Here is a 72089-nt window from a genome sequence, read left to right as displayed (position 1 = left end):
ATTATGTTAAGATAAGCACTGCATGGCTGTATATACCTGTGAATTTATTGTAGCTCACCTGGGCCTTTGTGCTGGTTTGTATTAAGGTCACAGGACTGGTTCAGATCACTGCAGCTTGTCCTTTACTACGTATGGGAAAATCTTAGCCCATCTCCTCACTATTTCTGTTCCATCACTTGCTCTCAAAACCCCTATTTTTTTTAGAAATATATTCATTTCTTATTAATCAATAATTTTTGCATCTTTCCAGCCTGCTTCTACCTGCTTTCAAGTGACTGTGTCATGATTTAGTTATTTGTTTGTTTTGTTTTGGACTTTTTCTGGACTTTTCTTAATCTGCCTTCACCTCAAATTCATCATCCAATCAGCTCAGTCTCCCTCCAGCCACCACTCATTGCTAATTCCCTTCAATAAACCTTTTAAATTGTAACACTGTGTCCGGCTGAATATCGGGTTCACCAGGATCATTCATTACAGGCTGAACTTATTGATTGCATTTATTTATTCAGAATGCCAAATGAACAAACCAGGAGCCTACGAGTGACATGCAATAACTTTTAATACCTACTGTCTTATTTTATGAATTATTTTTGTTATAGTTTCATTCTAGTTTGATCTATATATTTTGATCAAACTAGATATAACAAGATACTTTGATACATTTTGAGGGTTCTATTGCTGAAACTGAATGCAGCCTACGTTTTGATATAAATCCAACTAAAGGAAAATTAGTATAACACTGATAGGAAAAAAAGCTTATGCCACCCATGTTTGTCTTCCTCCAGGTTTTACAAGAGTTAAACAATTAATGAAATAAAAGCTGTAGTTGTCTCATTAATCTACTTTACTAACAAAAATTGTTCTGGCTTTTGCAAAACTGCTCATGTAGAAGCTGATTTTAAGGTTTTGCAAGTACTGTGACTGTGTCCAGTCTACAGCAGATTGTATTGGAGAACTGAACAAAAAGGTGGACAATGTAGCAAAGATTACAGCAAAAATATGAATATTTGGATGAATAAATTGTTACAAAAAAAATAGGTTTTAAATAAAAAAAATCATAAGCATTCCATAATTTATTTTAAAAAAGGCCTCTAAATGTTATCAATATTGACTGCCAACCTGTATAGAAAATGGATGTATTATATTTTGAAGGTAACACTCTAAAGTCAGTTTTTGTCCAACAAAATGGCATGTATAGAGATAGGTCAAAGTCATTAGTGGAACAAATCACAAGTGAATCAAAAGAGGTTGCATTGTTAACAAATACCAGAATTAAAGTAAAAAGAAGAACATACTAAACCTGCAATCAAAGCTGAATTAAAAATTGTTGCAATTGTTCAAAAAGTTGTGCTCAATATTCTGCATTTTAGAAAGCAGGTGAAACTTAAGCATAAGCATTAGGATTAGCAGAACACTATAGGCTTTCTGCTGGTTCTTCTGCAGATACAATGCAAGTTGCAGGATTTTTGCAGACATCTGCCCCCTCTGGCGAAAAGTTGAAATGATGCCAGTGTTGTGCACGTCCTAAAGAGAAGAGGAAAAGCATCTGCTGCTCCTGCTGCGACTGCACAGGTCTTTTGTTTAAAGGCATTGGGTCTTCTGAGGTGAAAAGGTTAGAAATATTGAAGTTTGCCCGTGTTCTCTCGCTAATGTGTTGATTATGGCGGAGACTCAACAAAGTAGCCAGGTGAACGAGACACATGCTCTCACATGCTAATTTAATTGTAATATTTCAATTTATGCTAAGGGTTATTTACACACTTTTAACTTCTCAGAGAATGTTTGTGTGGCAGATTCATGCTTTTGCACAGTATATTTATATTGTTCTGTAAACATTTTTTTTTTTTTTTACTTCGACATTCAAATTTTACTAGATGCTTATAGACTATTTGCAAACGTTTTAGTTTCTCAAGAAGTGTTGTTGTTTGGTACACTGAACTTGAACATTTATGTCTTTGATTTGTTGATTTGTGTTTGTGTATTTTATGTGAGTCAGTGTCTCACAAAAAAAAATGTCATCACGGTTACATAATGACAATAAAGACTCTTGATTCTTGAAATAGGCCTAGAGGTTTGTCAAAAAAAATATTTAACATTGTAATATAATCAATGCCAAAATGAAAAAAAAAATTCAGGATAACAAGTTGTCCAAATTGATACAAACCAATCCATTTGTATCTCCCCAAGATGGCGCACAACTTCAACAAGCAAAGCTGCAAAGACAGACATTCTATCCCACCAATATCTACTCTGTAAAAACAGCTTTGTAAGGGCCAGATTCATATTAGCACTTTTATGTTAAATGTTTGCTAATTAATTATACAAATTAATCCAAGGTACATCTTTCCATAAAGAATATTAACATTTCCACTGTTATCTTGCTTCCTGTTTTGCTATACAGGCAAGCAGCATTTTATTTATTTTTTCCTTTGTTAACAGACATTGAATTGCCAACTTAATGGTTTTGCTCTGAATTATACAATGAAAACATCATCACGCTATCTAGCTATATTTTTCTGAGCTTTACTGGAAAAGAAGCCTATGCTTTCAAAAATGCTTCTGTCACCGTATCAAAAGTTGCATTGAGTATTTTTTGACACATCTTCATATGCTTTGAAATTTCAGAATCATTACAATCATATTATGTTGGCTTACTCTTTACTTTGATTTAGCTTTCTGAAGTTTGAGACAAATCACGTGAAAGGGCAAAAAATAAATTTTCTGTCTTTTATTCATCTAACAAAGGTGTAAAACCAAAATGTACTGTAATTTTGTTGTGCTTAAAATCAGACACAGAAGACAAGGTATTGTTTTCTACCAATAATCCACTGTTTATTCTGTATTTTTTTCTCTTTATTTGTTCTTATGTGGAACAGAAGAGAGATGAGTTTTGACTCGCTTGAAATAAAACAGAGCAAACCATATCATAACAAAACTGTCCAACTGTTGCAATCTCTCTGATCATTTGCAAAGAGATGGCAAAGCCCTGAATTGAATTATTGTGTCAGAATATCAGAACAGTAGAAAAAAAAATCCAAAATGATGATAATAATAATGATCACAACGTATTGGACAATATTACTCTACTGTGACAAAGGATTAGATATATTTAATACCTGTGTGGGGAAAAAATAGAAAAACAAGAGGCATTGAAAAACAAGAGGCATTGTAAGACTGCAAGCCAGCATATCTGGAACCCTCCATTAAAGTAACAGGAACACTGTCTTAATATGAGGCAGAATTAATTAGTAGAATTGGTCAAAGGTGACTTTAAGTATTTCTACAGGGAGCTGTATCTATAAAATATCTAAAGGGTGACCATAAGTCTCAGGATCACAATGTTTGCATTGTGTATTAAAACACAACAGTTTAAAAAAAATGGGCTCAGTTTTTATGTTTACTAAGAGTTAAAGTCCACATTTTGTCATCAACATTTTCTGGTGGCTTTGGCAGATTTAACACACATATGACTTTTATTTATGTCAGAAACTGTATGATAATGCAACATTTTTCTGTCTATACTTCTTTGCTAAACGTCCAGTTTGATCCCACAAGACTGGGATCAAACTGTTATCTTGCATAGACATCCTTCACACTATATTTTTGCATGATACCTTTAAGATACCTTTGATAAAAACCCTTTAATATTCAACAAATATGAGTAGTCCATGGTTTCCTTTGAGGAAGTAAAGTGGTAGATTCCTTTGTAATGCACAACATGTAAGGCTTTGTCTGGAATCATTTAGCAGCTGCTAAATGCTGTTGTCATTGCATGAGGACTGCAGAGAGAAGAGATCATGCACACAGAATCCAAAACCTGCATTGTCTCTGATGAGTTAATGCAGATCTGATCACACCAGGGCATGGAAGCCTGAAGCTGTTTATGGGCCGTGCTGAATTGTGCTGCAACAATTGTAAATTCTTACTGTAAACATTATGATCTGATCTGCTGCTCATACTTTTGCCTTTTCTTCATTAAAAAATAGCACAGCTTTTTCCCTACGAGTTGGACAGGTGCATGTTGCATTTAAGCAACAGCTGGCAACATGAACAACTTTCTTTGGTGTTCCACCAAGCAGCACAGCTGGGCATGGGTGCAATTTGGAGGTGTGTCCTCTTCTATCCAGCAGGGATATACCAGCTTCTATGTAATGCGGGTCTTGTTCTGGAGTTGTATGTATGACAAGGGAAGACTGGATTGTTTGTTACAGGTGCTGAGTGAGATCCTTTTGGTTTAAACCAGATCAGCGGTGGGACCTGAAGCAGATAACTGTGACGATGCAGAGCGCTACAATAGCTCACTGGGTTGGAGCATTGGCATGACCCGACCGCTTTACAAGATGAAGCCATGCAAGTTTACAGTGACCCAGCAGCATGGATGCACTGCCACTGATGCTACCACACTCCAACATGCCCGATCTTGGATTTTGATGTGCTCCCAAGTCCATGAAAGCCCTCAGTACCCCAGAACACCTCTCCAAAATCCTCCAAAAAACTTTTTTTCTGGCTGATTTTCAATGTCGTTGTATGGCCTTAATCCAATCAGATGAGTGCATAACCAATATCAGATTAACTTTAATAAGCATCCACACTTTTAATAAAACTGAGCTTGAAACCACTGATTACCCATCGGACATTAAATAAAATTTTACGGGGAGGACAAATAAAATATTTTTAAAACAGTTGAAATCTGTCAAAGTAAACAGCCAGTTTAACTCTGCATGTAAAAGTTACCCCAGCATTTATCTGACTGATTTGACCCTTCAGCTAATATTAGGTTTTGAATATTTTCAAAGCTTATATTAAGACAGTGTACATCCAGATTGGCTGGTGAAATGTGTAGCAAGACTGCTTTTTAATTTGTCAAACTTGTCAAACACTCATGCAAGATATTTTGTACACACACTGCCATCGTCTTCTTCATAAATATACATCAATGGATTTATTATAATAAGACATCCTTATCAAGTTAGACTATTAGTGTGCTTTAATATTACATCACAGGTTTATCAAATTTATTTGAGCAGCACAACCAGCTGACAAGTTGGCATGACTTTCGTCATTCTTAAGTTTGACGCAATCCTGTGAGAAAGAGGACTCAATATTTCTGTGAACTTAACTGATACCCCACAAATCACAGACAGCTGATCTTTCAGCACAATTTCACCACACACTCATACAAACACACACATTGTCTAGAAGAGATAACACTTTGGCCCCTCACATACACACATACATATATATATATATATATATATATATATATATATATATATATATATATATATATATATATATATATATATATATATATATATATATATGTTGTGCCTTAGGTCTGTAATTTCTAGTATGTGTGAGAAAACATACGCTCTAAGGTGAAGAAAATAGACATTTTGCACTTGCCACAGTGAGTGAAAATCTATAGATTTGGGACAAATGCAGGAAATTGTGACAGTTTTCATAAGTAGGTGGCATGTCACGTAATTTCCTAAAGTCAAAAGTAAGAGAGACATATTTCTGTTTTCCTAGGTTCCACAACAAATTAAATACAGTTATGACGAGGCAAGATACCAAGAAGCGTAACTCTTGCCAGTAACATCTTGCCTCCATATATTTATGTTCTTAAGATGTAATGAAGCCAAACCAGAAAACAGAGGAGAGGGATTACTCTCTGTTGATGTGACAAAAACAGAAGAAGATGTACAGTAACTCCTTCCCCTGATGCTTCGACCGGCAGCAGACGCAGTGACAGTAATCAGACAGATCAAATAGTGAGACGGATGAGACAAGGATAACTGCAAGGATTTAAAAAAAAAAAAAAAAAAAAAACACCAAATAATGCATAAACAATGTACAACTCAGGCTTGTAATTCAAATAATTTATGAAATTGTCCTGTGAGTCTGGCTCCATCCTGGAAAACAGACAGTTTTTCCAATGAGTGGTGTATAAAAAGGGTCTCTCGTGGAAAATGGGCACCTTAAAGGGGGAGGCCACCGTCATGGATTTGTACATTATAAATTATACATCAGAAAAGTGAGTCACCAACGGGGAGATAGCCAGTGAGGGAATTAATAAAAGTTTTTGGTGAAGATGTATATAACTCGTGGCTGCCACTGCGTCTCGCATAGCCGAGGGATCAGGGAAGGATTGCGATTCATTTGGCTTTGATTTCTGTGTAGTTGCTGCCGTCATCCCCCCTCCCTGAGGCCCTCTCACTGGGCCTGCCGCCGATAAACTCCAGAGCAGCGTAATTCAGCTCTTGCCTCTCCAGTCCTCCCACAGAGCCCACAGGTTGATAATCCCCGTCTTCTCCCTGCAGGCAAAGGGACCATTCACCACCACAAATAGCTGTCAAAGGGCCAGCAATACACCACGAACGAAAATATGTTAGCAGTTACTGGTTGACATAATGACAGTAGGACTGACAATGTTTTGGTGTTAGATTAGCATTTTGGGTTACTAATGAGAAAGCCATGCCGAAAGCGTTTCCGGGAAACAAACTAAAGTGAACAGAACAGAGAAGCTGATATGCGAAGGGGGATGCATCTGTCACTGTGGCTTGTGTTTTAATAGGGATTCATTAAGGAACCTTACCGTAGTCTCCTCTAGAATGGAGTTAAACTTTGAGCCCAACAGCTCTGTCTTAAGCTGTGCAAGAGTTAGGGGAGAGAAGAAACAGACAGAAAACGCAGAGAAGCGATGAAAGCAAGAGAAAAACAGTGGTCTGAAAGGTCATTGTTGGAGTTATTAGACTGCTAGTGGGAGAGATTACTGTATGACCTCTTATCAGAGGTTAAAATGGGGTCTTGTACTTTTTTTTTTACTACACAAAATATGAACCCCAAACATTCTGAGAATGGTCGTCCAACCCCTCTGTATATATAATCTGAATCATTGACATCATCATGTCTCACCACTTTCTTCCTCAGATTTTGTTTGTCCTTCTTGACTGCGCTGTAGTACAAAGCTGGGTTCTCCAGGACCACGTCCTGCCTAGGGTTGCCATTCTCTCTGGGGGACGGAGTCACATAATCAGACTCGGTCTCGACTGCCAGTAACGCTGGGCGACACGCCAAGCCTGGGCATCCATTTTAAAACAAGCAGTATAAGGTTATGCTGGAGGCCGTCTTTGGCTGTGAGTGACGTGGTTATTCAATGGGTTTAGTCGCTGAGATCGCCGATCTACCACAGAAAGCTGGCAAATTTAGGGGTCCAATGAGGCCTCGGGGCTAAATCAAAGCACCTTGGTTAAGAGGGCTACCTGGGTTGTATTTAGCACAGCAGGTCAAGGATACGGAAGCAATGTCAGAGCAGAGAATCAGGCCTGCAAAATATAAGGTTAGTCCAGCTTGCTAACCACCTTCACAAGGCAACCAGTGTGAATTTGCAAAGACTTTATCTCAGTTTTGCTGTAGCAAATAAAAGGAAATTGAATATTCTCACATAAATCCCACATTCGCTCCAATACAATCTGCATGCACGTGTTTTAGAATGGATGACTAGGCTTAAGTGTTTCCAAGGATGTCAGAAAATGCTTAGTCAGCAAAAAGAGGGCTTGTCTCTAACATTGACCTCTCTATTCGTTTGTCATTTATACTCACTTCTTGTTATTCTGGCCCACGTATCTCACTGCGGCAATGATGAAGGCAATGACTGCGACTCCTCCAATGGTGCCAACTATAACTGCCATCATGTACTTTTCTAAAAACACAAGTGTGACATAAACTGACAGTGACATTTGTACTAAAATGAACATATAACAGATAGTGTTAAGCCAAAAGTTATTCATACCACTGGAAGATTTGGATCCAAGAGTTATTTTTCACTAACCCAAAAATTGTTTTAAAACCTAAATCTACTATGTGGTATAAATGCATTTTGGCTTGACTGTAGAAAAATAACTCAACCAGTGAACATAAACCAAGCACTATTACACAACTATTGGGCAAATTATATTTCACTCAAATCATTTCATTGCTAAAGAAATGTGGCGACGTCAGGCAGTCAAAAGGGTAATTTGAAAATTGAAAATATTAATGCATCCTAGCGGGACTGCAACAATGTTTAACTACAACAGGTTAAAATCTAAGACAACTGCACTTTAGTTCAGCTTTTGTGAATAGGTTTCGACACCATTCCAAGAGTCGTTGTCAATCTAAGAGGCTCGGAGATAAGGTATCACCATGAACTGAGCAAAAGTCCAGTTTCCTTTGATTTAAGCCAGTTAGAGTTGCCATGGCTCAGATGCTTTAGGACCAGCCATGGCAACATCATATCTGGGCAGAACTGCAACACTATAACTGATTTATTTGTTATTGGATTTTTTTAAAACCAGTTTTGTCGAGGCTTTCAGTCTAATTAGTAGCTCTCATGAACTTTCTAAACATTGAATCTGGAAATGTTTTGGTGTGTCCACAATCCCCCTGTTGAATGGGTAAAAACACCCTCCAAAAAAGCTATTTAAACAGGTAATCTTCCATCTGTTTGCTCCAAAAGATTTAGCTTAAAAGTCTTTGTTTATGCCATCACTGGAGCAGATGCAACATATGAGTTTTCAAAGACACATCTTTACTGAAAAATAAAGCATTCCACTGTTGTCAGGGATCTATGGAAGTATTGTCTAAAAACTGATAAAAGATTACAAGGTTTGTTATAAATAAAATGTAACGTACCGACAAGTTCATTCTTAATATCACTTCATACCAGCAACACCTTCTCCAACCTGCTGGCCTCCTAATTTACAGTAGAGCCATGTGTCCATCACTGTTTTCACACAGATCCTACCATTTGGTCTTTTCTGATTAATTTTCATGTCAATGTTGTCCTTTTTTTCCCAGATTTTTTTTCTTATTACTTCTGTGTGTCTCTGTGTTACCCTATGGTGGACTGATTACCTTTATAGTTATAAACAATTTACGGATGGATGGGAATGTTGGTGCTTCTGCAATGTCCCGAGTGGAAGATCACTGGAATACAATGAAGCTGAGTATAACGGGCCTGTGTTACATCCTGAAAAGACTGTATGTTGTGTTATTGAAACTGAGAAATAGTGCTTTATTTGGTGTTTATTCTATGCTGCAGATCAATACAGATTTAACTTGCTGGAGCACGATAGGGTATGTGGGACTAATTACAGTTCCTGAACCTAATGTAATGAAGGACCAACATCAGCACAGTTTTTAATTGCTCAAAGTCATCAATACAGATGTGAATCCTAGATGTTTTGTATCACCAACACCATCTTGAAGAGGACATATGATGTAAAATCCATTTTTTAGCCCTTAAATACAGTTTGTTGTATACTAAGAGTCTCTAGAAATACCGAATATTTTATTTGAATCTCTCCAGATGCTGCATAGATAGATATCTTCATATTCTGTTCAGATCATATTTTTCGGATCATAATGGACTTCGAGCTAACCATATTCGCAAATCCATCATTTTAAGACTCTGTAGTCCAAGCTGAAGGATGCCAAAGCTACCAGTGGATAAGTCAAAATGTCCCCTTTTTCATTACAACGTCCCCCAGCATACTACAAAAATGGCTGAACAGGGTGGAGTGGAATGCTCTGCTAACTGGTGGGGAACGGGGTGTAAAGAGTCGCCTTTACATTTAAAGAGACGGCACCAAAACGAGTTCCTCTCAGCCACGCCTCAGAAGAGGGATAAAAGAAGGGCTATGGGGCAACAATAACGAAAAATTCAGACCAAAGCATAGCAGTTCCACTTTATATAGAACACCACTGAATAATTTCGATTTGAGGCTTTGAAAGGCATTAAAATCATGCTATGTCCCCTTTAAGACTTTTCCTTGAGTGTCAGGTTGGTTTACAGTAGGAATGACTATGCATATTTTCAATTTATTAATTATGCTTGGGTTAGGCATAGATCATAATATCACACAAATAAGGCACTGCCGACCTTCAAAACCATGCCCTTCAAGCTTTGGAAAGAATAGCTGGCTTTAAATTCACTAATTCGTAGAGCAAACCAATCATTCAGTAACATACAAAAAAACAGTCATCTCTATTTAGTTTGGTCATTGAATGTTTTCAAACGGCTTTCAAATACAATCATGTAAGTAGCTAATGTAGGTGATTGCACAAAAACCCCACAGCAGATAGTAAAAATGGCCAGCTGGTGGATGGCAAATGAGTTTTGCAAATGGTTACATTGTGAAAGTATATTTTTAGTGAAAATGCTTTCATTAAAATGTGTGAATCTTTTTCACTCCATCATGATCATATCAACCATTAGATAAAGTCTTAGTAGACAATTTTAAGTTATTGCGCTACTGGTATTTGCTTGTGAAGCCTAAATATTTTGTTTTATTATAGAAATATTTTAGATTTCAGGTTGTTTTACATTAACATGGAGTTCTAAAATAGAATAACAATGATAAAATTATGGAAAAAGGAAAACCCATGAAAACAGTCAAAGCAAAGGTTTAAATTATTTAAACTCACTTTCTTGTTGTAGCTCCAAAAGGACACTCTCTCTCCCATAGATGTTGGACATGCTGCAGTGGACGTTTACAGCCGGCCCGCTGTTGTCGGCCCGCTCACCTTTCTCCCGCAGCTTGATCATGGCAGTGGACATATGACCGTCTGTGTGCGTATAGAAGTTGAACCGGCCGTCGGTTTCGTTGATGGTTATGTTGAGGTCAGGCAGGTAAAACTCGATAGTGGGTTCAGGGTTTCCCACAGCCACACAAACACACTGGACTCCCTCCCTCACCACTGTGCACTTTGACTCCTCCAGAAACACAGGGGCATCTGTTAAAAAAAGGAAAACAGATGTAGGAAAATGTTTATGTCCAAACTATTACACCAGTCTGCTTGTCTATAAAGTCACCCTCTGATTCATTTTGTCTACACGAACAGATTTAATCAGTTAAGAGCAATAAATATTCCAGTATTTATGTCACACACTTCTTTAAATTTCACATTAAGAACGATGCAGGACAGTGAGACACTCACACTCCACAGTGATATTGAGGGATGCGCTGGCTCGTCCATGTTCATTTTCCACCAGGCAGCGATACTGCCCTGTTTGCTGCGGCGTGATTTCCAGGATCTCCAGCACTGAGAGCTCGCCAGCAGTTATAGAGCCTGCCAGCTGCCCGTCCTTCAGCCAGGTGAGTGTTGGGGCCGGGCTCCCCATGGTGTTACAGTGCAGGGCCAGTGAAGTGCCCTCAACTACTGTCATGGAGTCGTTTACAACAGGTTCACGAGGCGGGTCTGTAACAAACAGGGACAATCTGAGCTTGTTTACTTATGCTGCACAGATTTGGAAAAAAAAACATTTCATTGTTTACCGCCAACAGGGTTGACGACCAAGAAAAACAAAGAATTCTGCAGCAGAGGTAATATGTGAGTCAAAATTAGTGTGTGACACCTGTGCAAACTTTTAGTTTTGGTTGCTGGCAAACAAAGTAAGTTTATTTTTCTCAAAAAGGGTCCAAACTGCTTGTTTAATCACACTAATACTCAGGTAGGTAAAATTGCTCAAAAGCTTCACTGCACTGCTATAATTCAACATTAGTGGTAAAATGGGGGGATGAGATAATCACTAGGAATCAAATGAAATCTAAGATTAGTTACGAATTCAGTACCAAGTATTAAGAGTCATAAAACTGATAAAAGTAAAAACTGTGTAATGAAGGAACAGCTCAGGATTTTTAAAGTGAGGTTTCATTAGAAAGCAATATGATTGTTATTTCTAATATGCAGTATATAACACTTTTGACATTTTCACTAAGTATAGATTAGTTGGTCCTAGAGGTTAAAGTTAATGGTCAGTCAATGAGGAGCAAAGTTCAGATTGTACTTCTGCTGTTTTAAAACATTCACAAAAGCATAATAGTATTTTATGCAAATTCTGTACAAAAAAGTTTTTTTTCATCACCTATGCATTTTCCGGTTATTTTCACAGAAGAATTATATACATGCTAATTTGAGGTCACACAGTGGCACAATTGGTAGCACTGTTGCCTGGCAGCAAGAAAGTCCCAGGTTTGAACCCTTGTCTCTCCATGGAGTTTGTATGTTCTCCCTGTGCATGTGTGGGTTCTCTCTGGGTATCCTGCCTTCCTCCCACAGTGCATAAACATGACTGTTAGGTTAAATGGTCTCTGTCCAGGGTATATCCTGCCTCTTGCCCAATGACTGCTGGAGATGGGCTCCAGCCCTCCTCTGTGGCCATAAGCAGGTGTAAATGAGGTATAGGTGGTGGTGCACCATCAAGGATTTAGCTTTTTGAAACATGTAAAAAGTAACTGGTGTGAAAGCAAAGTAGGATAAAAATGAAAGAAGATAGTAGTGGTTTAAGTCAACACTAACTGAAGAAAGTTAGTTTCTGCAAGATACTGACAACTCATGACATTTAAAAATAAGCTCTAGTCAGACATCTTAAACTGGCATTAGAAGTGCTAATAACACTTAGGAGTACTAAAAACATCCATGTATTCATAAAAGATTTGTATTGTCCTGATTTACCCCAAATTAGCATCACTGTACTCTGACAATGGGCACAGTAGAATGACTATTGTGGTTGCTGGACTTATGGCCTGTCTGTTGAGTAACTTGATCACTTTTCTGCCTTCATGTCATTCTATCTATATACTGATTTGGTTTGGGACCGTTTGGAAGATATTGGCTAGACTCAAAGAGCCAGCAAAGGTAATTTTGGTTTACTAAGACTATACACTGCAGACACTGCAGAGACAAATCACAAGTCTGTTAGTCAATTGTACTCTGGAGCTCATTTAAAGTCCATCAGACTTACATTTCACTGCCAGGTACATTGAAGTGTTCATAACGCCATAGCCGTTGTCTCCGACGCAGGTGTAAATCCCCTCATTTTCAGGCGTCACATCATCCAGGAAGAGAGAGATGTTGGATGCTGTGTCCCATAGGAGCTCTTGGTCTCCAAACCTCCAGGAGATTCTAGGAGAAGGATTGCTGTCCACCTCACAGTGTAGCGTCACAGAGCTGCCCTCCATCACTTCAGAGGATACATTCACCCACACTGATCGTGGAGAATCTACGAGGTAAGGTAAAAATTAGGTCTTCCTTTCTTGGCTCTCAAGTTTCCACATTTAAATAGACAAGACCAGAACTCAGCCTGAAGGTTTAAATGCACTTACACTTGACATCTAATGAGATGAGTCTCTCATAGACCAGTGTGGTGTTTGGGTAGTAAACCCTGCAACCCAGCAGTTGACCATTGTGCATTGGTCTGGGTGTGAAGGTGAGAGTGTTCGAGATCACTGCTGTATTGCTCTCCTCCAGGGAATCAGAGCTGAACTCCGGATCAGGCAGGTAGTCAGTGTACATCCACTGGATCTCTGGAGTCATGTCAGGGCAGTTATCAGGAGCATAGCACGTCAGCTCCAGGCTCTCGTCACTGACGATTTCCTCTGGTATGTCGATGTTTGGCTGATCTGGAGAAAAGAAAGACATGTTTATCCTGAGTTTGAGGTTCTTCGAGAGGGTTACCAGAAAGAATGTTTGCTTCGATGTTGGCTCACCTAAAACTTTGAGTTCAGCAAAGTCTGGGTAGGAATATTTGTTGGCTCCACCAATGTCTGCACGGAAGTAGTATCTTCCTGAGTGCTCTGTGCCGACATTACCGATGAGTAGTGTGCAGTTTCTCTGGTTAAGGTCACCCAAAAGCTTGGTGCGTCCCTTGTAGCTCTCATGCACGATGTCTGTAAGTGATTTGAAGACTACTGGGGGGAATAGTTGTGGATAGGGCTGGCCATAGTACCAAATACCATGGATGCCCCGGACAGGCCTGATTCCAGATGGGTACATAAAACTGCATGGGATGACCACACAGGAGTTTGTCATGGCAGAGATATCCCGAGGTAACCAAATATTCCACTGACAGTTGCCATCTGAACAAGAAGATGGAAACAGAGTTAAAATGTATATATTTTATCTCAAAGTGAGAGAAGATCACATGATTTTGATTAGGCAGAAATGTATTACCACTGATAATTAACAGCAGAGGTATGAGCAGCTCCAAACACCACATTGTCTCTGCTTAGTACTGGACCATAGACTTCTGGAAGACACAACACCCAGTCAGTTACAACAAATGCATCAAAAAGAGGGAAACAAAGTCTGTCTAGATTGCCTTGTCTAAATCAATGCTGATCAGGAGAAAAAAACACTTAAATACAGGGATCTGTAGATTGAAAAGCTTGGTCTATTTGTTTCTGTGTGGGATTAATCTAAAATATTTTTCAAAATATGTTGTGTACCCTTTTTGATCACATTTTGCCAAACCCTTAAGGTACTTCACCCTTAGGGTCAAGTACCTTAAAATTTAAACACTGTCTGTTAGCCTTTGAAAAGTGCTCTTAACAATCATGAGTTTGGTACAATTATTGAAGAATCCCTCAGCTCCTTTTACGCTTTAGCACTTCTGATGAAAATGCAAGAGGCAGAAACACTCGTGTGACAAAAACAAATGTGATGATAATCCTTCAAATTGCCTGCACTAAAAAGAGCTGATGTTTGAAACTTATTTTTTGAAAACGGCTTTGGAGAAAATAGTTTTCTCATCATTTACCGGTTGAAATGTTCACATAGCATCAAAAATCTTTTTTTATATGTTTCAAGCTAATTAAATTGTATTTTTATTCCCAAACTGTCACACTAACCATCATGTGTCACTAGCAATCAGAAATAGCAAGGGAAATACAGTGGGTCTCAAAACTGATCATACATCAGTTTTTGTAACTAAAATAATTCTATAATAAATTATTTCAATACCTTTTCCACCTTAGATATGACTTGTATAATGTACATTTCAACAGAAAATAATCTATAATGTCATCTGTAAAAAATAAAATAAAATCAAAAACGTATAAATCAGCAATAACATGATGTAAAAATAAAGCACTTTCAACATTATTAAAAGCATTTATGCAGTAATTATAATCATACCTTACTTCACTAAAAACTGAGAAAAAATTGGCAGATTGCTATGGTCATAACTAGAATTAAAACGTAATATAAAATAAAAATATCAAGCATAATTGTGACTGCCTTGGAACACAGAGATTGACTTGGTTTTCACCTTGAAAAGTTGATAGTTCCGAATGGACCGAATCTCTGCAGCTTGTCAAAAGCTCCACTAGAGGGTGTTTACTCACACCCAGACAGCTCGACAGCCGGGTTCTCTACAAGAAAAAAACAACAACAAAGATTACAAGGTCCATCACCGTGATCAGGCTATTACATCACTCTCTCTCACTCTGACAAAGAGCAGTAGTAAGTCCCACAAACGCAGCGTCAGTGGGCACCTGCTTGCTCCCCCTAAGTGGAGTCTCTCATTACGGTGGCCATACGTAAGACCTCACGATGAATGACCCCCACTGTTGGCTGAGTTCTGACGAGAAGCCAAACACCAGTCACCATACATCATGTCATCAGTAGATTGGTGATGCTGTTTGTGCTGTGCTAGAAATAAATCTGGAGAGAGGGAGGGACTGATAACAGTACTCACTGATGACAACATGCAGAGTACAAACAAGTCACATTAGAATGTGATTTCATACTTTGTTTCTTACCACAAAGTAAGATTTGGCAGCAAATGGAGGAATTACAGACACTTTATTTTTAATTTGGATTGTGTAAACAGTTGCAGGCTCATTATGTTAATGTAGCTACAGCCAAAAAACAAGAAATCACTGAGTATGGGAAACACACGCAGGTTAAAAGGCTACTGGAAAATTTACCTCCCATGTGGGGATCAAGAAGATAAACTTAACCTCTCTTTAGCACAGATCTTAAAAGGGTGAATCTGGCGTCACGTTGGTCTTTATTTTTCACAAACAAATTGTTTCACAAATCAAAAGTTCATTTTCTATTAGTGTAGATTAATTCTGGGTGTTTTTGACCTGTCTAAAATTTTTGACTCTTATACATGTCCTATTCTAAAATGATCATAATACTAGAAAAGGATGACAAGTGTTTCATTTATGTTTTCACAAATGGGGTAAAGTTTTATTAATTAATTAATCTTTATAATCGATTATAAAAAAATTCTATTCAGTGTTAAGTAATCCTGTTCAAGTTTCAATAGTCTAAGTATTTTATATTTATAACTAGATGTGGCATATTCCTTTACAAATAGGAAACTACTTAATTAGATTTTTGTCAAATAGGAATCTACAGATTAGCTACCAGCGATGTAAAGCTGCTCCCCACTGACTGAGCAGGCAAATAATCAATATCTATCAGGGTGTCACTGAGATACCCTTTTTTTCAGAAGGAGATTTTGCACCCACAGGTGGACTGTATCACCAATATCACAAATTGCTACTGTGGATGACACTGAACCAGAAACAAAGGCGGGTGGCAGCTTATACTAGATATCATTTACCTCTAAAGTCAGAACTTGAATTTGGGAAGGACACCATGTTTAATTTGACGATGTTACAGTTTCAAGCCCAAAAACCAGTGGGGGGTTTCTACCGGGCTAAATAGCATTAGTTAAACAGGCTAAAACACCATATTTCATATAAAAAAAAGGAACTAAGCATAATTAGATTTTGCTGTTTGCGCTAGACAATTTAATGAAAACTAATTAAGATATAGTTTTAGAGTCTTGTTAACAAGTTGCTTTCATCTTGCCATTCATCCATAAATATTGGATGTTGAGGTCTGGGATGGTGAAAGTCAACAGGAATTGAAGCTTCAGGTTACCCCTTCATTAAATCCAATTTCAATGACAATTGTTTTGTTTTCATGACAAGAGACGACAAACTGAAGTCCTGTCACACAAACTATCCAAGAATATTTGTAAAATCAGAGATCAAAAATGAGTTTTTGCAATTTTATTGCACTTCAAGAAGGTGGTATTTTTTCTGCTTTTTGTGACAGTTACCACCTGACTGTTAGTATAATAATCAGTGTACAGAAAAATGTTACATTTCTAGTCATTTATGACGCTAGCTGATATAAAACAGCTGTCATTAGCAAAGATGGAAAGGGGAACATCCTCAAACAAAGATCCAGAACTGGGATGCTTGAAAGCATTTGGGAATAAGCTTTTTCAATGTGTCCCCCTGGTGGAAAATGCATTGTTTTTGTTGTTGCTTTAATTACAAATGCAATGACTCACAACATGGAAGTTTCTAAACTGCCATCCTCGGTTAAATTCTTAATATTCAACCTAAATCTTTAACAGTTTTAAAATGGAATAAAAATCCAATGTATACTGACATAAAGATGCTGAATTAATACACGCAAAGAGCGAGCAGAGGATTTTGGCCTCGTGCTGCAGCAGCCGGTGAGTACAGATGGTGAGATTGGGAGTGGATGGCGCCTCAGAGCTTCGTGATTAACACATCCCAACATCCCCCGGAGAATCCAAGAGCAATATTAACTTCGCTGATGGACAGCAGGGAACGTTTCTGTGCGCTTGACATGGTCAGGGATGCGTCATTCTGCTCATCATGCAGCCAAACCTTCAAAGAAAGTAGCCACAGAATCTATGGTATTTTTACATGTTATGAAGCTTGTTTGTTGCTTGGAGTTCTCTAGTCTTGCTGGCATTTTACCCTCAAACATTTCTCTTTATCATTTTGGCCACACAGGGGCAGTGAAATTAATTTCTGAACATCCAATCCAATTTATTTATAAAGCATATTTAAAATAATAAATGGTTGACCAAAGGGTTGCACAATGATAAAGGAGAACATAGCGTCATCATTAAGATGACCAATGCGGCGCAGCAGTGGCATTCAGTAGATTTTAGGTTATTCTTAAAAAGTAAAAACACATGAATTATCTTGGTACTAAAGGTGCCACCAACAAAGGGCCACTTTCTGAGCCATTCGCACCCAGGACAAGAGTCTCAGCCATCTGCACTCTAACAAAAGGCCAAGAGCTTTATGACTAAGACCTGCGAGAGAGGGAGGCTGCGCATCAGCGACGGCAGGAGAGAACAGAGCCGAGCAGCCAGGCATGGCCAGTGACACCACCACCAACCCTGACAACAACGGCCTCATTGATGGGCCAGACAAATGGCTGGCACGGAGCACGCTGCATACGTGTGCACGCCTGTAGGGCCCACACAGAAAACACTTGCCTCATACCAGCCTCAGCACCAGGCTCCTGCTGCCTCTCAACCCTGAAGACTTCTTTTTTTTGTTTTCTTCACGTTCCTTTTGTTCTCCCCCGAGCTGGTGGTCTCACTCCAGGTCCTCGATGCCACAGTCTGTGTAAAAGAACACAGAGAAGGTGGTAAAAAAATGAAATGTTAAATGGAGATAGGAAGGAAAGGGGACCTGCAGCAGCCCTGTCTGCATGTGGGCAGGTTTAAATATGTCTTCTGTAATATCTAGAGCTGTCAGTGGCCCACTCAGCATTCTTTTTTCTCAGTTTTATGGGTTTCTTGGCATGTAGCCATACCTTGATCTCTGAATCAGAGGCCAACACTACTTAAACTTCTTTCATTAATTTAATAGTTTGCTTGCACGGTGATAAGTGGTAAGTATAAACAAACACAGCACATTTAACAAGGGCTTTTGGTTACAGGGAAGTATAAAGACTGATATATAAGGTTTTAAATACAGATACAAGGCAGTGTAGAGACATAACTCTCATTAAGACCAAATTATTAAGGAATAAAGTGCCACATAAGTATTTTCCCCTCAAAGATTGCTTCGGTTTTTGCTTTTCTGTCACACTAAAATGTTTCAAATAGCCAAACAAATGTTAATATCAGACAAAGATAACCAAAGTAAATACAAAATATAGTTTCTAAATAATAATTTTATTTACACAGGGAAAATAAGCTGTTCAACCCAAACCGGCATTGTGTGAAACGGTATAAAATCCAATAACTGTTGGTGCCAGCCATGGAGGCAATAACTGCAGTCAAGCTGCCATAACTGGCAATGAGTCTTTTGCATTACTCTGGAGCGATTTCGACTCACTCTGTTCACCAGCATTGTTTTCATTTGTTCACATTGGAGTGTTATGAGTCTGAACCGCCTGTTTAAAGTCACGCTCCAGCACCTCAATCCTATTTGGGTCCAGACTTTGACTAGACCATTCCGAAACATTCTTTTTTTTAACCTATCAGTGGTAGACCTGCTGTTGTGCTTTAGTTCATTGCCTTACTGCATAACCCAAGTAGTAAATAAGTAAGCTTTATTCATATAGCACCTTTCACAGACAAGAGGTGTCACAAAGAGCTTCACAGTAAAAACAAAAACATAGGATAAAGTAAAACAAGTAACAACAACACTTTAAATATAAAACTATATTGGCTAGTTAATAGCTTGTCTAAAAAGATTTTACTTAAGGTGTATTCTAAAATTTTCCACAAAATCCAAGGCTCTCAAGGCTAGAGGGAGAGAGTTCCAGAGCCTTGGAGCCTCCACAAAGAAAACACGATCACCTCTTGTTTTAAAAACGTGCTCTGAGAACAGTTAAAAGGTCTTGACTCGAAGACCTCAGAGGGGGACCAGAAATGTGTGCATGCAATGGTTCCTGGATGTAAGATGGAGCTTGGCCATGCAAGGCTCTGTAAGCAATGGTTAAAATTTTAAAACGTACTCTAAAACCAATCGGAAGTCAACGAAGAGCCTTAAGTACAGGAGTAACGTGTGATCTCCTGTTGGGTGTTTGATCTCCAAGTGTTTGAGCCTGACGTCCCAAAGTGACAGTCGGACATTCTGTTTTATGGTAGAGAGCAGAACTCAGCGTCCAGGCTCTAAAGAAGCAAAGCAGCCCAAGACCTTCCGGTCACCCTGACAAGGTTTGACCGTCGGTATAATAACTTGTCTCTGAAAGGTTGTATTCAGGAAACACCACATTTATCAAAATGGACACCTTTCAAAAAAGTCACATCAGTTCACAGGATATTTTCCCAGAAGTCTTAGAGATCATCAATATATATATATATATATTGGCAAATATATTGGATCTTTTTGTTGCTTTTGTTCAGCAATGTCCTTCGAGGTCATCTATGGACATCTTTTTTTGACTAATGATGTGAAATATTTAAGTGAGACATCGAAAAAAATAAAATAAAAGCTGGAAGGTGGGAAAATATCTTCCCCACAATGTAAATAATGGTAAACACAATATCATCTAATTAAATAAAGGACGGTGGTGATCATTCAGGAAGGCATAGCTGGTCTTTGTTCAGAAATTGCTCCAGTTTGATACTAAAACTACATCACATTCCCAACTGAATGCTCTAAGTAGAACCAAAAGGTAATTGAACACTGAAGGAGCTTTACCAAATAAGCATTTAAAAGAAAGTGTGAAGTTACTAAAGTTTGACAGACTTTTTTACATTGTTATGTTTCTGATCTAATAGGCTTCCTTTCCAACAGTTTAATCGTCCAATTCGGCGTCCTCCTCAGAGGCTTGATTGTTGTAGATGCTGCTTGTGATCAAGTGGTTAAGAGGTTAAACAGTATTATTATGTAAAAAAAAAAAAAAAAAAAATCAATGCTATTCCTGCTTTAGCATGAAGAGAGAAGCAGAGATGACTCAGTATCACTTTGATTAAGGCGTCATTGGGGCAGCATACGAAGTGTAGGAGGAACTTGTGAAAAATATGATTATGTAAATTGCAAGTTTACATTACTTTGAAACAGCTTGATCTTTAACTTCATGTTTTAACTGCAGCTGAAGAGATCTATAATTAGTGACAAGAAAAGTGTTTAATATCTGCCGCTGTTTGTGGGCAGATATTAAACTACGACTGTATGTCTTTCCAGGCACATGCAGATCTAATATTTGCCCTGATGAGGAATGTCTGGAGGCGGGGTGCACAAGCACGGAGCCGCTGAGACGCCCGCCTGGCTAATGCAACAAAGCAAAATTGTGTCTCCAGTGAGTAAGGTTCTCGCCTTTGTTGCAACTGGAGTGCGTCACTTGAGCTCAAAAGCCTTCAGACCACAGGCCGAATGATGGCATCGGTTGAGCTCAAGGGAATCCCTCTGCAAAACAGTCTGGAGAGGAGCTGAAGTGAAGAATGTTACACTGAGGCTCTGGAGCCATGGACGAATGAATAAGCAGCATGCCATTACCCCCTACACACAGATGCTGCATGAGGCCTGCAGGCTGAGTCTTTGGTGAGGGCCACGTTGATATGTGACCTTCCTCCACACTCCCTCTGTGCTGGTTGTAAATTAAGCATGCACTATTGTCCTGCTGGGAATAAAGTTATTGTTCATTTGCAACGCACGCATCAGACCAAACTTAGTGAGCACCATCAGTTTGTTTCTGTGGTTTTCAGACACACTGAGAGATGCAAATAGAAATTTAAAGAGGGCGTTTTATCTAATATTCATGTAATGTTGTGCAAGAGAGCCTTCTCTAATCAAACTTCAGTATTACTGCTTGTTTCACAGGATTCCTTCGGGATACATGTTCCATCCAAGCAATCAGCCCAGATAAATCAGGTCGCGACACCTTTGATGAATCATCTACGCCGCTGAAATTGCTCACACAAAAACAATCGGCCACGCCAAGGAGAATATTTTCATTGTAAATATTATCTGCAGTATGTGCACAAAAGAGTTTCAGCTCCTCGGATGAAGGGAGGGGAAGGAAAGAATGGAAACCTTGTCTGCAGAACACTGTCCATTGTGCAAGGGAACAAACTGGAGGAATCTTTTTTTTTTTTTTTTCCCGGAACAGGCTCGCTCACAGCTTGCTGCTTTGCTGCTTTGCCTGTGACGTGAGTTGATCCACCACAAGCTAAGGTTCCAATCAAAATACTCAGAGGAGCAGATGGTATTAAAACATGGCTGCTCCCCCTCCCACACATGGAGGGCTGAGCTGTGATGAGCAGGCACTCACCAAAAGACACCCGGCATAAACATAAAAAAGAAGACATGCCAATGCCCAGTCACACAGTCTGTTGAAATAAAGACTGGACTCTTGAGGGATGACAAATGCTTGTTTTAATAAGCCTTTTGCTTATGATTTATGTGTCATTGAATCGTTTTTGCACATTTTAGACACTTTCTCCTTTGAATCTTCAGAATCCTTTAAGAAACGGATGCATATGCAGACGTGTCCCACCTTTTTTAACGCCATTACACTGTCAACCATCGTTTTCCATTCAGCTTGTCCAGTAGTTCACACTTTAAGCTTAGTTTCAAACGGTTCTCTCCCAAATGCCACCACCAGCTTTACAGTGAGTCTTTTACCTAGAGCACACATCTATGACAAGAGCCATAGTTGGCAGGTCGTCAGCAGAGCGACAAATCAGGATCACTAGCCGCGTTTTTTTCGTGTTCTTTTCCACCTGGCAAACAAAGCAAGTCTGGCAATCCCCATCCCTCGTGAGCAGATGGTAGCCACAGGCCTCCTCTCTCATAAGAGTGCACTCCCTTCCGCTCTGAACTAAAGGAGGTGAGAAACAGAGCCATCACCTGTTCGGCGACATGTACAAATAAAATGCAGCCCCTTCCAAGGCCTCCCGAAGCCCCCAACTTAACTAAGTGTGACAAACAGGGAGAGTGAGATTACACCATCATGTGTCAGGGTTTGTTGAAATTTTGGACAACAGAAGAATCACTAAAATTTACACTGTTGTGGGTCTGTGTTGGTTCTGGTGAAGAAAACAGCCAAGCAAATCTTGTGCAGTTTAACATTACATTTAACATCTATTGTGGTAATGTGATGTGTTTTATTTCACTAGACTGAACAGAAATGCTAATCACATGCTTGTTTAGCTTACTATGAAAATAGCAAGCTTTCCCGCCTTGCGTCATACATCTGTTTCAATGTCTAACTCCATTCAATAAATTAAAGACGTGCCGGACACTAAAAGGACAGTCACGAAATCCTGTTCTGTAATAATTTGCTGGACATTTAGCAGCTCCGATTAACATCAAACACCCTGTCCCATGTGTGAACACTTGCACATCATCACAAGCACATTGGCTCATCCAGGCATTCACTAAGGAACACAGTCATACGCACTTATTCATTCTCCAATGTCATCTAACCTGTGACTCATTCAGTTTTTGCACTCTAACTCATCAGTTATGAGGCCTCACGCAAGTAAATCAGACTCTCAATCTGACTGTAGGTGTTTGACCTTAAAAACAAAGGAGAACAAATTAGGAAAGGCGGCCAGATTGGCACCTTCCTCACTGCGCTTTTGTCTCATCTTGCTTCTTTCTTGAGGGAAAATATTACATTTAAAGACAAAAGAGCTGCTGCTCCTCACCTGTGGAGGTGGCTGTGGCCAAAGTCCAAATGTCCGCAGCTCCTCTAGGAGTGGTTCCAGCAATCTTCCGTTGGGCACTCGCATGTAAGGAGTCACAGCAGCAGAACCTCTCGCCACTCGCTGTACCAAGCCCCAATAGTGGAGAATAAACTGCCCTCCCCACCACCGACGCCGACATCAGCCCCACACTCTTATGAAAATCAGCCCTTCAGTGTAGCAGCATTGTTCTGAAGCTTTGCCCCAAAGGCTCAACCATTCATAAATATAGAGGGGACCACAAAGGGCCCCACTGTTCCAACTTTCCCCAACAAATATGGGTGAGGCTTTGAATTTCAAGGCATTTTGACTCCCCTTGGCCAGTCGGTTTGCGATAGATGAAACTGAGAACTTCCATCATTTCAGAATGATGGACAGCACAGTCTGATTCATGTTTAATCCTGTAAATCAATGTAGAGGAGCTGAGGAATTTAAGTCACTAGAACATAATGATGGAAATTGAGAGGAAAGCAAAGCAAAGTAAAGCAAGGGAATAAAAAATACTTAATGTTTTTAGAATGCCCTTTTCAAAAACTGGATATCCTTTTTTTAAAGTTATTGTCTCTATTTAGGTCAAGCAGAAATATATTTATTTCCTTATAAAAAGTATTTTTAATAGGTTGCATAGACATAAACGTTATGGTTTAAATGTGTAAAAAACAAAACAAAACACACAAACCGAACAGAACCACCAATCTGACTGTTTCATCCCTGTGAAAATAAATTATTTGACAGAGTGGTTTTCATATCTCTATTTCCCATCTGCAAGGTTGAAGCCATGGCTTTGCAATAAATAACAACAACAACAACAACAACAACAACAAAAAAACTATTTTCATATGCCTTAAGTGAGCTCGAGATACAAAGTTTATCATGTCTGGTTTGGGTGGAAAAATCTTTAGACCAGATTTCAGGGATCATTATTTTGCTACAAAATAGCTTCACAAAAGTTAATATACAATCTGTATATTAACTTTTTAATATAAGTCAAATGCCACGATTAACCAAATAAGGACTGAGGCATTGTGGAAATGCAAGAACTTGGTGTATCTACATATATTACAATCTTAATATAATTATAATCATACAAAAGTATTCATATCTCTTGAACCTTTGCACATTTAGTTGTATTAAAACAACAAATGGCTTGTTGGTATTTAAAATGATAAACCAACACAGAGTAGTGCATCAATGTGGAGTTACATTTAATAAACGGAAAAAAGTGTGGCAAGCGTATATAGTCAGTCCCTTTTACTCTGATACCACTGAATCAAATACATTGCAACTAACTGCCTTGAGATGTCACGGTATTATTAAAGCAGAGACCACCTGTGTGGAATTTGTCAGCATTTAACCAGCGATCTATGAAGGTCTCAGAGGTTTGTGAGAGAAGGTTGGTGAGCAAACAGCATCACAGTGACTAAGACAGCAGACAGGTAAAAGAGGAAGGTTTAAAGTTCAGGCTTTGTTAAACAATAAAACAAATCTAAAAACTTTGAACATCTCACAAAGGATCGTTGTTTCGATCATCCACAAATGAAAAGATTAAGGCGTGCCTGCACATTTACCAATACATGACTATTCACCTGAGCTGACAGATGGAGAGCATTTACCAGAGAAGAGGCCAGAAGACCCAAAGCTACAGAAATCCAGTTGTGGTCCACTCCACAAACCTTACCTTTATAAATAATGGCAAGAAAAAATCCACTATTGAAAGAAGTCATATTTGGAGTTTCCCCACAAACCATGTAGGGGGGACAGCAAACATGTGAAAGAAGGTATTCAGATCAGATGAGGCTAAAATTGAACTTTCTTGTCAACAATGGGGAAAACTAACACTGCATTTTCGCTCAAATCATCAAACAAAGTGGTGGCAGCATCATGCTGTGGGCATATTTTTTCTTTTTCAGGCTTCAGGGCAACACATCTAGGCTTTAGATGGGTAAGAGAAATATGCTTCAATCATTTTCTGATGAGCAACTCACACTGGCAACATCTGGTCAATGTCCAAAGGTCCAAGCACGAGAACATCAGAGATCCTTTATAAACCAGTTTGATGCAAAAATAATTAACACTTCTAAAAAAGAAATGTCCCAGACTGTCCGAGCAAACTGCAGAAGATCCGCTCAAAGTTATTTTCAATGCATAAAATGGTGTGCATTATGTAATCCGTTGGGCCATGGCACTCTTGGTGTGTGTTTCCTTTAAAGGCAGCGGGTGAAAGATCACAGGGTGACTGATGGAGCTAAATACAAGATTATCCTGGAAGAAACCCTGTTAGAAGCTGCCAAAGATGTGAGAATGGGACATAAGTTCACCTGCTCATGGGACAGTAACACCTTAACACACAGGCAGAGCTACAACAACATATCATTCACAATTATGCCTTATTTTGTGTTGGTTTATTATATAAAACCCTTTTAAAACATGCTTTTTGCAACACCACGTAACTGCAGAAACATTTAAATTGTATTAATGCTTATCCAAAGCACCGTCGGTTACAGTCACATTCAACGACCTGGTTCAAGTTATTTAAACTATGAACATAAAAGACAGCCAGAAATCCTCACACAATTGTTAGGGTTTTATGGAAAGGGGTGTGGACAAAAACATGATTCCTATGCCATCGAACTTACGATAGAATACAAATTTAACATTATGGCATAGTCATTATATTTAGAGTTAATGTTCAATGTGTGGAGTTTTATTGCCAGTCTGTTTCACTTTTAGGTGGACCATACTTCTCTCATGTTATCATGTGAAACCACTCAAATAGTCTTGCTAAAGATGAGAGGATTCAAATGTTCTCATCTGAAAGCAACGCGTAAGTGAGATTTATCACATTTCAACTTTATTGTTTATGAAGATATTACAGCCTCTATTTTTATAAGCCGCTTAGGAGTGTGAGGTGTTAAAATGTTGGTCAGATGTTGGAACTATTTCTAAGTTAGAGGATCTTCTTTAATATTGAAATACTGCAAGTATGTCTATTCAGTCATCTTATGTTGCACTGAATACTTTCTGACGTGTTTTTTTTTTTTCTGGCACCTTACTGCCAAGCTAGCGTATGAACAGCTTCTCTGTTACTGCCTCTCCAAAGTCACTCAGCAGTCCTACATGACCATTAGATGGCTCATGCAGTCAACTGGTGTCACTCTGAAGCAGCTTTTAAACACCATTATGTTTTCTGCTGAAGCCAACACTCACTGAACAAAATACACGGAAGACACAGTCATTTAAAGATAAATCCGAGCCACGTGCATATCTATCAGTTGCACATTTTCAACCTCTGTTTACACCTTAACTGAATTTTAGACTTTTTTTAACTTGATACGTTAGAAAGGAAGTACACTTTTTTGTCTTAATTTTACACACCTTCTCTGACTCTGGTTGTGCCCCTTAAGAAGTATCATTGAGACCAAAATAATAATAAATCAAAAAAATAAGAGTAAATATTGTTCATAGAAAAATATTTACAACTATTGCAGTAGCATGTTTTGTTTTTGGCTTTTTAACATTTTTAGGCAATCCAATTTAAAGGATTTGCAAATCATTGCCTTCTAATTGCATCTTAAAAGTGTCCACACCTGTAGGAACATTAACCATATATGGTATGCAGAGTTGCATGCCGCTACGACCATGACATGGAAATCGGGACAAGCAAACAAATGCCGCCCCTCCTCCTGAAACAGTAGCCATTGTCCCCAGAGGCTTTCTGGGACAGAACAGCTTAGCTCGAGCCTGACACCGCACAACACTGGGAAGTCGATGCACACAGATAATTGTCTTTTAATCAAAACAATCCCCTTTTCTCTGCTCTTGCTTGTTTGTCTTTGTCCCTTGTTCAACCTTGCTCCCTTGGTTGTAACTTTTATGGCCTCTGGCAATTTCTGGCAATCAGCCACAACTTGGGGGTAGGTTACGAATTATGTTTTTTTTTTTTTTACAAGGGTGGTCTGAAAACTGATTATGAATAAATGAGAAACAATAAGACTTGCTGGAGCAAATCCTACATTTAAACTGATTGATTACCAGATCTGAATTTACTGATGATGTTTAATTTTATTTAACATCTTCTGACCATGACATAGGAACATCTACAATGAGAGTGGGCCAAGCAGCATTCAGCAATACGCAAGGACCTTCAACATACAACCTTAATGTTTTTAAATGATAACTCACAAATATTATTCAATATTAACTCATCTCCCTTCCATATTTGGATCTTGAAGTTGAATCCCGTTATCAATAGCTTATGTCAAGCACATTGGGGCGTTCAGAGACTGAGCAAGCCAGCATGGAGATTAAAAAAATCATTCGATTGTTCTGTTTTACAAATGTGTGTCCGGCAAAAGTCCGAAATTCCATAATCATGTCAATGTTGCTTTTGATGATGTGTCAAAATCAACGAGAATGTACTGACTTGTTGGGAGCTGCAGCTTGCATGATGTAAACCTAATAAAACAACGTACAAGAGCAAGATCGTCTTCAGCCAAAAAAAAAAAAAAAAAAAACATGAAACAGACAGATCAGTTTTTGGTTACTTGACAGACAACGAATACAATCCAGTCTTCAACCATAACCACAAGCATCAGGAACCAAAACTGTTTGAGCACACAAAAACACACTTTTACAGTTTTACGGTGCAGTTTGGGGGGCTGTGGGGAGACTGTGTGGGTGGTTGTTGAAGGGGGCTGTTAGGATTGTGCTGGACAGAGATGGGCAACAGAATAGTACAGCGAGAAAGGATCCATTGTCCACCCTATCCATTTTATGGGACAGAGGCAGAGGTTGGCTGCCATTTGCAAATGCACAAGTAGTTGGAAAAATGCTAATACTTTGTGTTTCATTGTTCCACTTTCAGGAAAAAAAAAATCAAATACTTTGTTTAACCACCTGCAAAGCATTCCAGGCATAAATCATGATTTATTATAAAATTGGCTGCATAGCCTCATTCCAAGTAAAATTGGAAATATTAAACTTGCGGCGTGCAACGGGAGACTGAATGAAACAAAGATAGATGTGTTTAATAACAGATTTAGCTGAATATAATCCGAAATCATGAGAGAAAACTCTGCTCACAAGTGCAAACTGAACAATTATTGACCCCATTTCGGGTGTTTGATCCTAAGCTGCGACATTCTGTTGTCCTGGGTTAAATGGGGGGTTTTATTCCCAAAGGTGCGCTCTATCTCAGATTTGTCCTACTGGTTTATATTCCCACATTACTGTCATTGCTGGGGTTTAGAGCCTGCTTAATTCCCAGCTCATTTCAGGTCTTTGATAGACACGACAGAATGTCCGACCATTTTTGCATTAAATTTTTGTTCTTGCTGCTTACTATTAAGAGCTACCAATATATTCACTGATACAACTTATTCTTCATGACATATAACAGAAAACAGAAAAAAAAAAACTGATCGAAATCATTACATGGCTGTGGTGGCACGAAATGCCAAACAAATATGACCAGATTAGAATATTTAAAAAGATAATCAAAATGATTTTAATTGACTACAATAAATATAATACTTTATGCAGAGATATTTAATGAACCATACAAGATATTATGCATCTTCTATAAATTACTTCAAGAGATAAGTCTGTGTAAGCATATGAGCAGTTTTGAACATGTGGAAAAGCCGATAGATTCACAACAGTCAGACACATAACACTGCGATCACATATCCTAATGGTTTGCCATGAAAATGTCCCAATCAAAACATTTCCTGTTGCAAGGATATTTTACAATTAAACATGTAAAAAGAAAAAGAGTGATACAGGGTAAAAAAAAAAAAAAGCCAGCAGCAGGTTGGACACTTTTTCTCAAAAGGAAATGTAATTATTCTAAAAACTACCAGTTATAAAGCGAGATGGCTCTTACCTTATCAGCTGATCTGATCAGAAGCCAGTGAGAGTCCTTCTCTCTCCTTCAACATTTGTTTACTCCGCTTCTCTCTCTCCCCCCCTCTTTTTCACTCTCTCTGTGTCAGCAGATTGGCTCTTTGGCAAAAATAAACCTGTGATTTTTACAGGGAAAAGGCAGATCCCACGGTCATTTAATCCAAGGACCAAAACGTATCACTATCACTGAAACTGCAATGAGCAGCGAACAGCTACAAGTGCGAATATTTTAGCACAGATAGTCAGAAGAAATGTAACCAGTCTGAAGCTTGAGGCAGATCGTATGAGCCTTTGGTGGAACTGAAAGCACACACAAATAATTTTCCCTTTCCTGCAAAAAAACAAACAAACAAACAAAAAAATGACTATGTGACTTAAGGCGGATAAAATCAGAAGAAGGCAGCATACAGAATAATTTTATCACCCTTTATAGTGACAATATTATGGATGCACTTTGCAATTTGTCTTTCACTGCATGCTGCAAAAAAAGATTTTATCTAAAATTCTATTAATGATATAAAAATAGATTTTTTTTTTTTACAAATTCTGACCAAGAAGTTTAACATTAACATATTCAAAGTGTAAGAATTATCAACAGATTTTCTCTTATTCAGATTCCTGCAGTTAATCTAATTTCACCAAATACAACTGTCATAAGTATATTATTTATGAAAAGAACTTTACCCTTCACAATCTACTGTACAACTGTGCAATATGTTCCCTCATACTTTGTGTGGACTAGTGCAAATCAAAAACAAAAGTTCAACTTAAGTAGTTGTTTATACCATTTGAAAGTTCTCTGGAGTTTAAGTGCATTTTTTTTTAAGCAAAACAAAACTCTCTTTAACTCATAACGGCCACATGCACAGCTGTTTTTTTTCATTTTCAAAATATGACATGAGTGCAGTTTTATGTGACAGTATCTTTGCAACAATAAACATGTAATTGTAAATCAGCATTGATTCTTCCACTTAGCTGCATCTGCAGCTTTAAACCTACTGCACCAAACTGGTAAAATTACATGCAGATTCAGTTGTACATAGATCTGACTCTGGGGATGAAGAGTGAATTGTACAGTTTTTAGTAAATCTGTTTCAGAATGATAACTTTTAGAAATATGTGAACACAGTTAAAAAGAGAATCAGCAAATGATGTGTCATCAATTCTGAATAAATGTTGTTCTGGACATTCAGATTAATTTGGTTTTTATGCTTGTTAAATGGTGTGCACATTGTCTGCTGCTCTAACCATTAATACTCTACTGCTGTTGATTTACATTTCCTAGAAAGAGGTCCCCTACAGCCTACAGTAGTTATGTAACAGTCTACTTGCCACCCTGTGGCGTGTACTTGGTGAGGGTGTAACATAAATATTTGGATCAGTACCACAACACTACACAACCATAAATATTTTTTTGTGCAAAGGCTCTGCGTGTGCACATTAAAATGAGCAAAACTAGACGTTTGATAGTTTACCAGTCATTTCAATTAAGTGATTTTCATAAAACTATAGATTTTCTATTTTTAATTATCCCTTTCATTTGATGTATTTTATCTCTTTAATCATGTCTCAATTTGTAAGCTCTACTATGTGAAGCACTTTGTGGTATTCATCTGTAAAAGGTGCCATATCAATGAACTGTACTTACTAACTTCTGAAAGAAGCAAAACCTTTCAAACTCGCTGAGGAGTCTTTTTTTTTCTTTTTCTTTTTTTTTAAACTCAGTCTCCACAACTTTTTATTAATATGTTTGGAAACAACACTGAGCAACCAGCTCCTTTAGCAATGACCCTTTCAGCCTTACCCTTCTTGTGGAGGGTGTCAATATACGTCTGCAGGACAACAGTCAGCGGTCTTCTCCGTGACCGTATAACTCATAACATTCTTGTGTTTAAAATCCCAGTTTCTGCAATATAATTTGAGGATATTTTGTTTTTTATTTGCTATAAGACAATTATCAGTTAACAAAAATAACATTCTTGAAACATATAATTTTGTGTGGTGTGTATATATATATATATATATATATATATATATATATATATATATATATATATATATATATATATATATATAGGACTGTCTCAGAAAATTTGAATATTGTGATAGAGTTCTTTATTTTCTGTAATGCAATTCAAAAACATGAAATGTCATACATTCTGGATTCATTACAAATCAACTGAAATATCGCAAGCCTTTTATTGTTTTAATAATGATGATTATGGCTTACAGCTTAAGAAACCCAAAAATTCTATTTCAAAATATTAGAATATCGTGAAAAAGTATACTAGTAGGCTATTCAACTAATCACTTGAATCGTCTAATTAACTCGAAACACTGCAGGGTTTCCTGAGCCTTGAATAAATACTCAGCTTGGTTCAGTAAACTAAATCACAAGTATGGTAGTGGTTAAGAGACGACATAAGATTCTCACAGTAACTGGTGTACTGACCATGGCATTACTGTCCTTGATTGGCCTGCCAATTCCCCTGACCTGAAACCCATAGAGAATTTGTGGGGTATTGTGAAGAAGAAGCTGAAAGACACCAGACCCAACAATGCAAATGAGCTAAAGGCCGCTATTGAAGCATCCTGGGCATCCATAACACCTCAGCGATGCCACAGGCTGATTGCCTCCATGCCACGCCGCATTGATGCAGTAATCTGTGCAAAAGGATTCCCAACCAAGTACTCAGTGCATTAATGGACATTTTCAAATGTTTGATTTTGTTTTGCTGTTATAATTTTTTTTTTACTTGGTCTGAGGAAATATTCTAATATTTTGAGATAGGATTTTTGAGTTTTCTTTAGCTGCACGCCATAATCAGCGATATTAAAACAAAAGTTGATTTGTAATGAATCCAGAATGCAGTGTTGTATAAAGTACTGAAATCTCGGAGTCAAGTACAAGTATAAGTACCTCTCCAAAATATGACTTTGGTAAAAGTCCAAGTCAGTGACTGAAATGTTACTTGAGTAAAAGTCTTAAAGTATCTGAAATGTCTTGTACTTAAGTATGAAAATTACTGTAAAAATAGATGTACTCAAGTAATGTAATGAAAAGTATAAGTAAAAAGTAAAAGAAGGCAAATGCCTTCGTTTTTTATATTTTGGTAAACTTTGAAGGTCAAATTCACTTATAATATAAACAACTAAGTGCAGGAGAAATTTAGACCAAGTTTAGACAGAAAATACAACCTTTTTATAAGCTTTCAGTTTTCCTTCTTCAATTAAGGTGCTATACACTATAAAATTGTACACAACTAAGTGCAGGCAAAGGGGGTGTATACTAAGAACATGGTTAAGTGATAAACCAGGCTTAGTTAACCTACAGGAAGTGGTAAACCTGCTAATAGCTACACCTGTACCCAGGCCAGCTGACAGCACAGTATTTTTGAGGCTACACATTTATTTCTGGGTATTTCTTAAAATGGATAGAGCTACATTAACTGTAGTGCTGTCAACACACATAAGTTCACTTTAAACACACATCCAAGTTCACTTTACTGATTTAGAAAGAATTCAAACACTAACTTAACTTGCCATATATCATTATACTCGGGATTAATATATTGTGATATGCTTACGCTAAGACTTGTTTGTAGTCTGACCTGTGTTTGGCTTGTTAGAAGACTTAGATTGTCTATTAAAAAAATAATGATACTCAGACAATGATATATTTTCTTTTTGTCATTTTTCTTCAAATTAGCTATTTAAAACCATCCTCAAGAATACATGTTTCTTCATGGTATGATAATAAAGCCACAAATTGACAATCATGATAAGAGTATTTACAGGATGCAGGTTATCCAAACGCTCTCAGCCTTAAGAATTAAAAACAAAAAAATAAATCTAAAATTATGTAAAAAATTAAATTTGCTCACTACTTCAAAAGTTTTTAAAAAAATAAGCACGTCATACTTTCGCAAAATAAACCAGATGGTGCCATCTAGTGGCGACACAGCTCAAGTTCACTGTACAGACTAGTAAAAATTGTATCTTTAATGTAAAATTACATTTTATGACATAACATTTGCATAATTGAAGCATAAAAGCAGTCAGCTGTACAGCATACTATAGGCATCTCTTAAAGAAGGAAAAAAAAGTTTTTCTATTAGTACTTTGTTCTGCAAGTCTCTAAAAACAGTTATACGACTAAAGATTAAAAGCAAAAAGTACATTTAAATTTTCATAATTTCATTTTTTTTAAAATCACAAGTACAAAAAAAATAAAGTACATAACAGCAGAGAACTCTTAATCTACATGAACACATGCAAGGTAACTGAAACTGATCAAAAGTTCAAAGCAATGACACCAAACTGTAGCATGTTTAGCTGGACTTGTCAAGATGCAAAAACACTAACAAGAAAGGCGGTCGGTTAAAAAGGACTGAAGATCTAGAATTATAACTCTGTACACATTAAGGCACTTGTGGCAGCCACATTTGTTTATACATAAAAAAAGACAAAGATTTGTAGCTCCTTGATAAAATGGTTTCATATTATATCGAACATAAAATAATCAGTTATCAAACATAAAAATCAGGACATCAGATAAAAAGAGGGAGTAATATATACAATGTTAGAAACCAACTGAATCTTTTTTGATAGGTTAAAGTCGCATTCAAGATGTTCGGTTTACACAACCAGGCTCTCCCGGCTCACAGCTCCATTCTGAAAGACAAGCAAAACATGTACGGTTTTCAAATGTGTTAATAACTTGAATTTAAATCTAAGCTGCCTCATACTTTGTGTGAAAGAGGAGTTGCAGTAAAAAAAAAAGTTTTAGGTTTGAAACAAAACAGTTTTGAGTTGACATTTCATTTGTCTTAAACATATTCTATTAGATATCTCACTTTTGTAATCCTTAATGAAGACCCTTTACTTAACATTTTCCTAAAGGCTGCCAACATTTTCAAATCCAGCATGTTCAGAGGTTAAAAGCTCTAGATATTAAAATACAGAAACTATTCTGGATTTTACAAACAGACACAGTTATCAGTAGTACTGGGGTGCCCCAGAGAATTATTAGTCCTCCATTTATTTTCACACTATATACTAATGATTGTAACAGTTCTTAGTGAGGCCAATATGTGGTTAAATTTTCACATGACAGTTGTTCTCCGCTTGTTAACATCCTGTTCGTTTCCAGGAAGTCATAAAGCTGCAGTGGACAAATCTGTGGGTTGTATATATTTAGGTGTTTTTATAGTAACTTCAATTGGAAAACACACATAGCAAAGGTTAACGTGCAGATTCATCAGCGCCTTCATTACATAAGGAGACTGACTGGTGTCTCTATGGACATGTTAATGTTTTACAAAGCAAAAATAGAATATATTATTCGATACGGTATAACAAGCTGGTTTGGAAATCTAAAAGTAAAATCCATATCTGAGAAAAAGACTCTGCTTCAGACCACAGGCAAAATAATTGACACGCAGGCCCTCAGGAACTTTTTTCTTAGGAAATCATTAGGCAAGCAGACAGCATGTGTAGCTGATTAGTTTCTTTACAACATTGTGACCTATTTACTGCTCGGATTTCTGAGTTTCTAGTCATGGTCAGGGCCGGTCAAACTAAAAATTATCTTTTTCCGGGCACCAGCAGATGTCACTGCAAAAAGGGAACTAAAATTAAGTAAATTTTTCTTCAAAAGAGTGTATTTGTCCTTAATTTGAGCAGGCAAGTTTAAACGATCTGCCAACAACATCTTCGTCATCTTATTTCAAGTGCAGTATATCCAAATAGCTTACTTTGGGGGTAAAAATACTCATTCCAATGGAAGAAATTATTATTTACCTGCTCAAATCCAGAACAGAAATTCATTTCAGGAAAACCTTCTTACTTTTAGTTCCCTTTTTGCAGTGTATTCAGTTTATCTCCACAATAAATATCAGCCTGACATCTGTCAAATGGCATGACGTTTATAAGCCGTGACTTACTTTGCGGAGGTTCGTTTTCCTTGATAACTCGCTCTCATTGTCACTGTATGACGGCGGTTGAGGGGGTGGGTAATCATTTCGGCGATCAGGATACCCTGAAGGTGGGCTCACAGGAAGTGGTGGGGGCCCACGTGGACCCCTTCCCCAGTCTGAGCGGTCACTCTGGCTATCCAGTCGCTCCTGGCTGCGTGCCCTCTGCTGCTCGCCCAGCCGTTTCCTCTCCATGGCCTCTCGCAGGAGGCCGTCGTCGTAATCTTCCCGGGCCCCCCTTGCGCCACCGCCATACCTCCGATCCCTCTCCATCTCCATGATGTCGTCGCGGCTGTGGCTGCGGCGCCCCGCAAGGCCGCTCTGGGCTCCTCCGTCTCTTCTTCTGCGATCCTCGGGGGAGTAGTCCCGGCGTCTCCGGTCATCATAGTCGCGATCGTAGCCGCTGCGAGCGCTGCTGCTCCACTCATCATCAGAGCTGAAGAGGCATGGACAAGAATATTGTTATTATTGCATTTCACATGTCGTGGTGGAATCTCTTGAACCAGAACCAAACTTTCAATGGTCCCGACTCTCCTGTTACAAGACTATGAAATTGAACTACCCCTCATTAAGACATCCTCCTCAAAATCATCAAGAATTTCTTCTTTTTTTAATAAGTGATCAAGTTCTATTTGCTCTCTGAAGGTTTTCAAACATTGAGTTTAAAGAACGTGGTTGATGTTACACACTCCAGTGAGAAGTCTGCACACACTCATTATAGGCAGACCAAGCAGGGGAATCCCACCACATTTAACCTCTACCAATTCCACCCAAGAAGAATGGTCAAATTTGTAGCGATTTACTCCAGAGGCTGGTTAAAACTACAAAAAGCAGGCGGTCACATGCAACTCATTTGCAACAACAGCTTAGAAACTAGCTTTCTAGAAAAGTTGTCCCCTTCGTATCAATCCTTCATGGCAGTCTTGACAAGGGAAGTATAGTTACGTATAAGAGCTTGGTATGTTTTAATACAGCAAGAATCCATCCATGCTTTGACCAAAATCTGACTGAGATATACCTAAAATAAAACATGTTTTCAGTCAGAACAGGTGGAGCAGAGATGCAGAGTATCTTGACTGATTTGGCAGTGGTTCTACAGTGTCATGATGCAGTAAATCTGGTTTCGTTTATTAAAAAAAAAAAAAAAAAAAAAAAAAACAAGGGAAACTCCCACGATTCGGTTATGCAACAGCTGCTGTAAAGTGTGGCATCTTACTCAAACGTCAACTATAAAAACCATGGTTACCAGACAGCTCGATTAACCTGTGGAAAAACAAATACTTGTCATTCCCTGGGCGCGTAGATTAGGAAGCTACACCCAAATCACAAGTGCTGTTAAAAAGCACTTTGATTGATCATGCGAGTTATCTATTAATAATGCCCATACAAAATTTAGTAATAATGAAAACCATTTACAAATGTTCTACTGTTACATCACTGGGTGAGATAATGATGACAGAAACCTGAAATCTGATGAGAAATTGGGTTTGCTTAGGAGAGTAAGACTTACCCTCTCCTCTGTCTGGGCCCATCTGGGCCTCTGTGCGGCGGGTAATCAGGTCTGTCCCGTCGTCCAATGTCATCAAGGTTGTCCATGGAGCGGGAACGGACATGGCCGCCCACGGGACCTCCACCACGGCGTGGGTAGTCATCACGGTGTCGGCCTTGCTGGGAAACGCTGCTGATGGTGCTCATGGCTTCATCTTGGTCATAAAGTGTGGGCATAGGAGGACGACCCCCGCGGCCTCGGGGTTCCGCGCTGTCATGCAGGGAGCTGACTGTGCTCATATTATCCACTGAGAACAAAAACAGGAGAATTAACAAAATACAAAGAAAGTTTTCTGCAGGAATCACATGTGAAATTTTCCTTAAATTTGAAAAAGTAATTATCTCCTCTTACACAAACTCAATTTCACATGATTATTGGGAGGGGGGGGGTTGGGGGGAGAGAAAATTTCATGATGGTTTTATTATTATTATTATTCAAAGATAAATAAGAATATAAATGAAAACTGGGAGCACTTTTTACACACAAGCAGAGTTCTTTATAAATCTAAACTTCAAAATAGTTTAGATCCTTGCCTAGGTGCAAAATACTCTGTTTCAGCTCAAAATTTCAAAAGGTTTCTTTAAACCAATTTGAAACTAGAGAGTAAATTCAACACATCTGACAGTAACCAGTTATCTCTGAATGATCAGGGCATGTGGAAACTGGAATGTGAAACCACCACAGCACAATGAACCTGATTAAAAGTTGTACCCAATGCATTCTGGGAGAGCAACGTTGGTTCAAACAGACTCACAGGTAGAAAAAAAAAAGTTTACATAGATGTAAATGACTTAATTTAGTAATGACTAATTTGTAAAAAAAAAAAAAAAAAAAAAAAAAAAAAACTTAAATCTTAAAAGCTTTTGTCTATAGTGAGTCGTAACAGTGTACCATAGGACCACAATCAACCATATGACATTTGGAAGATTAATCTAAATTATCTTTGACAATATAGGTTGTACACAGGTAAACTTGTTGTAGATGTTGTCATAGTACCAGACATAGACCTTCCCAATACTCCCTCTCATCTTAGGGTATTCATGGGACATTAATTACTGGTAAGCATGATTATTTTTAGACAGAACTTGATTAACTACTTCAGTCATATATGTCGAAGCCAAAGGAAAGTGGTTAGTGAATCTGACAGAAAGGGGATTTCTGTTATATCTATATTTAGCCACGGGTGGGTTGTGGCACACAAGTATTACAGAACCACAGGAAGTCACTTACAGCGACTGTAGTTAGCAGGTCTGGATGGGTCTAATGAGGCCAGCTCCTTCTCCATGTAGTAAATGGCACGGGTTGCATTTCCCTGTGGGTCCACCTGGATACGATAACCACTACGAGCTGCAAATCCAAAGAAACACAATTATCACAAAAAAAATAATAATAATTGTGCTACATCACAAACATGTCTTCATCTATCTAAACATCTCTGACCAGGAGCTGGTGCCTAGATATTCGGTAACAAAACGCTACAAAACACTGATCCCTGTAGCTCAGATCCCATCTGACCGAAATCTGGGAATACCCCTGACTGAGTTGGGGACATTATGGAGCAGTTTTTAGCTGGTCCAACTGCTGAACGGCTCAGATTTCCCTCAATACAACAACTGAAATACTGTTGCTACTTCTGGTGTGAAATGGGTCAGCAGAAATGTTTTACTGGGTAGCAGGTAGAGACGGGTGTAACAAATTAAAATTTTTATCACATGATTTTGAGGTAATATGACGACAATAGAAGAGACACGTAATAACTTAGCACTCGCAGTTGGCTTTAATTCTACTACTGTGTGTGGAAGGTATATAAAGATAAATCCTGCTCTAAGAATAAAACATACTCATTGGGAAAGGGGGCACTTAACAAAAAAACATTAGATTTTGGACTCTAGCTGCTCAGAAAGAGAGAATAGTCAGCGACAGCACACAACATTACCAATCAACAGTGAGCAAAATATCCTATTTGGAAATACTGTCATTTTCGATGCTTTAATGAAAGGACATGTCACCTTTACAAGCTAAAGAGCCAATTCTGCCCTCATTCAGCTTCAACAAAATATATTTTTTATAATATTTATCAAAAATGATTTAAAAAGGAAAATAAAATACTTTACAGTTCCAACTAAATGACAATAAAGAATACAAATTATTGCTGGTCCTTTTATTGTCATTCTGTTGTGAAAATTCCAAGCAATCATTTAATGAAAAACCTGAAACTTCTAAAGCCTTGATTCGTTATTGTATTTAAAAACATTAGCTGGTTATTTATAATTTTTTAGCCTCAGAGGAATCATTGAAGGATCCAAAGAGCCACTTGGGGTTTTCAAACATCATAAATCAGACTCGGTTGGTGTTAAAGCGATGTTGCCTTGCAGCAAGAAGATTCTGGGTTTAAGTTTCAGCTTGGGGTCTTTCTGCATGGAGTTTGCATGTTCTGCCTGTGCTTGTGTGGGTTCTCTCCAGGTTCCTCCCACAGTCCAAAATAATGATCATCCATCCATCTTCTTCGACTTATCCAGGGTCGGGTCGCGGGGGTAGCAGCTTCAGTAGGGAGGTCCAGATGTCCCTCTTCCCGGCCACTTGGGCCAGCTCCTCCGGAGGAATCCCAAAGTGTTCCCAGGCCAGCCGGGAGACATAGTCCCTCCAGCGTGTCCTGGGTCTTCCCCTGGGCCTCCTCTCGGTGGGACGTGCCCGGAACACCTCACCAGGGAGGCGTCCAGGAGGCATCCTAACCAGATGCCCGAGCCACCTCAACTGGCTCCTCTCGACGTGGAGGAGCAGAGGCTCTACTCCGAGTCCTCCCCGGATGACTGATCTCCTCACCCTATCTCTAAGGGAGAGCCCAGACACACTACGGAGAAAACTCATTTCAGCCGCTTGTATCCACAACCTTGTTCTTTCAGTCATGACCCAAATCTCATGACCATAGATGTGGGCGGGAACGTAGAGCTTTGCCTTTTGACTCAGCTCTCACTTCACCACAACAGACGGTACAGCCCCTGCTTCACTGTAGACACAGCACTAATCCGCTTACCCACTTGGTAATTTGTCCTTTGTGTCTTTATGTTGCCTTGTGATGGTCTGTTGATCTGTCCAGGTTGCCCCCTGCCTCACACTCAATGACCGCTGGAGATATGCACCAGCGCTGAATTAGGGGTTAGTCCTGTTGGATGCCAATTTATTTATTTATTTGTTTTTTTAAGTGTGACCAAAGGGGGTATATTTTTTAGATAAATCGTTTTATATAAATAAATCAGCTTTCGATGAGAATAACTGTTTTGCTAAATTATTTATAGATTTCTAAAGTTAATATTCTGGAATGTGGGTGAGAAATCTAGTTTCCATTCATTAAGCCAAATTTTCTCATTTTACAACAAAGAAAGGCCTCGGGAAACAATAAGATGGAATTTCCATAACACTGTAACCAAAAAAACCCCACTAAGATTTAGTGAGCAGGGCAAGAACACCCACCAAATCCCACATAACTAACATGACACATCAGATGTGATTTTCCCCTTACTCACTGTGGTCTACTCCACCGTCCTGCAGCAAAGGCACTTGGGACCCCTGACCCACTGCAGAGACAATACCAATGAATGAAAATAAAATAAGATTAAAGAAAGTGAAATATTGCTCAAACTTTATGTCATTATTAAAAAGGGGCCTAAAAAGGGGTCAGGTATTTTGATCATAAAAAGAAAATACAAAAAAAAAAAAAATATTCATCTTTAAAACAATACAGACCAAGCATTCATCCTGATAGAGTTTACTTGTTCTTTTTGAGCCTGAAAAGAATTTTGCACGATCAGCAGACATAAATGTTCTTGTGCAATCTGCTTGCCGTACCATGGAACTATCAGGAAGCAAGATGGCGTGACGCAAATACTATAAGAGCCAGTAGATTGTGCTGTAATGCCTTTGAGTAAAGTGGCAGCTTGGCGTGGTCAAAGACTAACCCGATCTACACGGTTAGGGTTCTGGGTATTGCTGATTCACTCAGCTCCATCACAAACATATATTTCTCCTATATGTAGACTCTGCATTGAGAGCTGAATCTCACGTTGACGCCATATTGGAAGTGGCATAGTGGGGCGACTCAGAGAAGATCCCTCACTCATGTGCTGCGTGGAATTGTACCAAGCGATTTAAAGTACAAACCAGATCTACTGGCATTATTTTTCATAGGTAAGAATGAAAATATACTTGCGATTGTATTTATTCATAATAACTTAATTCTCTCCCTCTCCTCATTGCTCGCATTCGCAATATCGTACTACCTGTCAAGTGGTCTTGTTGTGGTAAATATACATAAAAGCGCTTAACTTGCTGTAAATAGAGCTAAAACAAAGTGTAAAATACAGAAATAAAATATAAGCCAACAGGTCGAGATAATTTAATCAGAAAACCTTTGTACGCAACCACAGAGAGTTACTGGCACATAGATATACATATTCACAGAAGATGACTAGGCCTCTTTAAAGCAACATTTACACATCTTCATATCCCCATGAGAACTGAATAAAAACAGGAGTTATTAAAAAAGAGTTTAAGTTTTACATTTACCTGAGCTGGCCCCATCGTACTCATGGCCGTAATGGTGTTGGGGAGGTCCACCTCCGTTGGGTACGGGGAGCAGGGGAATGGCGGACTGGTTACCCTGTGAGCCGCCGTACACAGGCTGAGCATACATACCTTGCCCATAGAGTGTGGGAGCATACTGACTGGGTATGCCTTTCTTCACTGCTTTTCCTGCCTCGTACACTGCAACATAAAGGGAGAGAGCAGATTATAATAGGAAACAAAGTAGCTTGATAGGTAAAAAGAATTTCAGCACCAGTAAAGCACAAGATCTGACCATGTACATGGGGGGGGGGGGTGATCAAAAAGGATATTTCAGTTCAGATTCAGTTTAAATATATGGCAACAATACACAACAAATTCAAATCTAAACAGCTCATTCCTGCAAAAACTACGGTATGCAGCTTTTTTTTTTTTTTTTACGTTTTTTCCAGATACATGTATGGGTGTTTATTTCTGTAGATGAAAACTTCAGTAGGTTTTCTACTTGCTACTTACATGCTCGTGGACAGCAGCAGCGTTCTGGGCAGCAGGGACAGCTGACGTAGCAGCAGCATGTGTGTGGGCAACACTGGCACCAGCAGATCCCGATCAGCATAAGGAGAAATAGGAAGCCCAGAACCACCAGAAGAACCAGGAGCCAGTCTTTGTGGACCAAGGGGAAATAGGATATCATTAGTTACATAATTTATAAACTTACAGTCTGCCCCTATTCAAGAAATAAAAAAATAAAAATCACACTACTCTGCCAATAAGCCCAAAAGGTATTTATAAGTAGCTATTTGTAGCATGTGTAAAAAAAAAAAAAACAGCTACAAATTGGTACTACATAGCAAACATAGCAAGGGGAAATTAATCGGAAGTTTAAAAAAAAAAAAATAAAAAAAAAAAAAGATGTAAAAGACAACAAAAAAAAAAAATCCCCAAAAACTTCACCTACGCAAAACAGTAAATAAGAAAGTCTGTGTTATGTAAAGCCATTTTTTTCCTACTGCGCTCTGAGTCCTAACATGTTAATGTGAACAGTTTAAGGACTTGTCAAACAAGTAAATCCAGTATACTTTGCTTGTCAGTTCAGGCAGCACATAACACAGACACGGACACAGGGCATGAAATGCAAAACATCATTTGGAGACAGATAAAGATAAAGCAAGGTGTACAGAGTTGTTTCTTTGCTGAGCTCTGAAAGTTTATAGCAACTGAAACCGCATTAGAACCAGAAACAATGCAGATCAGGAGATATAAAGAAGTATGAAAAAAAAGGAAACGATTTGAGGAACCTCTATTCAAAAATCTGCTTTTCAACCTCAGGATTTTGGCTAGAAGGGCATTGTCTTTCCAAGTGCATCATAGCAGACAATACACTGCTAGTTGCTCTCATCATCCCGTTTTGAAGACGTTTAACACAGGAGTTCAAAATTATGGATTTTATTTAAAAGAGCACCCAAGCATAACGCCCCTCACTAAAGCAGCCAGAGAGGACCGACTCGTCCCATCTCTACAATGAAACCTAATACCCCCAACTATCCTTTACTCAGCTGACACAAGGGGATTGTACTACCTTCCATAACCAGTAAGTCAATGCCAGGCAGGAGGTCAGTAGTATTTGACTTTCTTTCTGTGAAAGACAGATAAAGCTGCAATTACTTTAGGGTGGTATCTAACTCTGCTGCCTACAAATTCTAAAATCTAAGTTTGTATGAAAAATCAGGTTTGTGGTAAATATCTTCTGTTATGTCCATAAAAGCTAAAATAGCTCAGTCACTCGCACATTAAGCCTCGCCAATGCTGCAAGTTTCTGCAAGGTTTGTTTTTGTTTGAACCTTTTTACCTTTACATTTCTGAATGTGTAATCATTTTAGTGGATGGAAGGAGAAATAAGAACAGAGTTGGCAAAAGAAGAGGAAAAAATGGAAGTGAGACAGACAAGAAAATGCATTCAAATACAAAAAAGAAAACTTACCAAGCACAAGTACTTCTGTGAAGTCTTCACCATTTCCTGAAAGATCCTGAGATGAGGTCACAGAGCAGACGTAGACGCCGCTCTCCCCCCATGCAGTCTCAGCGAGGTTAAGGTCTGCCTCTGTGGGAGAGAATTTATGGATTACATTTATGTTACATAACTGTATTGTAGTATTTTAATATTTAATGCAAGGAAACTTGAGAAACACACAGGTTGAAAGAATGATTTGAATTGAGCTTGCTTGTAATTGTTAATTGGTGTCGGCCCCTTTTTAGTACAACTTTAGGCGTGCTGTTTGTGTACTCAAGTTTTACATTTGTTGTTAATATAGCTGTTTTTTTTTGTCCTGTTGTTACTTTCGAGATCCTAATACTACAGGGTTTCCCGCAGCGCTATCTTGGCGAGGCGGCCGCCTCGCCAAACTCAGGCTACCGCCTCGCCAAAATTCCAAAAAAAAAAAAAAACGAACTCATGCTTGCATGTTAATGCAGTAAGGAGTAACTGCAGAGCTGTGTGGGCGTTCTGACTGTGGCGGCGTTCCGACTGGGGGCGTTCCGACTGTGTGGGCGTTCCGACTGGGCGGTCCTTCTGCGCACAGACATGTATACGTAGACGCCGCGTTGTCGGGTGGGAGGCGTGCCGACAGAGCGGCCATCTTAGGTCAGACCAAGGTGCAGTCAGACACAATACAAGTCAATTCAGGAAAATGTACTTTATGTTTTCAGACACTGAATCCGGTCAATTCTCACCCGTTTTCCAGATAAATCAACTGACTGAAAACGTCACCCCTTTAGGGGCTACATAGGACCAATTGATTGAATTCAATTATTGTCTAACTTAATAAATTATTTCGAATTTGTATTGAAAGTAAGCAAACTTCCAGAGCTCCGTCCGAGGATGCCCGATTTTTGCTCCGCTTATGGGTGCGCAAATAAAAGGACACCTGTTTTTTATTAAACAAACCATACATTGAAAAATATTGCAGAGTTACACAAAAGCATCCGAACCTTTCGTCCGTTGAAAGGCAGGTGACAGTCCGGATTTTGAATGCCCCACACGCATATTTGTCCTTCTTTTTCAGGCTTTATGCTAGGAAGCGGATTTTCTTTCCCCAACTTTGCCTGGCTCCATGCAGCAAAATGTCCAATCGCCTACTCGCTCGGATCTGGTTTTTACCTGGGATTACATGTAATTAATACGCTGCGCTGCAGCTGTGTGACAGAAGCAGCGCTGTCAACTCTGCCTCTGTATGCTTTCTTTTTTTTTCTACAGTCACTGGTAAATTTCGTGAGTTGTTTTTTTTTTTTTAGCTTTATTTTTGAACGTGCAGTCGCATATTTGGGGTGTTTCTCCAGTAGAAGCCCTTATCCTGACAGGACAGAATTCTATCGTAGGCTACTACATATAATAGTCATAATAGTCCTCGCGCTGTTGCTTTCTCCTGACACCGCGAGCCGGTTAATATCTGTCTGCATACAACGCCGTTATTATTACAAATCACATGTGGTCCCTAGGTCCTCCTCCTCCTCCCGTCCAAACCCCATCCCCCACCCCCCGCTCCGCGGGTCGGTCAGCACAAAACGTGTCGTCCCCCCCTTAACTCACCGCCTCGCCTAAGCAAATTCCTGCGGGAAACACTGTACTAGGTTTATTAGTTTTTTGCTTTGATAGAATGCTTGAAAAATTATTCAGTGTATAATTTTAAAAATTCGCTGCACCGTCCGACACAATGTTTCAGTGTCTGTTTACAGAAGAAGTTTACATACACTATGAACTTGTTCACTAACCACCATGGCCAGTGGGAGCAGTGGAATCTCAGAAATCACTCTGGTCTTATTTCATTGTTCTGAGGCCTTCCTCTTCTTCTCATAGATTTGTAGGAAAGCTTGCTAACAGGATACATAAACAATAGCAGAGCACATGTGCATCCAGCATTCAAAAATGAACAAGGAGCTTGCATGGACATTGACCCCCCCGAAATTTCCCCTTTCTACAGCTGCACCTTTTCTTCGAAGTACTGGTGCATGTATGAACAAGCCTCCACTGGGGAGAATAAGTCTCCACAGCCATGCAAGACTAAAAAATTAATAACAGTCAGCTGAAGCACTGACTTCAACTGACTGCTGTGTTAAAGTGTAAGAGTATAATTTTAACTAACTTTACAACTTTCAGCGTAATGCACTTATGCTGGAATGCACTGGCAAGAACCCTATATTGTAATATTTGTTTTGTGCAATCTATCAAAGCATGCTTTAAAATTATATTTACCACAGTTTTATGAAGCAGAACACAGAGAAGTATGCTTTAAACGGACAACAGGTCAACACCTAATGTGCATCAGGGTTCTTGGAGCAATAACTCATCAGTAATTTTTTTATATCAGTTCCTAAGCATTAGAATGTCTGTCACATTCTCTCATTCTTCACAGCACCATTCCAGTACACTAGTGTGCACGCTATCTCTGCACATACCAAAAATGAATGCGACATTTATTTCTGATCTATAAAATCCTCATTGTATGACAACCATAACATAAACATCATGGCTTCACGTTATAAATGCATTTACACAAAAATGCTTAACTAGTTGTATTTAAAATAACATTATTAGTTAGAATTATGTTACTACATTTCTCATTGAATTTTTTCTTCCTTAATTAAATATTTTTCAGGTGCCTACAGAATAGATTATTTTACATCTTCGTTGTTTTGCTCCCAACACAATATAACAGAAATATAACAGAATGATGATTTGTAGTTAATTAGTCAGGCTATTTCCTCAGTTAGCCGATTAGCGAAAACTACTTTTATAATATAGATCAGTAAAAGGATATATGTGGTGCTATATAACTTTCACACCTTTTTCTCTTGTTTTCCCCCACCTAAAATAATTTCCAAACAACTGAAGTTGTCTTTTTTTATAAGCAATAGATAAATGTAAGAGCCTTCTTTCAGCCAGCTGAGCACCAGTGTGCAGCAGCAGTTTGTTGGGGACAGCACTACACAAATCTTTGTTTCATACAAACTGGAGAAAAGGTTTGTTATGTTAAAATTGTGGGTTTTTAGAAAATTGGTATACCTTGGTACTATAATGAGCTTGTGACTAGTGCAAAAACCTGAGAGGTAAATGTATTTTTTTAAACACTACCTGTATTCGTTTCATCCAGCTACCTGTCAACACATCACTTTGAAAGGCAGATCTACAAAAAACATTGTCTATACCAAGTTATACCATGCTAGGACTGTGTTAAACTATTGTATAAAAACAATTAAAAATTGGAAAATGGACAAACGTTAACCATCAGCATGTTGGAATGTGGGATTTGTTGACCTCATCATGTCTAATACAGAAACCCTAGTCTTTATGAACACTAGTATGTTTCTTTCTTAATAAAAATGTACTAAATAATTGTTTATTAACTTACTGTTTAAGATGCTGATCTTGCGCCCACTGTAATGGTCGCCAAGCGTAATGGCATCGGCCTGCTTTGATGCCACAATGCGGACTGTTCTCTCGCTGTCAGCACACTCGATGTTGGGGTTATAGTTGGGGTTGTTCTGAGCCAAGACGTTCTCCGCGCTGCTGGGGTTCAACGATGCCTGGATCGGGTCCCGGCAGTAGGATTTGTACTTCCATGTTATAATAGGGGCCTGAGTGGCTGTTGTTGTGAAGTCACATTTGAGAATGGCAGGTTGGAAGAGAATGACAACATGTCTCTTGACAGGACATTTGACCGAGACGGCCAGAGTGGACTCTGGAAAGTTTAAAAAAAAAAAAAAAAAACACAAAAAACATGAATAAAAAAAGCTTATTGTCAAATTCTGAAATGACTTTAGCAACCTTGGGCATTTTAAGGTGTGGTACATAGTAAACAACGTTTCTTCATCTTTAGTATCACTGAGAGTTGGCAGGATGAGTCACAGGCATGCTTCATTCTTACAGGCTGACTATATTTCTCAAATGATGTCTATTACCTTACCACAGAGAAATATCCTGTAAGGCTATGGAGTCAAAATACACACTTAAGCTTTTGCCCTTACGACATTTAGCAAATGCATCTCTGTTCAAATACTAAAACATTGGCTAATATAGAGATCTTCTCCTAGGGGTTAGCCCAGTTTCCACAAGCCTGTAAGGCCTAACAGACCTGTGAAAAGATCAAAATGGAGATTCAACTAGGCCTATAAAACAAATTTAAGTGGAATAACTGTTTCCACTCGAAGTGGTTTATAAAAAAAAAATCCAGCTTAATATATTTTACATGCCAATGTTATATTTCCAATAAAGTTTAAAAAGAAAATGCTGCTCAAAATGCCAATTAAACAAACCCCATTTCCTGATACATCTTCCCGTAATTCCCTTGCAGAAATAACCAGAATGGAAATTTTCCATGACACAAAAGAGGAATTAAGAACAAAACACGAACTAAACGCTTTTTGTATTAAAACTGGTTTCATTGCACAACTTAGTCATGTGCGGACTGAATACATAGTGTTACTGTAGGCGACCAATAATTGTAACAAAACAGAAAACAGTTCATTCTCTCTGTCTGTACAAACAGTTGTTTTGTACGGAAGCGCAGAAAAAACAGCGGCTTTTCACGGAAGGGCCCACCCTTGTCTGGAGGAAGAACAGGCCAACTCACCTGTCGCCATTAAAAGAGCGACGAAGACCGTCCAAAACATTTTCAATCTTCTTCTTCCCTCTGAGACTTGATCAAAACGCACTCAGCACGCACTCAAAGTGAGAAAAAAAAAATTAAGACTTTGGAAAAACTCAATTGTCCTCAACCAGGGAGCACCCACTCCATTTTAAGAGAAATGTGGGCGGAATGCATCAGGTCTGAGGAACAGTCAACAGGTACATTTACAGACAGCCTATGTTTCGAAACACGGGGGGTGATTCCAAATCATTTCATTGTTTTTCTTTCCAATTCTTCCATATTTGACCACCAAAACCTAGATTTGGGAGTATTAAACCGTGTAATTTGTTTCCATCAGTTCGCTGAGGGGAAAGCGTAGCCAGAAAAAAAAAAATAGTTCTACATTTTCTTCAACCCGGGACTAGTTGGTACGACCCAAGCGCTGCTATCAGGCCAGAGTTTGTTAATGTTTCTCTCGGTTGTTGCTGCGGCTTGTTTGAAAAGCAAGCTTCACTTTTGTGTCGTTTAGAGAAACCTTGCTGTTTTTATGATGAGTGCACATTAAAACTTGTATTTCTTTATACTATTTTTATATATAATTTAATGATCACAATCACTGTAAATGTAGTAGAGAAGGAAATAATCGCCAGTCTTTGCTCCCCTGTTTTAACAGTGACGTAGGACATGATAGCAGGTGGCCAAGATAAGGTAGGGCAATAGACAAGGGAACCTAAAAGAATAGTGCATTGTAATATTTAACACAGTTGCAGCTCAAATTAGAACATCACTCAAACCTTATTGTATTTCCATTTATTTGAGACACAATATCTCAGTTAATTTTGAAGAGTGTGGCTCACAACTACTAAAGCCTTAAAACATCAGTTTCTCAGAAAGTTTTATTGTTGCATAAGACCTATAAAAAGGGTTTTCGATGAAGAAATGCAAGCCTTCTGAAATGTTTGTCCATGTTCAGGACAGCAGGGCCCGGTGTGAAACTCCAGTCCTTTAGGGCTCCAGTCCTGCAACATTCAGACATGTCCCCAATCCAGCACACCTAAATCAAATGGTTAATTTATCTCCTTAGCATGTTATACAGAAGACAGGTTCCACAGATACCTGCAAGTGACCCCATAATTAATTTCAGGTGGTGTTTAAGCACAGACCCAATCAATAGTGGCTGTGCTTTTAACCACCTAAAATAAGTAGACACACGATAGCCCCAAGGTGTGTGTGTGTGTGTATATATATATATATATATACACACACACACCTTGGGGCTATCGTGTGTCTACTTATTTTAGGTGGTTAAAAGCACAGCCACTATTGATATTGAGATATATATATATATATATATATATATATATATATATATATATATTTGACATCCCTGGTCTACATTGTTGGTTTTGTTGTTTGTTATCTTCCTCTTGACAGTAGCCCATGGAGTTTAGATCAGGCATGTTAGCTATCCTGCACAATGATTGATATATATATATATATATATCTATCTATATATATATATATATATATATATATATATATATATATATATATATATATATATATAGATATATCTATCTATATCTATCTATATATATATATCTATCTATATATATATATATAGATAGATATATCTATCTATATCTATCTATCTATCTATATATATATATATATATATATATATATATATATATATATATATATATATAGATAGATAGATATATCTAGATATATCTATATATATCTATATATATATCTATCTATATATATATATATATATATATATATATATTGTTTTTTTTGGGGGGGTTTTGCCCCGCTTTTTCATGTAATCTTTACTTATACAGGTTGTTTCATTGAGATCAGATAAAGTTACAAAGACAGTAGCAACACAAATGATTAAAACATTTGACTCAAATAAACAAATGCTAAATCACTTGAAAAACAAGAGAAAATTTAATAGGTAGATTTTTATTTTATTTGAACAAGTTTAAATTGTCCATAGGACTCAACGTGGATAGTTTCAGATCCTGCAGTAGAGTCAACCTTTGTCTGAGCCCATGTCTCCAGTGCTGAGCTTAAAGCAGCCCCTGTCCTCCGTCACACAGCCTGTTGTGACATCACCGCTCTATCAATTGTCACTTTCTGGATCCAAGCTGAGCCCCTGGAACCTCAGATCAGGAGCATTGCTGCCATCTGGATTGTGAGAGGGTTAGTGGCTTTACTTTTGAGTTCACCACTAACCTCTTTTTTTCTCTTGCATTGTTTCCTGAGTTTGCTCCTGGCTGTTTCCTGTTTCCCACCAGCAAACTTCTTTTAATAAATCTTCTTAAACACACTCCATGTTCAGCTGAGATTTCTGTCTGTGGTGTTACAAAAACCCCGCAGATTGCATCAAGTCACTGACTTGCAGCATTCATTCCTCCTGGATGAGCATGTAGCGACAGTGCACAATCGCTTGCAGTGTCGTTGACGTTGCAGCAATTCCTGAAACCGAGCATGCGTGTAGCAACAGCAGAGCAGAAAACTCCTATTTAACAAGAAGAAACTCCAGCAGAAACATGCTCAGTGTGAACAGCATATTTTCATGACCGACTGGGGGTTAGATAAGACAAGAGCATGGACACAAAAAGAACACTGAAGCACTGGAGTAATTTACTCAAAGAGTTCTTTCTATGTGAAAGAAAAGTAAAGGTTTGGTGGCGATAGTAGCTCCTGAAGTGGCCTCATCTAGGAGAGAGACACATCCAAGCAAATAAACTCTGAGCCGGTATTCAAGTCTAGAAGATAAAAGAGAGCTCATACAGTTAGTCACAGTAAAAGCTCAGCCAATAGATGTGGGCAAGGCAGAGTTAGCCACTGCGAGACAGGACCAAGTGTATTGCCTATAGCAGAACATGAAGTCACCAGCAGCCCTGTCAGTATCTCCGTCCAAAACGGCATCACCGCCAAGGAGAACCGCTCGACCAGACTCAATTCTCCCCCACGGTAGTCTGCCTCTCTCTTTTCTACCGAACCCAGAGAGAAGAGGGGTGAGGAAAAGCAAACCAGAAGTAGGGTGAATATTGTAGAAAGATACATTCTAACGTTTGCAGTATTTAAGTTACAGCTTAAATTTTGAAAGTATTAAAAAAAGCAAAAACCCTAAGTGGTGGTTATTGTTCTGTGATCTCTATCACCAACAGGGATCTCTAGCAGTAGGCTACTTCACATGCTAGCCATGTGTTATAGAACTATAGCAGCATGACTACAGGTATAGCTTGGATAACCTAAGCCACTCTATTAGCTACATCATAAAGGAAAGTTTTAAGCCTAACCATAAAAGTAGACATGGTGTCTACCTCATGGACTAAAACTAGGAGTTGGTTCCACAGGAGAGGAGCTAGATAACTAAAAGATCTGCCTAAAAGATCTAAAAGATCTGTTCCACTTTCACCTGCAGTATGAAAGCAAAGTGCTCATTTAGAGTAATCAGATCTTTGATGTATGATGAAGCTTGATTATTAGGGGTATTAATTGTGAGAAGGAGAATTTTACAAGGATTTAACAAGGAGCCTATGAAGGGAAATTAGGACAGAACAATCATAATCTCTTTTTAATTTTCATCATATCTCTTGCTACAGCGTTTTGGATCAGCTGAAGGCTCTTGACGGCATTTTGTGGAATTTCTGATAATAAAGCATTACAATAGTCCAGCCTTGAAGTAACAGCTCCGTGGACCAGTTTTGGGGAGTCACCCTGGGACAGAACATTTTAGATTTTGGCAAAATGAAAGAAATCCTAGAAAGCTGTTATCACTCCCCTCTTGTGGACAGAAACATAATCACAAGTTGCTGTAATTGGATGTCCGTGGTTTGTTTCTGCAGTACCACAGCACAACTAAAGAAAATCCACTTTATTTAAAAGCAAAGATAGAATTTCCTGGCACTGATTAGAATTTTGGTGAAGACATGAAAACATTAGGCATCATTTCACATGGGAAAACACTGTCTAAGATTGTTCTGTAATGCCTTACAGCTATTTAGATGTGTTGATTTTTTCCAGTCCATTTATCTCTGCCTCAAATGTCATGTTTACACTTTCCATCAATGACCCAGAAGCAACACAACAGTGTATGGTTAAAAGATTTATTGTTTAGAGAGTGAAAGATGAGTGAGTGGATCTGGAGACTGGCCGACTGGAAAGGTTCTGGTTACAGACTGTGGGAAAGTGAAAAGGATAGAACTCAGCACAGACCAGGTAACCGGCTAACCTGACAACAGCCAGCTGCATGTATCGCTCCGCCTAGCTCCACTCACATACATCTGGGACAGCGCCATAGGAACTGCCTTTACTGAAGGCTGGGCCTTATCAAAACTCCTTGCATATGATTGGATAAGCCACTTGTCTGTCATCTTTATCGACGTGCTATTTCAACCAGTCACACCGAAGCTAACCCGTGACGCTGATGAGAGCGACGCAGGAAAAAAAAAACAACATTTTTTTTTTTTTTTTATGTGTTTGCGGCTGTAGTGCAGGGTTTCCCGCAGCGCTATCTTGGCGAGGCGGCCGCGGAAAACGTGTCGTCCACCCCCCCCCCCAACCCCCCCTACCCCCCCCCCCCCCCCTCCGCGAGTCGGTCCGCCTCGCATAAGCAAATTCCTCCAGGAAACACTGCAGTGGCACGCATTTTATTGACAGTGAGCTGACAGGAAGAGGGGGGAAGACAGGCGGCAAAGCGCCGCGGGTCGGAGTCGATCCCGGGCCGACCGCGTCGAGGACTAAAGGCCTCCCAATATGGTTCGCGCTAACCACTAACCGGTCCGCGTACGCGCCCCGGAAAACAAAACTTGCCAAATCCGGTCGGGAGAAGGGCGAAAACATGGTTTCCACCAACAAAAGCCTTCAGAGCCGTTCTCTGATGTTCTTTTAATGAAACAATATCAGATAGATTGGACAACACGGAAGAAATAGCAGCATCAATACTAACGCTTGCTTCCTCGATGCGAGCCGCCATTGTTGTTGGAATCTCACGGTGGCTTCTCCACTACGTCACATCCATGAAACACCCGCCCTGCGTCCTGATTGGCCAGACCAAAAATTTGGTTGGGGAAATCACTTTCAATGAGCCGTGTCCCAGATGTATGTGAGTGGAGCTAGGCGGAGCGATACATGCAGCTGGCTGTTGTCAGGTTAGTAACCGGCAGCTCCAAAGAGCAGAAATCATGTTACCATAAATCCAATTTTGAACAGATTTTTCACATCCTCGACAGACAAAATGGTCAGACACAATCCTCCTCCCACCGTGTGTTCAGCTGCACATGTCCTGTCTGTCGGGCGTAGGGGTTCTCCTTCACCCAGTCTTCACGTTGAGAAAATTTGATCAATTGCATTGAGAGTCCAGCTGACCAGTTTATAGTTTGGAAGATATTTAAAAAGAGGCTTCAAAACAGATTGATAGAAGCAGGCAGGGAAGTCAGGGAGGGAGAGGAGAAGAAAGAGGGGAGAAAAGAAAAGCGTCCGCCTTCACCGAGAAGCAGGATTGATTGAGGTTCGATGGATTCAACGTCGGAGGTGAACAGGCTCGGTGGTGATTGCAGCCAAGGAGGCCAGCAGGGCTGGAGGAGCAGCGGTCGACTGGAGAGCCAGGAAGGTTTTTGGGACTCGGAACGAACAGTGGAGTGGATGATATTCGGATGAAATTCGGTGGAGCTAGATGCTACCCTGGATGTACCTGAGAGAAGAACGAGGAGAGTTAGCAAACAAGGAAGCATGGAGAAAACGAGGAGCAAGGATCTGGTCAGGTTCCCCTCTGGGTAAGCTAATGTTCTGACGCCTTCCATCCATCTCCAGCTGCCTTAAATGCTCCTCCTAATGGGGCGGTTCTCAAATGACGTCACATTATTTCCAAGACAGCTAATTTCCTGGCTGGTCGGACAGGAAGAGTGCAAATTACATTGGCAACTACCGCAACACTAATCATTTTGCAAGAAGACGACGTCCCAGGAACTTCATTTCAACCTGCTTCAATAGAGAAACCCAGCATAGAACGGCTGAAACGTTGGTTGAAATGTAAAGGCCTCAAAATGAACGGAAAGAGAGCAGTATTTGTAGAAAGATAGGAGAGGCTGTGCTCTCCTCTCACAATGGATCAAACTCAAGGAAGAAACCTGTTGAATCTGCGTAGAATTGCAGCTAATACTAAGAAAAAAATACATGTACTATTGCAGGCCTATAATTTATTGTAGAGGTCTTTGTTTTGAAGTCTATTTTCTGCAGTCAATCACCCAGCTGTAATCACACACACACACACACACACACACACACACACACACACACACACACACACACACACACACACACACACAGTGATCTACTTGAGCCATATAAAGAAGCGGACGACCAGCAAGAAAACCACTACACGGCGCTTCTAATCATCACAATTGCACGTATTTACCTGGTATTTATTCACATCAAGACTTTTGTTGCTTGTAAAATAGTTGACGCGGGGTGAGGCTGCTCTGTTGCTGCGCAACACGATAACCAGAAAAGGGGTTCTGTCTAAAAAAGGGAAGCCCAAGAATGCAACCACACGTTCAAGAACAAACAAAAGAAACCACAACCGGCGACTCTCAAAAGTTACAAGTAACTTTAGAGAAAGACAAGCACAAAGCTATTGATAATAAGCGGACTAAATGCAACATTAAAACTCACATGAACACCCCTCATGGATTGTATGAAGTTTTAAAGCTGCGGAAAAAAAGCAGCCCAGACGCTGCAGCCACTGGTTTCAGGTCTGGACGTTCAAGTTCTGTCTCCTTATGACCGAGGAAATGTAGAGGGCACATTTAGGTCTTTGAGATTCCGGCTTGTAACCGATTCCTCTAGGTTACAAGCAACACTGATATTTCTCTAAAATCCTCCAGGGTTTTGGAAGATCAATGGAAAACAACTCCCTTCATATGATCATGATCACCATATCACTAGTTACTCCAGCAGATACCAACGCAGCAGCGGTGTTGCCATATTATTGTCTGTTGAGGCGATATTCAGGACTGTCCTGTTCACTATTTGACTCAAAAAAGTAGACTATTCAAGCGTTACTGCTATGCTTGCAAGATGGCCTCTACACATGCGTCTAAATTTTGTAATTTGACGTAATTTGAGGAATGCCCTATTGGCGTGGATGAGAAATACCTGCAGCTGCTGTCCACCCTGCTGGAGAAAGGTCAGAACTGGGCGAGCCTTAGAATAATTTGGAATTGTATCTGTAGGGTCTTTTTCAAAGAGAACGGAGTCTCCAGCTCCAAATATTCTCACTATGTCTGGGCACCTGTCCTTGCCCCAGCAGGTAAAGCAGTTATGTGCTGTTCAGTGTAAGAAAATGTGGATGAGATGAAGAGAAAGAAACACTAAATGTGCTTCAATTCCAACAATTTCAGATAAATGGATATCAACCCTAGTTTTACAGAAAATGTACATTACTGGTAAATAAGTCTAGTTATAATTAACAATCAATACCATACTTAAAGCAATATACCAATAAAAATTTATCATTATAAGCTGTTATATACCAATAGACAGAAAACAGCGTCACTGCAAAAAACACTGTAAGATAAATAGAACTTCTTGGCTGTTGCATTTTAAACACAGATTTCATTCCTTTCTTTTTATATATATACCAGTTTCCATATCTGTGAAAAGATTTTGTATGAACGTGTAAAAAAAAAAAAAAAAAAAAAACATGGAGCAACTCCCAAGGGCAACAAATCTAATTGTTATGGATCTCTGCACAGCAGTACGAAAGAGCTGTGGCACACTTACAGTGATGATCCCCATGAAGACAGAGACGGGACCATCAAAAAGGCAACTGTAAAATACCAACATGTTGAATAATGAGTCCAAGCAAAACAAAAATGACAGCTGATTTAAACTCTTTTATATGATCTGCATTATGACCTTAGATACATACCAAGACTACACAAGAGTCCACTAGGAGACTGAGCGTGACCTAGAAATAAAGCAAAAAACAAAAATAGTAACAGTCTGAAAAAAGTCAAGATAAGCCAAACTGCTGTCGTTGACTTCACCTGGAAGAGAACATAAGCTAAAACAAATACCAACAAATCAGCTGCACTCATCTATAAAAATGTGGGCAGCACTAGTGTCATCTGTCCAGGCTTGCAGTTAAAAACATTTTTGTTCAGTCTGCACATAAAAATATTTCAAAACGTGTACACTAACTCTGTTAGTGTACATGTGACAACAGCTTTGTTTTTTGGGTTTTTAATTTGTGCAAACAAGCTTTGCCTTTTACCCCACACTGAGCACACCACTTATAGCTCTGGAAAAGAGGTCTTCTGCATCACAGTTGGAACCATTATGTTGTGTTCAGACCAAACGCCTTTTGGAGCATCAAAAAGGTGTCCAATCCCTCAACTTGGCACATTAAAGTCCAACACGCTGTCTAAAGCCTCGATGGTGTGTCTGGCAAAGTGGCTTCCATTGGAAATTGTGGACGTAAATGAGAGGGTGCTTGGCTTTATTTACAGAATAATATAATATTATCTGCGCCATGTCTGAATTCACAAATAATTCAGAGGCCTCTGTTTTAAGTTTGGTGAGTTTCACCACCTACTGCAGGAGCTGAGCGCTGACGAGGGTCGCTTTCAGTGCTATTTATGTCTCACCCTATCCCAGCTGGATAACCTGCTGGGATAGAGTGAGACATAACTGTCCATCTGTCTCAGGTAGTAGGAAGCGTGATGTTAACATTTCTAAGTAAGAAAAAAATGTCCCGTTGGAAAATCCCCCAATCTCTCTGATTGGTTGACGCCCCGCGTCCAGCTGCAAAACATCTGATTTTCCAATGCTAGCATTGTCCGCTCTAGAGGTGCTTAACGCGCGTCAAGCCACACACACAGCAGCTGTGTCTCAATTTGCAGGCTGCGTCCTTCGAAGGACGCATTTTAAGGCCAGTGACGTCACAACGATGCGCATAGGCTGTCTCATATGGCAAAGATTCTGAGGATGCTTAAAATACAGCCTTCGAATGCTTCCTCCTTTTTCCCCGAATTCTGAGGATGCACCGCTACCATCCTTAGTGGCCTCGCCTGCCATAAGATTTCCCGAGGTGCTTTACGCACTTTTTTAGTGATAGTGAAAGTAGTGATTTAAGTCAATTATTTACAGGGTTTGTATACATTTAACTATTAAATTCAAATTACTAAAGTTACAAACATAAGCTTATATCAAGTCTTACAAATAAATATAAAATTTTGTATTTAAACATATTTGTCAATCTGCTGACAAGCGTTTGTTTAATAACTGGTATATTATGATCAGTAGCAGGTCCCTGGGTGAAAATAATAGCAGGTAAATGTTACCTCTCCACTGCGCTCTCCCAGCCTGAGAAAAAATTCGTCGCCGGTTTTGCTGCCGCCGAAGCCGTCTAAACCGACTCTCCTCCTCCAATAACAAGTAAATAAAAATAAATAAATAAAAAAATTTCCATATCCATTTTTTTGTCGTCTGGCGCTGTTTTTCCCGAGCTTGGGGACGTCGTGTCGCAACCAGGAAGTCCTCCAAAGGCTAGACCGTCCCATTTACCAACGGTTGAGGATCCTCCGGAGCATCCTCCGATGGCTGGGTCCTCCTAAGGCTGTGTAGGCTGAGTCCTTCGAAGGACGCAGCCTGCGAATTGAGACACAGCTAGCATGAATCGCGCAGAAAGCTTCAAAATGCGCAACGCAAGATGCCCATAACCCGCTGCGAGATGTCTCGAAGGCCATTGAGGCGCATCCACCACAGCCTTTGCATGTAAACTGGATGCCCTTGATGCTCAAAAAGCATTTGGTCTGAACGCAGCATTGCAATGCAGAGAAAACCCAGGAAAGACTCCTGAAAGCATACAGGAGACACACTGTGCAGGCAGTAGCACAGCAACATGCAGGACCTTCTGGAGAAACAAGGGCTTGGTGGTCTGTGCTAAAACATTTTTTATGAGAATGAATAAAAGTTCAGTTAACTTCAATGACCTGCCTAGTCTGTCGTAGTGTTGTGCACCTACACAGTATACATACTTCCTTTATTAGCTGATCCATTTGGTGCAGGGTAAGAGTTCTTCTGCTGTTTACCTGAGAGCAAAGAAATAAAACATAAAAATAAAACATAAATTGAAAAAAAATGGGTGGAAGAGCTTTAGACGTTTAAATTGGTAAAATACATTTTACTGACTGAACTCTTTGCAGAGCATAGCTGGAAAGACAGGAAAACACATCTTGTTTCCAAATCGCACTCCTGACAGTAAAACAGTTTGACATGATAAGTTTCAAGGTGTGATTTTTGTTCAGATATTAGACTTCATGAACACTGGTAATCAATGGTATATCACATGTTTTAGTCATTTTACTAGAAAATGGTTAAATTGTTATAGTAAAAGATATGTTTATAAATTAAATAAAAAAATGTGCTTTAGGAGAAAACATCCACCTGAATTTGGGGATCACTTGGAGCCATTGCCACAGGGCTCCTTTTCTTTTAATTTTTTAGGTCCTGTTTTTTTTTTAGTTAGTTTAATAAAAAAACGTAGTTAATTCAATATAAAACTTCCGTTTATTTTGGGCTTATATTGAACACAAGGCAGTGTAGTCCAACTACTCTGTCCTCCTAGCAGAGACGGATAGCTCTCCCACTCAGGAGAGAGCGGTGTTAAGGAAGAAACACACCGGACGCATTGCAATACACGTGTCCTACGCTTAGGTTAGCGTTTTATTTTAATCAGTCAATAAATGTACACTAGAAGCATAATATGCGCGTATTTACGCTACACGATGGCAATATTAGATTAAACTTCTAATTTCAGACGCGTATACTCTCCTGTTTGGCAGGGAATAAATGGGAAAACAACGTCCTGTGTCGAAATTCACTTCCTGAAGTATCCCAAAATAAGAGTCGTCGAAAATAAAGTGTGATGGATGATGTACGTAGCTGTGACAAGCTAACAAACTGAAATATGCAATTTCTAATCAGATATGGTCAAGACACAGAGTTTTAGGAGATCAAAACATAGGTTATATTACTGGTAATTTAATACCTCATCCATATATTACTTGTAATGTTTCTTTCTTTAATCAATTACCCGTGGCAAAAGTTCTTCTCTCCGCATAATCACGCAGCTGTGGAGCGTACTTTGCAGCATCTGATGTAAATTTACGCTTTTAAAAAACATGCCTGTAACCTGCGCCACTTACGTCTGGCCAGTGTATTTCCTTCTTAAGGTGACCAGATTTGATTTCTCTAAAGAAAACTGGAGATGTCTCTGATTTTGTTAAGCACAGAATCTCTGCCTGGGGTTGGTTTGTTTTGTCTGAACTGCAACACCGACGGGGTGGAGAAGGCTCGTTCGGCAAAGCTCTACTATGTCGGGACAGCGGCAAGACCGACTAAATACCTCTTGTTGCGCTAAACTTTTTTACTCCATCATGATACACTGAAATCAGGGAACAGCTTTTGCCAGGGACATGTCATTCAGAACGGGGTCTGTCCCCGGAAATCGGGAGCATCTGGTCACCCTACCAGAGGGACAGAGTGATATTACACACATGGGAAGAGTATGTAATGCGCCTTATAATCCGATGCGTCATATATGTGGACAAAGACACACATAGACACATTTATTCACGGTGCGCCTTATAATCCGGTGCGCCTTATGGTCCGAAAAATGCGGTAATTGGAATTTTATGATTGACCAACAGAAACTAATGCATGAATGGGAAGTGGAAGGACAGTATGTTTCAAAATTACAAATAAAAATCAGAAAAGTGATGCATGTTTTCATCCCCTTTTAATCTGATCCCCTTAAAGAAAATTCAGTGCATGCAACTGCCCTCACAGAGCAGCTGATTAGTAACTAGAGTCTTAATATGTGTAATTTAATCTCAGGATCAATACAGTCATTCTGTAAAGGCATCTGAATTTGTTAGAGAACACTGCTCAACAAACGGCATCAGAAATACCGAGGATGAAAACAGGCAGGTGTTGTGCTATATTACCGCCATGAGGAATAATTGATGTCAGATTAAATTCTGAAAAGTAGGGAAGAGGTGACAAAAAGAATTCTATCCTGCTGCAAACATAAGGAGACACAGGCAGAAAGGACGGCCCCTCTCTCTCAGCAGGGTGCTTCTGTAGACACCCCTGCAGATAAAAGTCAGAGCACTTCTGACCACCCCCACTTCAGACTCTCTTCTGCAGCTCCCACACTTCAGACTCCAAGCTGCTCAGACCACCTCTCCCTGGAGAAAACCAGGAAAAAGATACTTTGGACCATAGGTCCTGGCCGACTCCCAAAGCAGGACCTGGGAGAAACTTCTCGTCGCCCGGAGGACATGTCCGGGCAAATCAGAGTTAAGTCTGCTGTCTTAACAGTGGGGCGATGTGGCACAGTGGTTAGAAAGTTTGTCTTGCAATTGGTGGGTTGCTGGTTCGATCCCCACTGCACTGGGGACACTGACTGTCTCTGTCGTTGTGTCCTTGGGCAAGACACTTCACCCGCATTGCCTGCTGGCGGTGGTCAGAGGGCCCGGTGGTGCCGGTGCATGGCAGCCTCGCCTCTGTCAGCCTGCCCCAGTGCAGCTGTAGCGACAAACATACCTCACCACCGTCAGGGTGTGAATGTGTGTGTGAATGGGTGAATGACTGACTGTAGTGTAAAGCGCTTTGGAGATCGTCAAGACTAGTGAAAAGCGCTATACAAGTACAAGCCATTTAACATCATCGGGAGCAGGAGGAAGAAATCCTGCCTGCCCAAAACAGCTTTGTTTATGTTTGTTAGCTTGTACAGGGAAGCAGGACGAAAAAGCTGGCAGCTGGACGAAAAAGGATGAAAATCTGGCAGCTGGAGTGCTGAAGAGAACCTGCTTAAATCGGACTGAGCAGGCCAGAGAACGTGGCCTTCGATCCTGAACATATGCTGTTAGGCTACAGATCTGCTAAACGCATGTTTGCTGCTGAAATTACCAACTTTTTCCCCTTTCCACTGCCGCCCCTTGGACGGCCAAAGTAGAACAGAACTCACACGAGGCACAGACAGGTTTGGACAAAGAAACCTGAGGGAGAAGTTAAAAGGTTTATTGGGAAATGACTTGTAAATCGTTTTGTACATGGGTCTTTGAACAAAGGGCTAACGAAATAGCTCATTACTAGCATTTGGTACCATGTCATTGTCGAGTGTGTTTTTATGGTTATAACAAAGGTTATCTCCACAAGGGTTTCATACATTGATGGGGCATTAATGTTTACGTTATCCAGCCCACTCATTATGACTAAAAATAAAGCTAAAGTCTTTAAAGATAATGCCGAAAACCCGCTAGCCAAAATGCTATTAGCTTCTGGTAGCTTCAGATTTCCGGACATTCAAAAGAGCTTGTTTTAAAGCATAAAGCTTAACCGTTCTGCTCCGCTGTCGGCCGATGGAGCTATGAGCCTTATTCCCGCATTAATATTGAATATTAATGTCAGTTTAAAGGCGATTTTGCTAACTTTTAGACTTTAACCGATGTAGCGACCGATCGTTACAGCGACCCCTAGCGCCCGGAGGTAGAATCGCATTAACAAGATCGGCCGTCATCAGGTTTAAAGGATTTTACTGAGCAAATCAGTCTTTAGAATATTATTTACTCAAAATAATGTTCTGGTTAACTTGGGCTTTGCATTGTGAATGGGTTGAAACACATGTCAAATGTTGTTCTGAATTAGTCAAGCTAATTTACCCCAATTTCACCTTCTTTAAGTTGAAATTTGATTATTTAACTTAAACAAAATATTATTTCATCAAATAATGTTTTGTTTAACTCAGGATTCGCATCATGAATGGGTTGAAACACATGCCAAATGTTTTTTTAACTCCATTCCATGCTTTTTAGAATCAGATCTTCAGTGAACAAGGATTCACAGAATTATTCTGATTATGGTCAACCACTTTTGTTTTGTCTTTTGTTTACTTTGCATGTAAATAGTTCTTTAGCTTAGCTTATTTTTATCTTCATTTTGCTTAGTAGTTTAGTTAAGTTTCACTAGCCTAATAGAGAGGATTTGTTAATCGAAATATTGTGTTAATTCAGATAAACAGTATTACATAGTGATGTTCTCTGGATGTTCATTTTATTTCTGTTATTAAATTAATGAACTTGAAAATAAGTTGTGACTCATTTATTCTATGTGTGTGCAGGGTTTGCTGTTAAAAGATAGCTAGTGCTCGAATTCATCCCTTTCAACCATTGTCTTGACATCAGCTTAAGAGCTGATTATCAAAGACAATACTTAACAGAGTGTTATTTAATAAACATTAAATAACTTTAAACACTGTATAATTGCACAACACAGGTCAGAGATAAAGTTGTGGCACTATCTATAGCATTGTTACCGTATAAAACATATACCAAGCTTTGCCTATTGTTACCATGGATAACCTGCAGAAATCTATGGATCAGGTAGTTAAATCTATTGACAGGACAACTCTTAGTCATGCATTTTCTACAAATCTGGTCTTTATGAATGACCATAAAGCCATAAAAGCCATACATGTCATGATTCTAGGCAAATGACCAGAGAACATGCAAAATTAGACTCAAAATCAGACTTGGCGTAAAACAAAAGTTCAATACAACCAGGTGAATGGGAACTAGGTGCAACTGGGAAAAGAGAGGTGCAATCAGATTCAGCAAGGCAAGGGGTTGAATGTGGATTTTAATATGCAGGGAGAGAGACTTACTGAGCTTTCATCCATGGAAAACTTTGGGGGAGAGAAGTGAACATTTGAAATATAAGATCCCATCAAATATTGCATGTTCAAGAAGTGTGAATTGTTCTGCGAGGAACTGCAACTGAGATAGTGTTTCCAGTGCGTTATGAAATACTTACACCCTTTAACGATGTTTGAGATGGTTGAGCCATTACTATCCTCAACATCAAATTTACTGATGTTCTTTGGACAGTGGATGATCACATCTGACTGGGACCAGCATACAGAACAGTTCTTGGTGATTGGAAGGGCTCCAGAGCACTTGGGAAGTTTTTCTGCAGTGGATCTCACATAGACAAGAACGTCTTCCTTCGCATATATTGTTGTCAGGTTTGGACACCTGTCCTTGTCCATGCAGGTAAAACAAGTACCTGCGGGTCAGAAATGAGAAAAACACAGAAATAAACTTAACAGATGAAAACAGCTGATGATTGTGTACTAAAACTCTTGTGCTCTAAAATACATGTTAAAATGAGACAAATCTTTGCAGTAACATGTTTAAGTTTTTTTGTTACATATTTTTCATTCTGTAATTCATCTTCTGTTTTTCTTGAATCTTAACTTGAACATGTCACTTTTACCTGAATATGCCTTTTTATCTATTATTAATCACGCAGTATATGCCACCTTCCTGCTGCTTTACAGCTTAAAGCCCCATGATGTAAGATCTTCACACTGGTGCACCATCTAGTGATGCGCTAAATGAATTGAAAACGACTTTGCGTAACAGTTACTATGGAAGCCTCGCAGTATAATAACTGTGACAATGTAAACATGTTCTCTATGCGTTAGCTATTGCTCGTAGCTAATAGCTACGGTCATCGTGGGAAATGGTTTTTGACACTGTTGCCACGTTCGCTTGTTGTTTTTCTAAAGTCGCTTGTAAATTCTGTGAGTCCTTCTCTTTCTCCCTGACAGGGGGAGAAAGGCAAACAAAACGACCCGTTTCTGCTGGGATTCCAGGATTGTTGCTGGGCCACACTTCCCTCAGAATTATCTCGAGATAATTCTTCTAGATTCTAGATAATTCTAACAAGATAATATAGAATCTTGTTTTTCCCCGGTTATTGCTTTTTCTTTTCTTGGTTATTTTCTCTTCTTGGTTATTTTCTCTTGGCAAATAGTATGATCCATGTCGTCTTTGCTTGTTTTCTACTCCTTGTCCAACGACAGCACATCTTCATATAGAAGACAGATAGAGGAAAACACATATGGCTGACAGGTTTTCCCCTTTCAGCTTCTGATATGAAAAATAGTGACGCAACATGGCATCTCCCAGTGGGTGGACCAACACCTATAAACAACTACTTCAAAGATATGAGAACACTTTCATTTTTAATGCTATGTTATTATACTTTGCCAGAATACGTATTATATAAGCAATACTTGATTTTTGCTAATTAAAAGCCAAATTAGACACACACTCTCCCTTTCTCTCGGCTTTCTATCACCTGAAGAACATTTCTAGGATTAAAGGACTGATGTCTCAGCAGGATCTAGAAAAACTAATCCATGCGTTTATTTTTAGTCGAATTGATTACTGCAACGGTGTCTTCACAGGTCTGCCTAAAAAGTGGATCAGACAGCTGCAGCTGATCCAGAACGCTGCTGCCCGCGTCCTCACCAAGACTAAGAAAGTAGAGCACATAACCCCAGTTCTAAAGTCCTTACACTGGCTCCCTGTATCTCAGAGAATAGACTTTAAAATACTTCTGTTAGTCTATAAATCCTTAAATGGCTTAGCTCCTAAATACATCACAGACTTGTTATCAGCATATAAATCATCCAGACCACTCAGGTCTTCTGGCTCCAGCCTACTCTGCATACCTAGAACCAGAACCAAACATGGAGAAGCAGCATTTAGTTCCTATGCTCCAATTATCTGGAACAAACTTCCAGAAAACTGTAAAGATGTGGAAAACCTTAGTTCCTTTAAATCAAGATTAAAAACACATTTGTTTAAAATTGCCTTCAACTGTCCTAGTTAACTGAATCACCACTTTTTTGTTCTATTCTCTATCTATATTTTATTCCTACTTGCTTTTATTCTGTTTTATTTTGCTATATTTTAATCATGTAAAGCACTTTGCATTGTCTTTGTACTGAATTGTGCTATATAAATAAATTTGCCTTGCCTTGCCTTGCCTTAACTTTATATGTAGCTTTTTTATTCATATTATGAATGTGTGTGAGTCTGGTGTCTTCTGTTGACGTTTTTGCCACTGTCACGCCTGACTTTCCCCATTGTGGAACAATACACTTATTTATTTGCTATTCATTTCTCAATTATCATAATACTTTACGAAGGTTTGGTTAAAAGAGTAACCAGTTTAAGGACAAATCTTTCTACTGATCCGGTAAGCCACTTTTAAATACATGACTATCTGAACATGAACATTTGGAGATTGGAATGAAGTAAGCATAAAGTGCTTCAATAAATTTTTCAACTTTGTCTGTGTCACTACAAAGGTAAATATTTGCTTGAAGAGAAATATTGTTACAGAGAACATATCTTTGATGAGAAATAAAAATGTCAGCGCAAACATCTTATAGTTTATGGTGTTCGTGGACTGAAAGACAGTATAGTTTACTGCAGGCGCAGTTGTTAAAAAGGACTTCTCTTTAAACTTGACATGCGTTACATGACACAAGTTTTGATTAACGATTGTCAAAACAGATTCAAATGTAGAAAGGCTTGTTATGAATCCATGTCACTTAGTTTACACATATTAAAGACATACCGCACACATACTTCCTTCAGTAGATGCTTCATCAATCTTGAGTCCAGATGTGGATTCTGGATTTCCTGCAGAAAATGAAAATCAAGTCCATCAGGCATCTGATACCTGCTACAATTCACAATAATGATTTATTTTCCCGCCCTGGATCAACAATAGCGACAGCTAAAATATATGCAACTATATATCTAACAGTTACAGCAATATGTTTCTGTAACTGTGGAGTCATTAAAACCATCTTCGAGAAGCTTGCATGATGGTGAAGAAGTGGATGTGAACATTTCAGATGTGACTTTTGATCCATTTCAAATATTCCCTTTCTGATAATTTTTAAATGTAATTAATTACATTCCAACTCCAGCCTGCACAGTGTCCCAACCACACAGATGGCTCATTACTATCTTCAGAATTTATAAGTTTAATACTTGACTTTTAATAGACCTCAAGCTGAAGATTTTAATTAATGTTAGAATCTTTGTATTTTTCTGTGAAATCCTGAAGGTTTAATGTTGTGTTTTTTTTTTTCAAAGTAGTGAACCTGTGTTATTCAGTTGTGGTGAATTTTATGCTTCAAAAGGTTGACTATCACTACAATATCGGTCCTGACCTTTTAACCATTTTTGAATTGATAGGTGGTGTTATTTCTGGTGGTTTGTGGAGCTTCGAAGATTTTCTAGCTCCTTAATTATGGAGTTTAAGAGAGTATGATATTAAGAACATACCAGCAGATGCCTCGCAGACATCAACTAATCCCAATGCCAAAATGCAACAGCATACTGTAAATACAGACAAGAAATGTGTGTTTTTTTTTACCTTAATAAAGACTGGTTATTTAACTTTGCGCATAGGACATATGAAAAAATATTAAATGTCTTACAGAGATGAAAGAATTTCCACTGTTTTCTGCTCTGCCGATTAGCAGTTCTTCCTCTTTCTGAAACCCGACGATGCTTCTTTTGCATTATTTTCCGTGCTTTCCCTTTAGGACAACATGATGCAAAACTTTCCACCACGTCACTGGCCATCCTCCTTTGAAATGATTGCTCTTCCGGGTTAGGGCTCGACTGCTTACTCATTCCCAGATTAGTCACCTCTTCTCCGGCACACTCAAAGGCTAAATGGTGCAGCAATTCTTTTCTCATCACTTGACACGCAGCAATCTCTGATGCTTCCTTTAACATGGGTCTCACAGAACTGAATTTATTTGTGAGATCATCGCTGAAGTTGTGCTTCATGTCAGCTGAAAAACCGGCATCCCTGTGGCAAACAAACAAACAAATTTGCACGCAATTACTTTCAGGGAGTGCAAAAAAATATTGCTTTCTCTTTAAAAGTGTTGATATTTTATCAAACTGAACGACAATAATAGAAAAACAGGGATAAACATACCCACTCTCCTGGGAGGGCAGACATTTTCCATCTTTAAGAATAAAACACAATATGGTTGAGATTACAAGATTGCAAAGCAAAGATATTCAAAAACAGCAACTCAAGATTTTAATAAGTGCACAGTATCAAAAACTGCTGCTGCAAAAAATAAATAAATAAAATACTGCAGGAAATAATACCACAAACTCCTGGTCAGTGCATGTAAGGGTGCTTGCAGACCAATCCGTGGCACTCATATGTGCAAATTAAATCAGATGGCTGATTAAACTGAGTCCGCATGGTTCTACTGGATTTTTTTTCCTGTAAAATGCTGCTTTACTCTACCACCACATGGTTTCTTATAACTGCAGCAAAGTCAATGACATAATTATCTGGACTTCCTGACACAGATACATTTTTAAAAACTGTCATTTTAAATGGAACTTAACAGTACTGTATTGTAGCTGTAACGGCACTAAAAAGAGAAATGTTGAATGAACGAGCCACAGACACGTCTGTTCCTCTCCTCAAGCCTGTAATGGCTAAGTGCAACTTGAGTAAACACGGAATGGTGATCACATCCATAAACACAAGTACTGCTGTCCCACCAACCATCCCAGCACACAAATGTCAATTACAAATAACATAATACAAAATAAACACACTTACTGTAAAAGTCATATTCCCTGGATACATCATTTCTCAAATCCTAAAATACCCTCGCTCAACAAAGCATTCATTGAATTCAGAAGTTAAGTAAAACATTTCTTAACTCCTGTGCAATTACTTTCTTCAATTAGAAACAGAAAAGATATGCTTGAATTGAATGAATAAGCCGCAGACAGTTCATTCCTCTGCTCAGAATCAGGAAGAAGCACAGTCGCTGCACTGCAGTGACCTTTAATAAGGCTTCCAGCTCCTCCTCCTGCTGTTGGTCTCACCTTACTATATCTACTGAAAATAACTAAGTTTTAATAGATTAACCCTTGTGTGGTATTCATATTCTTGTCACTCCACCAATGTATGTGGTTTTGGTGGACCCCTTGTAATAGTGGTTTTTAACATAGACATTATATACGTAGACGCATCATTGGGCGGGTTCTGCCTATGCTGCGATGCTTCAGAGCGTCCGCCATCTTAAATGTGGCAAATCTGCAGTTACTCAGTCACTTAAACAGTATCAGAGGGACTTTAATCTCTGAATATACTTTGTATTCATAGTATTTTTGTTTTTGTAATATTACAAGTTTATTTTCGTATCCCTTTAGCTTTATTCTCCTGAATTTATTCTCCTAAAGAATATACATTTTCAAAATAATCTAACCAGGCCCTATTACTCCAGGAGTGAAATAATTCTGCAAACTGTGACTATTCTTGAAATGTTCCCTCTTAATTCTCATAATATGACGTATTTCTCATAACATTATCACTTTTGTGTTTGTTTGTTTGTTTACTTTATTGACCTAGGACTTTTGTTCTCATATTATTAATTTTACCTCTTTAATACTCCCCCAAAAAGTCTGTTCCTAAAGGTTCACATGTGACGCGGTTTTATGAAATAATGAAGACCACAATGTTTAGATTTAACAAATTGATCCTTATATTCATAACACATACACACACAAATATATATATATATATATATATATATATATATATATATATATATATATATATATATATATATATATATATATATATTAGGGGTGGGTATTGCCAAAGAAGTCACGATTCGATTCGAATCACGATTCGCATGCCACGATCCGATTCTATCACAGTGCATCACGATACTTGAATTGTTGCGATGTATTGCGATGCACTGCAATATTTTCACTCAACACTGTTAGAAAAAAATACAGCCATTACCAGTGGCTGACTGGCTGTGTATTATCTGGATAGTGTCTTCAATTTATACATAACGGAAAGAAACTGAATTCATACATAGCTGTATTTATTGAAATGACTTTTGGAGGTATTGCCATGAAAACAAATATTACTGTTACTGGAGAGGACACACTGACAAAAAGTGACTGACAAATAGGATTTATAAAACTTAAAATAACAAAATAAGGATAATCAGTGCCGTTTACATGGCCTCAGTGGTCCTTTAAACCAATTACGTTGTATTCCACTTGTTTTTGGCTGATGTTCGCCAACCATTCATGCAATTTTATTTATTAATTTTTTTAAATTAATAATCGATACCTGGTGTCAAGAATCGATGCAGTACATCGCGAAAATTAGAATTGCGATGCATCGCCAGGACGATTATTTTGCACACCCCTAATATATATATATATATATATATATATATATCTATATATATATATATATATATATTAGGGCTGGGCAAGTTAACGCGTTAATTTCGCGTTAACTCATTAGACTATTAACGGCGATATTTTCTTTAACGCGCGTTAACGCATGTTGGTCACATGCTTTTATTTTGTGAATGTCTGTTGCTGCGGTGTAGGGGTTTGAATCAGAACAGTAGGTGGCGATAATGCGCCAATAACCTCGCTGTCAGCCCAGCCTCAGATTCAAAGAGGAAGAAAGGTGCTGGCCGGAAAAAAACACAGCTGACATGCGGAAGGCGGTGTTTCCCGCAGGTACCGCGAGCGAGCTTAGGCGAGGCGAGGCGGTGAGTTGGCGGCCGGAACAAGTTTTGTGCGGAGCGGAGCGGGGGGGGTCTGCATCGACGCCGTCGGTGAAGTCGCTTCTCGTTTCAAAGTATCCATGTATTTTTGCCTGTTTTTCCCTGCCATTCACTATATGCGCGCGAGAAAGCAACAACAAAAAACCGCGTGTCAACGTCAAATAAACGCAAGCATATCGAGTTAGCAAGCATTTCAGTTTAAAGTTCTTCCAGCATGGAATATGACAAAAACAAGTTAGTTGTAACCACTGCCAAGTTAAACTTTGGTATTAAACATAAAATGGTAATGCTGCTCCCTGCTGTTACCTCAGAAATTGCCTGTTTTTGGTAGATTTTTTCCCCATAAAGAGAATTCCCTGTCAGTGGCAATAAGCTTTAATTTATTATTATTGCTATTTTTTGTTTTACATGTTTAAGTTGAGCTTTACACTAAATATGTGTTACTGATAAGTGCTACAAATGTTACAACACTTTTGTTCATATGGCAGCAGAACATTAAAATAAAAGTGCTCTTTACACTACTTTTGAATTCATTCTTGGAGTTTGTAAATACAATGCGATTAATCGCGATTAATCGCGATTAATCAGTGCGATTAATCGCGATTAAATATTTTAATCGTTGCCCAGCCCTAATATATATATAACCTTAGTTTATAGAAGGCAGATACAAGTAGTGAAATCCGCCCGAATACATTTCCATGCAGCACAGGAATGAGGCATCTTCTCTGATCCACGTTCACAATAACAGAACTCACCTTTTTTCTGACACATATAATATGGCGGTGACGTTGACGTGCGAACCTGCGCCCAACGAAGCGTCTACGTATATGATGTCTGTGGTTTTTAATACCTCACAATCAAACACTTATGTAAAATACTCAATAGATGTTTACTTTATCCCAATTTCAAGTTGTATAAACAAAACATTTGGTTCATATTTGCCCTTTATCTTTGTTAGATCCCATTTATAACCTTTGATTTAAAACCTAATGAAGCAAATTAATTAAAATCATGATATGAGTGGAAACAAATTTACATATGAAGCAAGGTTTTTCAAAAACTACTGACTTTTAGTTCTTTGAACTCAGAAATTTAACCCATTCAGGTGCACAACACAAGCTGAACACCATCAAATACCATTACCCTTCTAACATAGAAAAGACAGACACCCTCTGACTGCAAACAACAACATGCAAGCATGCTAGAGAGGATAAAAAAGAATTGCAGCGGAGTCACATCCTGCTGGATCTCCTCCAGAGAGGGAACGGGTCCTGTGTCAAACATGCAGAGATGACCAGAAAGAGCAAATCCGACTTAAAAAACACATCTCAATTCATCACATAATTGGGATCAAATTGGACTGTAACTAGGAGATGCACCATTCGCTATGGTTAGATTGCACTTTCACTAATCTGATTAAATATTTTTTATTGGTACATATGAAGTTTTGAGCAGTATTTCTTTATGCCTTGAAATGACATGTGTTGTGAGTTAGCTATGTAAATCGACTGAACAGAATTAAAGACAGTTACAGTTTCAAGCTTTCCTTACAATAAACGTGACTTTTGTGTCGAGATTATTATCAACCATTCCCAACAATTTACAGTTGGCTACAAAAGGGCAGAGAAATCTCTGAGAGACTATTTCACCGGGCAATGTAATAGATCAACAGTTAACAATTGATAAACAACTAGACTGCATTTTGTTACCGCAGAATATAACACACGTTGCTATCTAAAAGACAGTCTATTCATTTTTAGTTACCTTGATTAACGTAATGTAGATTCAAGCTTGCACTTTGATTTTACGATTATAATTAAACGAATAGTTTCATTATGTGGCATATAACGGTAGACAGCTGCATGTGTGAGTCATCTGCTGCGTGAAATAAATGACATGAAAGCTGTGTAATCTGTAGGCCTGAGGCGGGCCTGGTAAATGACACAGTGATCTTACAAAGTTTAATACAGATCAACTTTGCTTAAATACATCACAAACAAGCAGTGGACTTAAAACACGACGGATTTGGACGCTGGAATTTGCGGGAACTGAAGTTCACTTTTCGTTTCCACCTCAAGGTCACCGCAAGGGGGGAATAAATGTTTCTAGCTGACAATTGCCACAATGGTGTGGTAAAATCTAAACTATAAGAACAATTGACGAAGGTCGTGTGTGCCTTTAATAATCGGGGACTTCAGGAAAACAAAATCTCCAGAACCTGTCAGAGCCCCGACCAGAATGAATGAAAGGCCCTCATACAGTGTCATTTTTTTAAAATAAATGTAAGCTAAATAAACTTACTTTGTGGTTGTGGATCGTCGCATGAGACAGCCATTGCATCAGAGATCGTTGCTGCAGGCGGATTGTAACCAGGGTGATTAACTTATAACTGCAATAAAAACTGAACGGCGTTTCGGCCAAATTATACACAGTTTATTCAACGGCGAACCAGAAGAGGAAGTAAGTAGAAGGCCCCTCAGCTAATTGCTAGGCAAGGGCGCCACCTGGTGGCGTCGCTTACGATTTATTCTCAAAGTCATAAAATAAAAAGTCTCCAAGTGACATTTGCAAATGCAAAATATAAAACCTTAATTTGATTTCGTCTTGTTTTTTCTTTGTTCCCAAATGTCAAATCATTTACATTATATATTTTGTTTAGGTAGTCAAT

The 72089-nt window shown here is 38.9% G+C and overlaps 3 protein-coding genes across 9 annotated transcripts; all 3 read right to left on the bottom strand.

Annotated features, from left to right (window-relative positions):
* Nucleotides 1–5310: 5310 nt before the first annotated feature.
* On the bottom strand, nt 5311–29307 carry mag (myelin associated glycoprotein). Of its 5 annotated transcripts, none has more exons than XM_012881941.3 (13): nt 23231–23464; nt 18120–18241; nt 15095–15197; nt 13999–14074; nt 13536–13904; nt 13152–13448; nt 12791–13048; nt 10984–11244; nt 10471–10779; nt 7606–7705; nt 6919–7015; nt 6599–6652; nt 5311–6317 (listed from the first exon to the last, which is right to left on the bottom strand). In XM_012881941.3, exons 4-13 carry the CDS (start codon nt 14042–14044, stop codon nt 6159–6161), a joined length of 1950 nt encoding a protein of 649 aa, XP_012737395.1. In that variant the 5' UTR covers nt 14045–14074; nt 15095–15197; nt 18120–18241; nt 23231–23464; the 3' UTR covers nt 5311–6158. The 5 variants fall into 5 exon arrangements, with proteins under 5 accessions (XP_012737395.1, XP_035991110.1, XP_035991108.1 ...); XM_036135215.1 differs by lacking the exon at nt 23231–23464 and adding an exon at nt 29151–29307 and having other exon boundaries at nt 6159–6317; XM_036135216.1 differs by lacking the exon at nt 6599–6652 and having other exon boundaries at nt 6159–6317; nt 23231–23465.
* Nucleotides 29308–33149: 3842 nt separating this feature from the next.
* lsr (lipolysis stimulated lipoprotein receptor) lies at nt 33150–48084 on the bottom strand. 2 transcript variants are annotated; one of them, XM_012881949.3, is made up of 11 exons: nt 47881–48084; nt 46660–46989; nt 43236–43355; nt 42834–42890; nt 41771–41917; nt 41258–41455; nt 40219–40269; nt 37925–38041; nt 36656–36941; nt 35116–35581; nt 33150–33844 (listed from the first exon to the last, which is right to left on the bottom strand). In XM_012881949.3, the coding sequence occupies exons 1-11, from the start codon at nt 47918–47920 to the stop codon at nt 33809–33811; spliced, it is 1848 nt and encodes a 615-aa protein (XP_012737403.1). In that variant the 5' UTR covers nt 47921–48084; the 3' UTR covers nt 33150–33808. The 2 variants fall into 2 exon arrangements, with proteins under 2 accessions (XP_012737403.1, XP_012737404.1); XM_012881950.3 differs by lacking the exon at nt 42834–42890 and having other exon boundaries at nt 47881–48081.
* Nucleotides 48085–53051: 4967 nt separating this feature from the next.
* Nucleotides 53052–71842, bottom strand: LOC105939689. 2 transcript variants are annotated; one of them, XM_021308309.2, is made up of 10 exons: nt 71723–71842; nt 66787–66817; nt 66275–66654; nt 66120–66173; nt 65412–65465; nt 62779–63030; nt 57939–57992; nt 55829–55867; nt 55681–55726; nt 53052–53590 (listed from the first exon to the last, which is right to left on the bottom strand). In XM_021308309.2, exons 1-10 carry the CDS (start codon nt 71754–71756, stop codon nt 53569–53571), a joined length of 966 nt encoding a protein of 321 aa, XP_021163984.2. In that variant the 5' UTR covers nt 71757–71842; the 3' UTR covers nt 53052–53568. The 2 variants fall into 2 exon arrangements, 1 of the variants encoding a protein (XP_021163984.2); XR_001167096.3 differs by lacking the exons at nt 53052–53590; nt 55681–55726 and adding an exon at nt 62630–62650 and having other exon boundaries at nt 55832–55867.
* Nucleotides 71843–72089: the final 247 nt, after the last annotated feature.

Source organism: Fundulus heteroclitus, chromosome 3, assembly GCF_011125445.2.
Source record: "Fundulus heteroclitus isolate FHET01 chromosome 3, MU-UCD_Fhet_4.1, whole genome shotgun sequence".
NCBI classification, from domain to species: domain Eukaryota; kingdom Metazoa; phylum Chordata; class Actinopteri; order Cyprinodontiformes; family Fundulidae; genus Fundulus; species Fundulus heteroclitus.
Note: the sequence above shows the minus strand (reverse complement) of the source record. Positions and strands in the feature narration are given on the sequence as shown.

Bases quoted from the DNA above. Each gene is read 5' to 3' on its own strand.
- LOC105939689 (XM_021308309.2), bottom strand. From the start codon at position 71,756: ATGGCTGTCTCATGCGACGATCCACAACCACAAA. The intron at 66,174-66,274 runs GTAAGACATTTA...CTGTATTTACAG, and splicing joins GTGGAAATTCTTTCATCTCT to TATGCTGTTGCATTTTGGCA. The intron at 55,727-55,828 runs GTATGTATCTAA...GGTATTTTACAG, and splicing joins TGGACTCTTGTGTAGTCTTG to TTGCCTTTTTGATGGTCCCG.
- mag (XM_036135215.1), bottom strand. From the start codon at position 14,044: ATGTGGTGTTTGGAGCTGCTCATACCTCTGCTGTTAATTATCAGTG. The intron at 7,706-10,470 runs GTGAGTTTAAAT...TTGTGTTTTTAG, and splicing joins TTTGGAGCTACAACAAGAAA to AAAAGTACATGATGGCAGTT. The intron at 7,016-7,605 runs GTGAGTATAAAT...TCCGTCCCCCAG, and splicing joins GTGGGCCAGAATAACAAGAA to AGAGAATGGCAACCCTAGGC.
- lsr (XM_012881949.3), bottom strand. From the start codon at position 47,920: ATGTTTTGGACGGTCTTCGTCGCTCTTTTAATGGCGACAG. The intron at 42,891-43,235 runs GTAAGTTTTCTT...TGTCTTTCACAG, and splicing joins CACAGAAGTACTTGTGCTTG to AAAGAAAGTCAAATACTACT. The intron at 41,918-42,833 runs GTAGTACAATCC...TGGTCCACAAAG, and splicing joins TGACTTACTGGTTATGGAAG to ACTGGCTCCTGGTTCTTCTG.